A 60,948-nucleotide genomic window follows, 5' to 3' on the forward strand; every position below is an offset into this window, starting at 1 on the left:
TAATGTCTGTGGTGATGAAAGTCAAATGAAGGCCTGAATAAACGCTATATTTAGAAAGCTGTAAGTTCCTCAACAGTCCACTGCTTGTCCTTCCGCTGTGTCCTTTTGCTGACTGCCTCAGGAGGTTGAGCCACAAAGTCTACTCCTGAACTGACTAAAAAATAAGCTCAGTTAGCTTAGTTTCTATTGTGTCATTTCATGCTGTGAGTTTGTCTCAAGGTTACTCATATGACAGCTCAATAGAACATTCTCAGACACCCCCTGACATTCCCCCTCCCAATCCCACCCCAGGAGACAGGCTGCTAAACACCCTCTATGCAGAGGAATTTAACTGTGGAGGGAGGAAATTACTACACCCCCAGCTCCAGAAATCACAGATGTCTCCCAGACTCCAACAAGTCTGCCTCTTATCCAACATAAACACCATTCACACAAGTATGATCTGATCAGGCTAAAGGATCTCCATCCCTGGTTCAGACCATTGTTACAGGTTGAGTAGTCATAGTAGTGATCAGGTCTCATTTCAGATAACAGGAAACAGGGTACACGTGGCCAGAACATTAGTTCAAATTCAGAGACGCTGAGCGGTTGCCTGTCCTCTTCTGGCTCCAGGATATTACTGATTATTCCTGTCAACAGTGTCTGTTCTCCACAGTGTTCTCTTTCCTCTGGATAGGTATACAGCCAGCTGGTGACTGTCTCTTTACATCATTTAGCTGGGTTTTAAGTCTTTACCAGGGTTTTTGTGCCATTCAGAATTGAATTGAGAATCCCTTTAAATTCCAAATCAATTCTTGAATTGGAATTGAATTTAGCAAACGGATGGATGGATGGATGGATTGATGGATAGACATATACTATTATGGTAGTTTATATCCACATCCTCCCCTTATAATGATACTTTTAGTTATTCAGTTTTGTTGAATAAACAAAACACAGAATGAACTTTCTGGTAAAACTCTCTGCCAAGGGGCACTAAGGAGTCTTAATCAATCCTTGCTGCAAGTAAAGAGTTTTTTTTTATTTTTATCATTCTCTACAAATATTTGCTGGCAGTATCAAGATTCACTCAGCTCCACACCCTTTATGATTACCAATCTCACATTTCTAGCAGATTTTGTTCACCCCTGTAATGTGTGGTTCCACCAACAAACTGGAAATGAAAATGAAAAAACAATGATTTGTGTTCAAAACTCCTTTCATTTATATTTAACATTTAACTTTTTGAAATGGGCCTGTAGGACTATCTGTCCTGGCTAGATTGCTAAAAACAAATATACAGAATATAGAAGTCTAAGAAAGTCCCTTTCTGAGTTTCCCATGCTCTCAAGTGCATCGATCACACCCCTGCTGACTGGGACTCATTCCCATTTTACTAACGCTATGATCCATTTACTCGAGGGACTGTTCTTTTAATAGGAAAGGAACATGCAGAACATGCAAGGGCAGAGAAAACTTTGCCTTTTCACTTTATTTTTCTGTATCATCTCTGAACCTGCTAATATTCTCAGTATGGTTATGCAAAAGCTCTTATGAGTTGGGAGTCACTGATGAACATTGTCCGGTACAACCTCTACATTCCTCAGCATTCCTGCTGACTGTGGAACTCTGGTCTCCATCATCATCAACATTCAGATGAACCAATGTGCTGAAATAAAAAAACACTCATTGATTAAAAATGCACATTGTTACCGTAAAGAGTACGTCATGCGGCTTGAATTTAGTAATGCATAAGTCTTATCACTTGACTTATCATGGTCACTTCCTTGTGACCCTATGTGTGACGTTTCACATGTCACATAGACTGTGGTTGGCATAGCCCTGATTAATAAAGCTGATGCGTAAGTACAATGTTCCACTTCTTCTTTCCTTTGAATTGGTAAAACATAGCAATTTCAGATTAAAGGGTTAACTCACCAAAAAATGAAATTTCTGTCATTAATAAGACCTTTGTTCATCTTCGGAAGACAAATTAAGATATTTTGATGAAATCCGAGAGGTTTTTTTATTTTTTTTTATTTTTTATCCTCATTAAAAACGAAATTACCACATTCAAGGTGCAGAAAAGTAGTAAAAACATGGTTAAAATAGTCAAAGTGACTACAGTGGTTCAACCTTAATATTATGAAGCGACAAGAATACTTTTTGTGCGCAAAAGCAAAACAAAAATAACGACTTTATTCGACAAATCCGTCTCTTCGCTGTCATTCTGCTACGCTATTTACGTTGCAGAGCTTCCGTGTCAGAACGCCGGCTCATAATTCAGATGATAAAGCATGCTTCCATAGAAATAAAAATGGAAACTTTTGTGTTCTTCTGTGAAAAAAAAAAAAAAAAGAACTTTAATAGGCATTTATAGCAGAAGCTTCTAGCTGCGTGTATGCAATGAAAGTGGATGTTGACCAGCCAAGCTCCAAAAAAGTTAAGATATCAGCATAAAAGTATCATAAAAGCAGTGCATACAACTTTTATGTTATATGCCAAGATTTTTGAAGTCAGAGAATAATTTTGTGTGAGGAACTGAGAAATTAAAAAAAATAAAAAAAATAATCTGAAAATCTTGCTTTACAGATGTCGTCTCCATCCACTTTCATTGTATGAAAAAAGCCGCCTGGACATTCTGCTGTAATAACTCACTTTGTTTTGGTTGAGATTAAAAGTTTGCAATATAACTTTAAAAGTTTGTATAGTCATCTTCTTAACTTGAATTAGATTTAGAAAAGATTTCATTCAAAGCAAGCTTTGACTAAACACATGATCCACATGCTGTGGTTCACTCTGCACTCACTAACAGAGCTGGTATTGTGCAGCCGATGTGTTTGCTGTGTTTTCTCATTCTGAAGTGATGAAATCCCATTTTGGCTGGAATGTTCATGACTGATTATTCTCACAGTTATCAGCAGTTTTTTGTTGGTTTTACTGATAAGTTCAATGTTATTAGTGGCTTCTACTCTTTCTGACCAACTGGAAATCATCCTGCGAGCAAAACACGGTTATCTATGTGTGTTGCGCTTACTTCTTTCATAGACCCTCTTTTACATTGCTATGTGAGTGCCACCTTCTGGTTGTTATGTACATGCTCATATTCCAGATGCCATTACTAACTGATAATGCAAAGCTTTATCAACAACATACCAATATTTGGTATGTTGTTAAACAGAGATGATGATGATCTTAGATGGATAATTTTGGAATATTAACGTTTAAATCAAAGTGTTTCCTCTCAAATGCAGAGCTCTGAGGATTTACCTGTAGTGAGTCTCAGGACACTCAAGAGGGTGTATTTCTGCGACTAGTCAGCAGGTGTCTCTGCAGATTCCCATCACCACAATTAAAGCAAATAAATGAAAGAGATTTGATCATCTACATAATCTCAAGTTACTCAAAGCAAATAATTTAAATGCATATAAAAAAAATCCTGCTAAAATCGGGTTCTGTCTGAATTATAAACTGCATCTAGAAAAGTGCACATTAAAAATATTTTACACAGACATTAATAATACTTTTGAGAAACACACCCACACAAGATGAAGGCTTTTATTTTACTTTATTTTAATCTGGTGGCTGATGTACTGAGATCACATGACCAGTCAAATACACTTTATCCTTAACAATGAGGCATTGTAAATTGACTGAATAGCCTTTCAAGCAAAAATGCTGACACAATTTGAAGTAGCAGAAACAAATAATATTTATCTATTTCTACTTTTCTAATTGCTTAAATTAAATCGATTTGTGAAAGAAATTTTTATACATCAAGCTTTAGTTATATTACAATCATAAACCATTTGTAGGCAGGATTGGGAGTATCTGATTGGACAGAACTCTGCAGTTCAGGATGAGTCATCAGTATTTTTGGTTTGTTTCTCCAGAGAGAAGGACTTTAAATTTGAAAGGCAAAACAGTTTTTGGTCAGCATAAAAGTATGCTAGCATATACAGTATGGGTCAAAGGTTTTTTTAAAAAAAGACAATACTTTTATTCTGCAAGGATGCATTAAACTGATCAAAAGTGACAGTAAAGACATTTATAATGTCACAAAGGATTTCTATTTTAAAAAGCTGTATTTTTAACTTTTTGTTCATCAAAGAATCCTGAAAAAAATGTATCAGAATTTCCACAGAAATATTAAGCAGCACAAATGTTTTCAAAAGAATAAATTACATTTTAAAACATATTTAGATGTACTAAGTTATATTAAATTGTATATTTAATATAATATTTAATATAATATTTCACAATATTACAGTTTTTAGTTGTTTTTTAATCAAATAAATGCAGCTTTGATGAGCATAAGAGACTTCTTCAAATAAAAATATTTTAAAAATCCTAACAACCCCAAATGGTTTGAATGGTAGTATAATGTACATTGACTAAAACTCATTGACTCACACACAAAAAAATAATTTCTTGAGGTCTGTATTTTTATATATATATATATATATATATATATATATATATATATATATTAAATACTTTACAATTGTGACAACTATGAGCAAGCCATTTGTTGGTGGATTTCCACAAAAAGTGTAAAGCAACACTTTCAAAACATCACTTTGCTTATTTGAGCATTTTGCCCAGTCCTCAACCAGTGGTGTTGGGTTTAGGGTGGAGCTATCTTATTGTCTTACCATTGGAGGATAAGAGGAGTGTTTAGGAAACCTGTTTAAAAACAACCATTTATGCTCTTCCATTTAGTGACACTAGTATCACAGAGACTTGAATCTAATTTAGAAAAAAACAGACCACACAGAGATGTTGTATCTAAGGGTAAAAAACAAGGACAACTCTTGGCATCAAATCCAATGTACTATTCCCACAGCTAACATATGACCGGAAGAGCCAAAGGTCATAAAATTAAATATTATAGTTTTAAGCAAACACACTTTAAAGAAACAGTGCAAGCTGTCCTGCACTCATAGAAATCCTATCCTTGATTCAGAAACTGAAACCTTCAGCTTTTTAGTCATATCTGTCTAAAGTATAAACTAACACAATGAGCAGAGAGGGGACACAGAGAAAGAGGAGTGACAAACATTTTCCAGCCTCGGTCCCTCGGCAGCTGCGGTGTCCAGCTGAACGCTGAGAGGAACTCTCTGAGCCATGAGTGGAAAGTATTCATCAAAAAAAAACTCATTTACTTGTAGCCATGCCTACTGTCATGTAAAGTATTCACATACTGTGCGTAAAGCCTGAATGAGAAGATTCCTCAAAAGGGCTGGAGATTGCAGAATGGTTGGCAAAAGTACAGTCCAGCTTTTGTAACCGAAGAGGAACAGCTCATGCCACAGGCATTAAAATATTTCAAGTTTAAAGTTACTTCACTGTTTTCACAAACTGATCTTGAGGTTTGTGGAGCAAAATGATAGTGTTTTCTTTGAGTCTAACATATTTGGGAATACATGAGCTGAGCTCATACATCTAAGTTTTTCCTTTAGAACATTTATCTGCCTCATGTTTCACAGCACAAAAAACAACATTAACGTAAAAATCCCCTAATGAAAGTTAAAGAAATGACCGTCCTCTGCTAAATGCTTTTCCATACAATACAAAAAACGATTTATCAGGTTCTGTTGATGTCTTCAGCAGATGCCTGCAGGATCGTTTTACATTTTTTTCTGAATTTCTTTCTTAATGTTCATTTGAAATCTCAACAAAGCTTGTTTGTTGCGATTTCACTTCGCTAAGAAAATATATTAAATTGGAGTCACTTGGATACCATATGCACTTTCATGACAAATTAATATAATTGAAATGAAATGGCAAATATTGTAATATCATAGGAAGAGGATCGACTTGTATTTGATTTTTCCTATTACAGGAATGGTTATGTTTATGTTTGTTATGTTATGACAGAACTTTTTTAGTCCAGTTTCACCATATTGTATGAATTATTATGACCTCTCAGGTTTGTCTATATAAATTTAGAATATTAAATGAGATTATTAGATACATCTACTTTTTAGTAAGAACAGCATAAAGTGACCTTTGCTTGGTCTGCATTCTTTTAAGTGCTTTTTACCAAGATCTAACATTGCTAGAAAGTTCTTGTACACTGAAAACGTCAGGATACACCCATGTGATCAGTCATCAACAAACCAACATTGTACCCTTGGTGCTTGCTTTAATAGCCCTTGAAAAGATGGTTTCAATACTAATAAAAATTCTGTCATTTATTCACCCTCATGTTGTTCCAAAACATCTTTTTTTCTTGAAACACAAAAGAAGAAATTTTGAATAATGCTGAGAAACAAAGTTTTGGGAAGACATTTCTCAAAATATTCAACAGAAAAAAGCAAGTCACAGAGGTTTGGAACAACCACAGGGTGAGTAAATGACAATTTTCATTTTTGGACAGAACCATCCCAAACACACTTGGAATTCCCACCAGAACACACTTGGAAAACTACTAACTTTGTTATACCCAAGCTCTTCCCAAAGCAGGTAGAAGCTTTCGGGCTGCTTATACAGTCACATTTGATACAAAGGGAATGTTGCTAGGGGAAACCTGTGCTGTTCTGTCAGACTGTCTAATTGAGTGCTGCATTATCAGAGCCAAATTCCAAAGGCACACAAAGCAGGGATTATTCCCCGTCAGGGTGTTTGCGGGAAGAGGTGGGGGTTTGGTGCTTTTCTCATGAACCCTTTATACCGCCAGTCCTTGTGCTTCAAGCCTCACTACTGCTCTGGGATCAGAGATTCTTACTCTACAGCTCTCGGTGACACAAGGCAGCATTCACACTCGCTCATGACCGCTCGTCCAAGCGCAAGGGCTCATCATTTCCAGAATGATTCAGCAAAGATATTAAGATTCTGTGGTTGAGTTCATCACAAAATGATGGGTTTCATCTGAATATTTTTCCATCCATCCAATCAATCATAAAAATAAAGACAGAAACATGTGACAAAACCTATTGAGAAACCCAAAAAGTTTTCATTTAACCAGAATGACGACATACTTGACTGGAAAATTAAAAACTTTATTTATTTAAAAAACAAAACAAGAGCCATTCAACAGGACTGTGGTCTCTATTGAGTATTACTGGCAATAAATACAAGATTGGGAAGTGGGGGAAGCGTAAAAGAACATATGGTTTGGTCTAAACATATACAAGGGCCTATGGCACAATTTAGCAATGTGTTGTTTGGTCAAATGAATTAAAGTCAAGAAGTAAAAAAAAAAAAAAAAAAAAAACACTCTTAAAAAGCCACAATGCTTAAATTGGCCTGGAAACCATTTCATCTTTCTGGATGTCTTTTTTTGCACTGCTGTCAGTCTGAAAACTTGATGAAATCTGCATCCAATAAATGCTAGAAATGACAATGCTAAACCAAATGATGCTCAAAATGAGTTTAAATCTAGGGATACAGATTGTGGTTAATGTGTCATGAATGACATTTGACGAATACTTTCATTTCTCCTCTAACCCATCTCAACTTTTAAAAGGACCAAACTTTAAAACTATAGTCTATTGTCTACCTACCTAATAAAATACTGTTTAATCAATAGAGGAATGATGATATAAAAACACTCCTCTTAACATCTGTTTCTTGTCATATAAAAAAGGCCAGCGAGGGAAAAAAAACCTCGCTCTGTTGATGAAAGGATTCCAAAAATAATCATCTGTGCTGTACGCCTGCAGTTTAATAGTCAATCCCATGGTCATAGTGGGCTCTGTATTCATTGTGGTAGTCTGCCTGGTACTCATCCGGATATTCCCCTTGGTATTCAGCCTGGTAGTCGCTGTCGCTGATCTCGGAGCCATTGGTGCCGGTGCCCTGGCTGCCATTGCTGTGGATGGTGGGCTCAGTGGGGGAGGCGCAGTATTTGGGATCGTACACCTGCCTGCCCAGCCCGTACACGCTCATGCCCTTCTGAGAGGCCACCTTGTTGGTGCCCATTTGCAGCGAGATTGTGGAGTTGTCCAGAGGCTGGACAGCCACTTTCTGGTCGAAAATATCCCTCCTGGTGCCGGGGGCCGACATGCCAGCCTGAAAGAGAAGAAAGGGTGAATAAAATGAAAACTAAAGATTGACTTGGACACCTAACTCCTAGATGTCTCAAAATTGGCAATTTTTTTTTTTTAATAATTATAAATATAAGTATTTATTACAAAGGATTTATCCATGCACATTATTTTTTTTAATTCAAGTGTAATCTTTAATCAAAATAACTTCCCCTCCCTCTTGCAGTGACATCTCTTTTCTAATGATGTGTTTTTCGATGCAAGGGCGGGACAACCTGTCACTCACATGAGATCCACAACCACAACCATCCAAACAATCAATTCCCGATGGGCAAAATCAAGTCCTGTCCTACATTTTTTTCTTGTTCAAGAAACAGTTTCACTTGGATATACTTCACAATAAGGAAGAAAATAGGGATGCACGATTTTTTGTAATCAGGCTCAGTTATATAAAAATTTCAATCTAGATTTATCTGCCAATATATTGGTTATTGGCTTTCAAATATAAAGAATTATTGGTTATCAGTATCGGCCAAAATATCGGTGTATTCCTAGAAGAAAAGATTATTGCAACTTCCGTTTCATGCTGACTTTAAGGCAGGGGTGTCCAATCCTGCTCCCGGAGGGCCACAGTCAGGAAGGGTTTAGTTCCAAACCCCAATTAAACACATCTGAACTAGCTAATCAAGTCTTCATGATCAGTAGAAACGAGTATGTTGGAGGCAGGTTAGAGCTGAATTCTGCAAGTCTTTATATGCAAGTTTCTTTGCAAATGCCTTCATTTCTGTTTCAAAGATGAGTAAATGACAGAATTTTCCATTTTTGGGAGAACTATCCCTTTAGGGACTCACACTCACCTGGCTTGCTCCTTTATTAGTTCCCATCTGCAGGCTGATTGTGGTTTGGTCAAAAGGCTTGTCTGCTTGAGTCTTTGGGTCATACAGATGTCTCCTGGTGCCATAAGCGGTCATTCCAGCCTGACTAGCACATTTATTTGTCCCCATCTAGCCATTGAGAAAATAAATGATGTATATAAACATACAAAACATGACTAAGGGGGGGAAAAAAAAAAAAAAAAAAAAAAAAAGTTTTAAAAGGTTTCCCAAAGCCACAAAAGATATGAACCAACTGAAGTCACACCTGCAGTCCAATCACACATTGACCAGCCTTCATTTTCTCATCATCAAAGTTACGGGTCTGCTTGTCCGCATACTTTACACCAATGTCGACTTTTGTGTCCATACCTTTGGTTTTTGCCTTTAAATGAAAGAGGCATTATACCAGCAACTCTGAATCCAAACTGTTGTCAGAGAGAATAAAACCTTCTTTCATCATCTCCATCCAAGATATTTTGCACAAAACTCACCATGCTGGCCAGGGCAAGAAGTGTGGTCTGAACTTGAGTCATGTTCCCATTCTCGAATAGATCATTGGCTTCAAAGATGTCGTTAGGCTTCAGGCCATACGCAAGAATGGCTTTGATGAAGTTGCCCAGGTTCTCAAGCTTCAGTGAAAAGAATAAGAAAAGTGACTTTGCGATCATATTTTTACATTAATAATAAAACCGACTTGAAACGAGAAGAAAAATCCATATAATAACATTGAAACAATGCTGCTATACATAAACAGTTTTCCCTCACCTTGTGCCAGTTAAGTTTGGAGTGGTTGATTTTCTTAATGGATCCTGGCTGAAGTTTATTAATAAGCCTAAGAGAAAGACAAATATTACATCTTCTAGGAGACATTCAATTTACATGGTCTGATTTATTATCAAGGTCAGTGACTTTTTTTTGTTTTTTTTTTTTTTTAAAGAAAAGTAATACTTTTCAGCAAAGACATTACATTGATCAAACAGTAAAAAACTTATAATGTTATAAAAGATTTCCATTTCAAATGAAAGCTAATCTTTTGAACTTTCTATTCATCAAAGAATCCTGGGAAAAAAAAAAAAAAAAAAAAAAATGTATCACGGTTTCCACAAAAATATTAAGCAGCATGACTGTTTAACACTTTTTTTTATTCACTTTGGTACGGTTTTCACAAGTAAGGTGTAAAGTACATTTATGAAACTCTTTAATACAAAAAGACAAACTGACAGCATTTGTAACACAGCTGTCCTTCTTTCAAATCAGCATATTAGAAGGATTTCTGAATGATCATGCGATACTGAAGACCGGAGTAATGCTGCTGAAAATTCAGCTTTGACAACAGGAATACATTACATTTTAAAATATATTAAAATAGAAAATTTACATTTAAAATATTCCACAATATTACCGTTTTAAACTGTATTTTTGATCAAATAAATGCTGCCTTTGTGAGCATAAGAGACATTTTTTTTATACCAAGATAACATTTGACAGAACGTTTCTTCATTAAAATAAGGAACGTTCTGGAAAGTTTTCTTTGGGGCAGCATCAAACAAAAAAAGTGTGTAGATGCCAGACAGGTGGTTATCATATGAACACATGGTTTCAGCTTGGCACAACTTTTTTGTTTTTCTGTCTCAAGCCTGAATATTATAACCACCTCATAAATTGGTATATTATAGGGTTACAATAAACAAGACAAAAGGTTACAGGTGGGCTGAGCGTCATTGTTTAGAGCCAAACAAACACTGTGCTCCAATGTTTTGAGTTCCTAATCAAACTGAAATGCGCATGATGGTTTCTATCATGCTCATAGACTCACTCGCACAGTATGACACCATCCTTCAATCCCATCTGGAAGTTTTCTCCGATTGGCATGCCCGTTACATCCTCAATCCAGTACCTCAGCTCCTCCTCCTTCTGCAGGTCGTACTTCTGAGCGATCTACAGGGACCATAGAGAGAGACTGAAAACTCTTGCTTCCTTAAACAGTTTCTCCATATGTAATCCAAGGCCTGCCATACAAAGAGACGTTCATTCCAACTGATATGGTGCCAATATAAGGTAAGGTAGCAACAGACACTTTCCAAAATGAACCTAAATAACTGGAACTGAGAACACGTGTATGAAACTCACATGGAAACTTTTGCACAGTTTCAATTCATGAACTCAAACTTCCAAAACAAAGAGTTTGAGCGTGCAGGTGCCATCATGTTTTAAGGTTAGTTTTGGAAAACTGTCTCGCCTTCATCTCTGGGTGGTTTGTGCAGGACTGGAGCCAAGTGCAGTAAGATGGACAGGAAATTACAGAGTGTTGCCCCATCTGTGAACTCTGGCTTTAGGAGCAGCTCCAGATGCCTGTCAGACACTATTACTGCTATTCAGCAAACAGAAAAATATTGAAAGGGCTTATCTTGCCTACAAAAAAAACACTATATAGACTTACATAGATTAGACTATAGACTATATAGATTAGCTTGTTAACTGTCAGTAGGTGCGTTTACATGAGCATTGTATGATTACAATCGGTTTAAAAGTCCAATCTGAATGAAAATGCTCCATGTACTGCAAACACCTCAATTTGAATAAAAATGCCCAAACGGATTGAAATTTAAATCGGCTTGAGAGGGGTGGGATAAACCTTTTCTAATCCATTTGATAGGACATGTAAACACCTGAACGGATTGAAAACCGAAACTGGATAGTCTTGCGCATATACAATGATGTAGAAATGGCGTAATGACGTATGACGCACGCAACAAGCTGATGTTGTTGAATATATTAAATGACTGTCGTGTCAATCTAAAATTCTCTTTCCACTCATCGTCTGTGAAGTGGTGCAGGACAATGCTGTCCCACAAGTGCTTTCTTCGGACTCTCATGGCCGGTAATGGGCATTTTTACTGCTTGATTTAATCATAATGGCACAAACAAAGCTTCATGTGCTCGTCTGTCTCCAAATTAGGACCCCAAATATATATATTAAGTCTGATTTTTAAAAACAAAGGAGGATGGTTAGTATGCAACAGCAGCAAGAAACTCTGTATATTCATGAAGTGTGCCCATGTCAAAAGATTAAATCCAATTTGAAGAGCTTTATCATCACTTTATTTAGTATTCATGTAAACACTATGTTTGGATTCATCCATCGGAATGATGATTTCAAGACCAACCTTAAGTCTGTATTCCAATGCATTCATGAATTACAAACTTTTAAGTTCAGATCTATGCTCAAAAAAAGGGGGTGACAGTTAACAGGTTAAATTATGGACAAGTTTTGTATCATAATTTAATCAAGTAACTTTATGTTTGAGAAGTAGTCCTTCCTTTCATTGTCACTTTAAGGTTCTTTAATAGCTTTCAACTGGTCTGGTCTTGAAAATCAATTGTAAATGAGTTGTAAAACATATTCCATCATACTCCAACCAAACTTCAACTGAATAAAGTTCCAAAGAGGTGACAAGATAAAACATGTCTGCTTTTACGAACAATTCTTCTGTCCCCTTTAAGAAATGTATAGCAAATGAAAAACCTTCCCTTCCCTTTGTATAACAATTTAAGGCCTTAACATTAATATAAAAAAGACACTTTCAAAAGGCATAAGACTTTGTCCTTTCCTTTTAGAAGTTCTTCATTATGAGAGGACAAATAGAGCATAATATTGACCGCCCCCTTGGTTCAAGAAGTATTTTCCCCCATTCATTTTCTCCACAGGCATCTTAAACAATTCTTCAATAAACAGTTCAAAACAATGAACCACCAAACCAATCAAAGATGAACCACAACACAAACTTAAGGCAAAAAGAACATTTAAAAAAAAAAAAAAAGGATAAAAATAATATATGTTACTGCAGAACTCTAACTTAATCATTGTTTTAAATAAATAATCATACAATAATTGATAAAAAATAAATTAAGTTAAATATTTTAGATTTCCAATGTAGTTGTTGACTGGGATTTCAGCAATTAAATCCAATTTTAAGAAATATAGAAAAATAACCCTGACATGCATTTAACAAAACCTCAAAGCTCATGGCAGGTCTGTCCTAAAATATTTCATTCTCACTCAAAATCATTACCTCTAAAAAGAAAATGAAAGGGATTTTCACTTTGGGAACAGAACTGTTGCGCTCTATATCCTGTTGAGATCTCTTTTAGGCCGTTTACACCTGGCATTAAGATGCGTTTTGGATGATCAGATCACAGGTGGACGACACTAAATATAGGTGTAAATGGGGTCTAAAACATTTTGAGCTTGTCCACTTTCTACCCCTTCCAGAGGTAGATGAAAACACATTTGACCGGATTGCTTTCGTAGTGTAGATGCTCATGTGGTCGAATGTGTTCAAACAGCCACAAAAGACAGCCTACTCACCATCTACTGACCTAATGTGTAAACATTATGGGAAGCACGCTAGCCAGACGGGATTTAAACTTTGTAGGCTGGAGACCTAAGTTTGGCTTGAAGATAAAAAAAAATAAAAAAAACGTACCAAGCACAATGTTCTCGCGCCGTTCCTGATTTCTAACCTGCACTCAGAGCGTTAGGCGTCGTCTTACGGCTATCAGAGCAAAAACAAAAGCTGATGCTCTCCGTATGTTTTTCTGTTGTCTCCGGGCTCATTCATATGTAAATTGTGCAAGCTTATTTTGTCCATTAGATCGAAAGATCTGAAAAAGCCCATATATTTACCCGCCCATAGACCCTCTCCTCAAAGAAATCAGGACAGAAGTGGTTGAACGTGGACAAAAAGAGACAGATTAAATACAAGGTGTAAACGGGTATGTGTCTCCTTTGTCTACTTGTGATCCGAACGGCCAAAACACATCTTAATACCAGGTGTAAACTGCGTTACTTCAGCTGTCTCTCAGCAATAGGACAACAGGAAATGGGTCTGTGATGAAAACAGCAAGTCAAACAGAGGACCTTCCATGCGTCACAATGAGTACAGCAGCCATCATACTTTAATGTCTCCTGTTGGTCTGAATGAATGACAGACGGATGACAAGCATGAGACCATTTATACTCCATTATTAAAGTGTTATTGTAAAGTCTCCTTAAACACAAGAAAGAGAGATAATCATCACCTATCACACAATGCCTGAGGTGTTTGTCAAGGTTAACAATGTGGACATCCTTCAACACTAAAACAAACACAAACAAACACTGAAAAAACCCTCATCAGAGCAGGATAAAGCTGAAAAACCTCGTTTCCCCCAACCTCAATTCACAACACACCTACGCCTGAGAGAGCTGACAAACATCCTGTGCATATTAGGGGTGTAACGATACCCTCATGTCACGATTCGATACATATCACGATATTGAACTCACGATACAATACTATTGCGATACTGCAAGACATATAGTGAAAGGATAACAAAAAATGTCCTGTTGATTAAAATGCTAAATTTGGTATTATATTGGGACTGGAAATTAATAGGCTTGAACTTGGTGCTGGTAACACAATAGTGACACCAGAATAATTTATTTTAGATGAATATATTTGCACTCTCTCACTGACTAGATATATTTAAACTAATGTAGGCCACTTTTTACTGGTAACATAAGACATTTGGCATTATCAGGACTCACAAATTTCCCCTCATTGAATTATTATACATTACAAATCAACATTATATATAGTAGTACTTTAATGTAGTACTGACAGTAAAACTCTGTAAACTTGAATTTTTTTCCCCCTCACACGGTAATTCTCATTTTGGGTAAACTATACACAATACAGATTGTCGCTATCCACGAAACGACATTGTTGCATTTTGGTATTGCGATATCTTGTGACAATATTTTGCTACTCCCTTAGTGCATATACATGTTGCTTTTCACAGCAGTCCCAAACACTTTTTTTTTTTTCTTTCTCCAATCTATCTACAATAAAGTGATTTCCAAATATCCTCTGTGTGAATTATCTGCTATTCAATTTAATTTTTTATAACTTCTGATTGTTGCATTAAAAGCAATTTATGATGGTGTAAAAAATGGCAAATCAAGTTACTTTTGCATATAAAAATTAGTTTGCATATCAGTTATCGGCCAATATCAGCCTTTTTAAGTTTTAGTCAATATTGAATAATTAATCATGCTCATTTCCCCTATTTTTCATTTAGATTACTTTTGCTTCATCTAACACTAGTTTTAAAACACTAATAAATTTAATATCACTGTTGTAATGCAATCTTAAGAAAATCTCAAATTCATCTTGCATTGCACTGTACATTTTAATTGTGATGCCTAAGTTCACTTGGTGTACATTTAAAACCACTGGTTTTCGTTTTTGGCATATTATTTTTCCATTTCTTTAGACAAAATGTTGTGAAATTTTGTCCATAACATGACAATAATTATCGGTATTGACCAGATGTTTAATGCTGGTGAATCCCCAGTAAAAATATCTTCTCAACTCAAAGAGAGTTCAGAGGATCCAGGAACCAGCAACGTTACAATGGGAGAAAACTTACTACTAAAGCAGCAGTAATCAAGCATTCAGGCCTTGCAGAGGGCATTCGCCGAAAAAACACAACTGATCTTTCTACCCAACTTGAAAAAGTCCCTATGATATAAAGAGCCAGCAATAAATGGAGGCCCAAAAGAGGGTTCAAATAACACATGCAGCAGCTAAAGGCAGCAACAAGATCTCCCTCTGAATCCTTCTCATATCATCTCAGGGTGTTTTATACCTCTCTGCAACTAGGACATCAGTAGTGTCTTCACATACAGCTGACCACTTGCCATTTTCCACACAATAGAGCTTGTGTTCCTAGTGTGTACTAGAGCATTTAAGGGGAAAAAAAAAAATGTAGGAGAGCATTGATACATGTCTCTAGACAGAGCTCCTCAACCCAGAGCAGAGAGTGAACTTCCTGAAGACAGAGAAAACAGGGAGAACATCTGTATTTGGCCCTGTGAGAACATGTTTGGAGTTCTGCTGGCCTCATGGACAAAACCCATCATGTGGGGGGCAGAAACTGAGAATAATAAAAAGAAACACTTGCAGGAAGTACTTGAGGAATTCAGTCACAGATACACAGAGGGAAAGGATCCTGCTTAAAATGCAGTTATAGATTTGCTGGAGGGAAGAGCTTTAACAAAGATCTAATGCTGTGAGAGACCTTGGTGAACAGCACAGCTGTTTCTGCTGATCAATTATTCACTTTGTTGCTCTGGAAATGTCTAGCAAACTAAATAATGTGGGCAGCAAGGTCTGTGATGTATATATGGACTACAAGATGTGTTTGCATAACAATTGGTTCATATGACCATTAGTCCACTACATATTAAAAACCTGGCCCACAATGACTCTAGAGAGAACAGTCTACTACACATTTACATATGAGCCACACATTTTGTATAATGACTCTAAACTATCATTTTTGGCCCAGGGCAATTTCCTACAGTACCAGTCAAGAGTTTAGAGTCAGTAAGTTAGATTTTTTTTTTTTTTTTTTTTTTTGTAAAAATAAATTAGTTTTAATAAGCTAAACTAAAGATGCATCAAACTGATTAAATGAGACAGTAAAGACACTTATGATTTTACAAGACTTTTCAAATAAATGCTGCTCTTTTGATTCAAAAAAAAAAAAAAAAAATCCTCAAATATTAAGCAGCACAACTGATTTCAACACTGATAAGAAATGTTTCTTGAGCAGCAAATCATCATATTAGAATGATTTCGAAAGGATCATGTGACACTGAAGACTGGAGTAATGATGCTGAAATTTCAGCTTTGCTATCACAAGAATTAATTAGGTTTTAAAATATATTTAAACAGAAAACAATTGTTATAATATTTCACAATAGTACTGCTTTTACTGCATTTGATGAAATAAATGCTGGCTTGGTGAGCATAAAGACCACAATACACTCACGTTTTTCGCTTGGGGGTAAAAAATTCAAAATGCGTGTCCACCAGAACTGCTGGGAGTGGCGTTTAGATTACTATTTAAATATATGCTGTGCACTTTCCGTTCAACAACAAAAACACACAACAAAAATGATAGCAGTGAGAAAACAGCAGTTAAGAAAGCATCTGATCATAGCGATGAGGACGTTTGCACAAGCTCTGCAATTCAGCACTCCAGTCAAATCACGTCACATTTATATACCACTTCACGTAATGTATTGCTTAAAAGCAAGCAGCTTTACAATACTGAACATGAAAGTGTCAGTGTCTCTTTCAATTAGAATTACAACTTCATTTTCTACTATAAAGCATTTCTCCAGTGTATTCATGTTTTTACTCGCAGAAGTCTGACCTCGATGGACTGAACAGAAGAAAAGAACCAGAGAAGATTACCAGGTCAAAGAAGAAAGAGCCTGCCTATTACATAATCGCCATGAATCAATGCTAGCTCGAAGGTGTTTATACCAGCTGGAGCAAATTTTTCTGGAAAGTTCACTTCAGCAAGCTGTTTCAAACTCCCAAAACAAACTTTGTTTGGCCTGATTTTGTCCTAAATGATGTCACACCAGTTGTTCTTCGATTTTGCTTGAAGTATATCTGTGCCTTAAAAGACTTTAAAAAAAAAACAACCCCTTTTTACTGACCCTAAACTTTTATACGGTAGTGTAATCGTGCACAGACCCTCAACAAGCCGTCCCATACCGGCGTGATGAATACGATCTTCAACTAGATGGAACTGTACCAAATATTTTGACTGTCGCAATCCCAATCAGACTTATGACCTGTAACACTGCCTGAATCATAATCATGCGCTGTTCGCTGTTGGCCAGAGGAGAACTGGCCCCCCCGACTGAGCCTGGTTTCTCCCAAGGTTTTTTTTTTCTCCATTTTTATCACCTGTTTGTCATCTGATGTCACCTGATGGAGTTCCTTGCCGCTGTCGCCTTTGGCTTGTTTAGTTGGGGACACTTGATATTCAACAATGTTTTTGATCTGCCTGCATTGACACCATTGTATGCGAACAGAACTGAGCTGGACGATGACATCACTGTTTTCTCCAGTGCTGATATATTGATAAATGAACTAATTATTGATTTTTACAACCGAATGAATCAATACTGATTTTACTTAAGCTGGACAATGACAACATTTTCTTTAAGAGCTGCTGTGCAGCCAAAAATTATATACTAGTTATCACTGTAAAGCTGCTTTGACACAATCTGCATTGTAAAAAGCGATTATATAAATAAAGTTGACTTGACTAATCTAATGTATCGTATCATTCCAGTCTCTTCTCACATTCTCACATTGATTATATATTATATATTCTGCATATTTAGAAATAATTTCAAGTAAGGCTATGTTCAGACTGCAGGCAAATCAGATCTTTTGACAAATCAGATCTTTTCAGGCAGACTGTCCACACTACTGATCAAATAAGATTTGTGTGTCGAGACATAACCAACCTATTTGCATGGGTTGCTTAATCTGCATGGTTTGTGTAACAACGTAGGCGAGGCGTACCCAATTACGTGATGAGGCTTTCAAAATGGATGCAGGAAAAATGGAAGCGTATCATCTCACTCTCCAAATAGAGTGTTGCTAAATTTGTAAGCCAAAACACAGAAATGAGTTAGCATTTTAGCACCTCTGGTTCCATCGTCCCAAAGTCAATGGGTTTTTGGTTAAATGACTGAAATAAGGTTTGTGGTTAACACAAGCTCAAGATACTTGATACAAGATACACGTTTCATTCTACAACAAAATACACCAGTATTACCCCACTCGTGATTTTTTTAAGCTGTTACGTGTCTTGAAAAAGGCGGTTGCTAACAAGTGGCTAAACAGGACTAGAGTCAGTCGGGGAGATTAAACATCATCACGCCGAAAAGGTAAGCTCAGTCTGCTTTTACAGCCTCGTTATGCTTATAATTGTTCTATTATAAACTATTCTAACTCATACTTTCGGGAAAATGTTTTTTAGAAAACATTTTTCAGAAAGTTGTCGGAAGCTTGGTGATGGTGACGTTGAAGATGTGGGACCATCACCGTGGTGTAGTATCAAAAAGTTGTTAATCACAGAGCTTGTTTTTTTTTTTTTTTTTTTTTTTGGTGATAATCCAAAAGCCATTGGGTTTTTGTTGAGGGAAACAGTGTGATGCTAACCTACAAAGTGACCTCATACCTGCACCACTCTATAAGCGCCTTGAGTCGCGGTGCAGAACTGGTATATATTGTGATGTTCCGTGCTGTAGTCATGGTCGACTTCGCTGTGCAGTGAGGGGTGCAGTGTTTCCGTTTCGTTGTGTCGCTGTCGTGTTAAGAGTGACACACAAGACAATTTGAAATTCGATTTGAGTGGCCAGAGCGTCCAGACTGAGACGCATCTGTAAAAATCAGTTTGGAATCGCATTTCAAACCACCTCCAGATTTGAAAAAAAAAAAAAAAAAAAATTTTCTGTGAGATCTTCAAATGTGATAAGCAATTAAGACAATGAGGAAGACTGTAACCTAATGGTTAAAGGTCTTAGCTGCTAACAAAAAGGCTGCAGGTTCAAGCCCAGGTGTGTGAATGTGGAATTGATCGCTTGAGCAAGAAAGTTAATCCCAGGTGGACCGTGATTAGCGTAGGTCATTTTGCAATAAAGTAAAATAAGCATTTGGGACGTAATAAATAATAATAATAATAATAATAATAATAATAATAATAATAATAATTTAAAAAAAACAATAGTTAGGAGCAATGGTCTAGCTACTTAACTATATGTTTGATGAAATAAATACAATAAATAACATTTTGTGCTACATTTATGTGCAGTTTAATGCACACAGCAGAATGCAGAAACAAAGAAATAATCATTTAAAAACACCAGTCGCTGGGCAACTTTGCAGAAAAGCCACAGTGTGATTTAGTGTGACGCTTTTAACCACCTTTCCTGGAAGAGGGGGAAAAAAAAAAAAAAAACATGTGTATGTACAACTCAAACAGGCTATCTAACAACTAAATATTTCCAAAGAAGGGACTATAACTATTTTAACTACAAAAGTGAAATTAAGCCATACTGCTAAATATCCGGTCATTGAAAACGAAAGCAAACTACGTTTTAAAAATCATAGAGATGCTGCACGCGCATCACCTCGACCTAACCTCGAAGTTTCCATAAGAGATTTCCACACAAACCAGCAGAAATGACATTGCTAATCTCACTAAACCTTTATTATACACACATTGTCGCTTATTTGGACCGATAATGTCAGTTAATTGGTTGTATTTGTGTTTTTGAGTTTTGTAGGCTACAGAAAGCGGCAGCCTCGTTTCTTTCTCTCAAACTGGAGCTCCACCCAGAACTCAACAAAAGACCCCATGACCCACCAACACATCAGGCTGCAGGCAAGCTTTACCAACCAGAATAAAACACGGTAAACATCATTTGCACTGATAAAATGTCAAGTTTTGAGTCAAACAGCATCTCAACATGGCGAGTGAAGCAAAACACGTCGCGTGCGTAAAAAAAAAAAAAAAAAAAAAAAAGTTTCATTCATTAAAAAAGGAGGTTGCTGCAACATGAAACACAGATTTTTTTTTTTTTTACTTTCTACCTACAGAAATATTAGGATTCGTGTTTTATAAACAAAAAAACTCAAATTAGTAGTAAAACAAAGATTGCAACGACCCTAAAACCAGAATCTCAGAACTAACAAATCAAAGGAATCAGGTGAAAAGGAAACACAATGACTTTCTCTCAAAACCTACAGAGACTGCGCCTTTGGCCATCCAAAGCACGTTTGGAACTATATTATATACGACATTTTTTATTCTGAACATGTCTGTGAAAAGCTGTCTAGGTAGGCAGTTTTGATTTGAGACAGTTACACTTTCACACATAGGCTATAAACATTTGCAATGCAAAAGAAGATTAAAAACAATCGATCAGCTAACGTTAAAGTAAAGTTACACTGTTAAAAAAAAAAAAATCATTCAAACCTTACCTTACTTCTCACTTCGGCTGATAAACCATATGCAGGGCCCTTGTTGAACTGAGTCATTGTCTTTTATTTCACGTCGATTTACACCAAAGAAATTATCAGAAATCTCTCGATTTCTTACTTAGCCCCCCTTGTTCGAGAAAAGATCCTTTGCACAACTTAAAAAGCAACAAATACGTGAGTTTAGGCTAGTCAAAGATGACTGCCGATTTGCCCCAGCTGAGCGGATGCACTAAACTCTCTCTGTTCAGCAAAGTAATTAAAGAAGAGCAGAAGGTCTGCTGAGCTCGAGCGAATTTACGAAATCTACTATGGTGAAGGCTTGGGTTATGAATATTAATCAGTTTGCGTGACACAACACAGTGTATCTTCCTGATTGGCTGAAATGCAAACGTTAGTTTGTGGCGCTAGTGAAATGGCTACAGTGGAAGTTTAGCTTATGAATATTAATTAGGTTGAGTCCTGGACGCAATCAGTGGGCTGCGTTTCTCAAAAGCATCGTGAGCAAAGGTTTTACCATATACTTAGGCTAACGATGCTTTGTTTTGGAAACGCAGCCGTGGACGTTACAAGAAGGTTACCAGCAGACTCTATTAATAGGTATTCATAACGTAAGCCTTCTCCCTAGTATGTTTTATTACTATTATTATTATTTATTGCTTCAAAATTTGAAATATTAAAACATAATTACCCATAAATACAAATTAATTATATGTAGCGCAAATAATACATTTGAATGAAGAAAATAGAGAAACGTATTCAAAAAATACATTTGACAAAAACAGACGATTTCATTGTGAATTTATTTCTACCAATTGCATATTTAGGCTGTTTAACACATACAAAAAACATCCGATGGACAAGGACTTGATTTTGTTTAAAAAAAAATAAAATAAAATAATAATAATATGTGGAACATCCTTGTGGAGTTCAGCCCCCTCTCACCATGTGTTTCCTAAGCCTCTGTTATCAGGAGACACTGTTGTCCAGGAAACAACAGTAAAGACTCAATTCCACAAAAAATTAATCCCAGATATAGAGATTTCTCTCACCTTTTGAATTCCTCCTTGGTAATTTTTGGGTTCAGTATTCAAGTTAATGCTATAATTACATTTATCATCATCTGACTTGTCTATCACTTCTGAAGATGAAAGATTGCCATGTCATAGACATACAAAATGGTTTTCAGCCCCCTGATTTATAATCAAAATGGAAAGTACCATCACCATCATGCCTCTAGACATGCAATTAATTAAGGACAAGCCAAAACTTGCATTCTAATGAATAGTGGGCTCGTGTTTAGCCTATCACTATAGTGATGAAACAAAGAAACTGTCAGAAAACAAGGTGTGTTTGCCATTGTAAGTGATTGTTCCCAGACTTTGTTCAAGACAGGAAAAACACAAGACCCACCACTGAGGGTAACCCTGAGTAAAACTTTAACATTAATATTGGCATATGGGTTATAATCACATTTAAATCAGCCAAATAAGGCAATTTCTGCCATGTAAGACAAAACAAATGCTTTGGTAAATCATAAAAAAGTCAAAATTATGACATAAAAAGTGGAAACTATTAGATAAAATGTCATAATTGATAAAATGTTTAAACTCTACTTAAGTTTCTTTTCCATTAAAATACCTTATCATGCATGTTTGCAGTCTTCCAGTAAATCAACAGGTTACACAAAACCCCTGAATATTTCACTCAACAAGACGTGAAAAGGGATATTTAGTCTTGAGTATTTATTTCATTCAGCATCTACAGCAGGGCTTGCTATTAGTTTCCGCTATCCTGTTATGTAACCCACACCTTATAAAGTGAAAAATAAATAGGCTATTCTATTTTAATACACATTTAAGCACAACATCCCTTTAATTTTCCATGAGCAGAACTCTTCTGGGGCGAACGGTTCATCAAACAGGAATGCCTTGTCGCTCCATCCCTGAGGCACAACATGCAGACAGACTCAACAAAAACAACAACAACTGTGCTTTAGAGGGGGATGGGACGTTATTACCTGAAGTTGCAGGGCAAGACTAACCGTTCAGCCCTAAACTTGCTCCATTATAGCTCTAAATACAAGAAGGCTCTGCAGTGTTACAGTTGGAGTGATTTTAAAAGGGATACTGTTTATTTTGTTTGGTTAATTTGATAATAGAGCTAGTTTAAGCTGAAGTTCAGGGTGAGGATTCAGGAAATTGAGGATGACAGGGCTGCCCTTGCTAAATATACTACATTCATTCACCAATAGTGTCCTTGTTCGTACAGGACTACCAAACACATTTGCCTGAAGCTCGTTTGCTATCATGGCGAGAATAAAGTAGGATGTCTCACTCCATCTAGTGGTTCCTCTTTGCAACGACGTTCATTTGGGATACAAAGATATAAAATTACACTGGACAACTGCATACAAGAGAAAGCACTTTCTGAGTGAATATGGAGAATGGAGAGGCTGTTGGATTCTCTTCACAATCTCTCCACCAATTTCCCTTGTGAATGCCTGAGGCAAACACCTGAGCTTTACAGATCACCTAAACCCTGCATTTATCCACGTGTCCAGCTGTGTTCATGGCCAGTTCAACATGGGTCTTTCATAACAGAAAGGGTAAGTCTGACCCTAGCACTACGTTGACTTTATTTAATTCTTTTTTCATTGTCATAGTTTCCATAGTCACCAAAATGCAGGACTGCAAGAGTTGTTGCAAGAGAAAATGAATTGCAAAAGAAAGTGAATGACTAAGCCGAAGAATCCGACAGAAAATGATAAAAATAGCATTTCCTACTGCGTTTTTTCCTGATTATTTGGCTCTTTTTTGTTTTACTCCTACTGTAGATGTTCAGTGAACTTACACACTCACATATTCTCTGCATTTCTCCTCTTTAGCTTGTTTCCTTATTCATCAAATAAACCTAGCATTGTTTATTATGAATATATGAATATGTTGTTCTTTTGTAAGTTGAAAAATGCTTAAATGTACGTGTGAGAGAATCAGTAGAATTCAAATCTGACAAGGTCATGCCGGCTTGACTTCCTCCTACTATCAATTACCAAAAGCACTGAAGCCTGATGCCTTTTTCAAGGGTACGAGGGCAAAGCAGGGGAGTGGTCGTGTCCCAATGGAACAGAACAATGCCACATTGATCACACGCATTGATTTCCTGCGGTTTCATTTCGATCGCTGTCCATACTGCAGACATGTATAGCCGGAGTAACATGTACACGCTCCCCTCAGCCAGGATAGAAGTTAGTGTATGCAGCACAAACCCAACAAACAATCAGCTGTTTCTTACGGGACGCCGAGATCTCTGGGACTCGGAGGCATTTCAGAATGCACAAAAGCCACGCATGGCTCTATAAATCACGGATGGAGCAATCTGAGACGTGTTGGAGTCGGCTGACCTCTGGATGGCTGTGCGGCTGTGTCAGCACATATGCAAATGCTTCTGTATACAGTGGGATTTGGCAGTAGAGAGGTACTGCGGCAGCTCAGGTGATGACTGGGGCTTTTATGATCGGAACCGGTCTGGAGTAAGAAACATTTTGTTTTGTTAAAGAGGCGTGTGATTATTATGTGTTGCACTGGGGGTTTTGTCAATGGAAGGGTTATTGCTGAACGTTTGCTGCTGTCTCTTTCTTTCTCTAGGGCTCAGCAGGCATGGAGCCTCTCAGCCTGCAGGTGCTGGTGGTTGTAACAGGGAGCTTCCTGGGCTTCCAGTGGCTGTTCCACAGAGGTAGCCCTTGGGTGTCTCAGCAACTCTGCAAAGGCTTCCTTAGGCTCAGCCCTACACAAAGGACGGAGTGGAACTCCAGGTGTCAGATTCTATCCTCTGTTTTAATTATGCACATTATATTGAGTTTGACTAAAGTTGAAGGATATATTTTTTTTCTCAAAGGGCCGTCTCAACAGTGCACGCCTTGGTTGTGGGACTTTTCTGTCTCTACATATATATCTTTGATGAATTCATCCAGAAAGACCCAGTCTGGTGAGGATTTAAAGATGCAGTCCATTACAAATGTGGTGGCACAACACCAAACAGTACAGTCTGAACTTGAACTGGAACTTGAACTCTCACAAAATGTAAAAGTGTGAATTAAAGTATATTTCTTATCTAACCTCTATAATTTGGGATTACAGGGGAGACGCCACACTGGTGAAACTAAACGTGGCCATTACCTCAGGTTATCTAATTTCAGGTGAGTGAAGGGTTAATGATGTGACGCTATATCTATTAATTTATGCAAAATTAAATTAAAAATGCAGTTCACACACTAAATGTGTCTTCTATGATAAGCATTGTTTAATTTCTGAATTTTAATTCATGTTTTGGAATAAACTTTTATCTATTTTTTTTTTTTGAACATTGAATATTGATATTGTTTAACAAAAATGCTTCATTGCTTTTTAATATTTGAATGTAAATATTTATTTTTTTAAATTTATCTTTTAAAAATACATTCATGAGATAACTGCATATATATAATATATATATATATATATATATATATTATATATATGCAGTTATCTCATGAATGTATTTTTAAAAGATAAATTTAAAAAAATAAATACACACACACACACACAGTCAAACCAAAATTTATTCAGACACCTTGAACATTTTATTCATTAATACAGTTTATTCACTATAGTTTAAAAAAATGGTAATAAAATATAAGATCTCAGAGTTAAACTGTGTCAGAAAAAATTAATCTTAATTATGTCAGATAACACTTCAGCAAAACATGGTCAGGTCAAAGTGTGAATAATTTTTGGTCCCAAATTTTTATCAATTTTACTGGTAGTCCACTGTATGAAGAATTTTTGGGTATAATATGTCACAGTTTACTTTATTTTGCTATACTCACATAAATGAACTATAGTGTCCTGCACCCACTAGTAAAAATATATAAAAAAATTATATCTAGTATCTGAATAATTTTTGGTTTGACTGTATATGTGTTTATATATATATATATATTTGATTATTGAAAACACCTCTTCTATAATCAATCAAACAAAATGTAAGCCTTTTTTTAAGATTTATGCAATTAAATTAATAGTAATAAATTCCATCAAATTGAATTGAATAATCCTTGTACAATTGAATTGAATAATTGAACAATCCTTAATCAATAATTTAGTGAAATTTCATAAGGATTATTCAATTCAATTTGATGGAATTTTACTATTAATTAAATTGCATAAAACTTAAAAAAAGGATTTTTTTTTTTTTTTTTTTTTTTTTTTTTTGAGTGATGAGCACATTTTTAATTTCTGAATTAAAATAATTTTGATAGTTTTGAGGGGGTTGTTGTCCAAAAATTGTCCTGATATAATAAAGAAAAAAGTGGCAAGAAACCTGTATTTAACAAACACTTTTATTTTTTCTTAGGAAAAAATATTTTAACAAATGTTTCACTTTTTTAATTATTAATTTGTCACTTAATTCATTTAAAAAAAAAAAAAATGTTTACTCTAAAAAAATATATTTTTTGGAAATAATTATTAGGATTACATTAATGTATTCAAGGTGTAAGGGAAATATGTTTCTACTTTTTAATTGATAGTTACACTCACAAAGAACATGCTCTGTTCCTCTTCAGATCTCCTGCTCATGTTTACTTCATGGGAGTCAATTGGAGAGAAATACTTTGTCATACATCATTTTGCTGCTCTCTATGCATACTACTATGTGCTGGTAAGTTGGTCTGGTCTGATATCTGTTACTTCCTCAAGATTCCCAAGGTCATTTTGTGCTTTTTTCCTTCTTCTGTAGAGTCAAGGGATATTGCCTTACTTTGCTAATTTCCGTCTGCTCTCAGAATTCTCCACCCCCTTTGTCAACCAGCGGTAAGTAATATGTAAAAATAGACATAAAACCATGAAATGGACCTAATTTTCTAATTGCATCATTTTAATTTCTTCCAGTTGGTTTTTTCACATGTTGGGCTACCACAAACTCTCCAGACCGAGTTTGGTTAATGGTGTCACCATGGCATTTACATTCTTCTTGGTGAGGATCGCAGTCATTCCGGGCTACTACAGCCATATGTACTCAATCTTTGGCACAGATGACTTCTACAAGTTACCTCTGGGAGGCCGCAGTGCCTGGGTTATTTCTAGTGTGTCTTTGGATGTTATGAACATCATGTGGATGCGCAGAATCATCCGTGGATGTCTCAAAGTCCTTCACTCAGCCTGGTCGAGAAAAGCAGGAACTGAAATGGAAACTAGAAAGACAGACTGACGTGGAGATACAAATATAAACTGAACACATCAGCACACAAACTGTCCATCTTGTATCATGTCCAACCTGATGCTGGAGTGCAAATGCTGCTGTAATGCCATGACTTCAGTTTTGAGCTGACAAATCAAGAGCTTAGAAAGTCAGTCAATGTATTAATGACTTAAAAGATGTCATCTTCAAATATGGGCACAACTGGAGGAATTAAGTCACAAACAATCTTTCAGTTTAAAAAGAAAAATCAGGTGATTAAGAGGCAAGGGACTGATCACATGTACAATTAGGACAATAGTTGTGGTTGCACTATTTATTATAAAGCTGCTATTAAGATCAACCAACTTGCCTTTATGAATGCAATCAACAAAGCAACAGCACATCTGAACTTCCACAAAGATACACTGTGTGCCTGTAGACCACGATACACAACTTTTTTACTACAATATGGATAGGGTTGGGTATGCAGAGAAATATAATGGCCATTATAAATGTAGTGGAAATGGGTTAAATGAATAGGCGAAAGATCCTGCTTTTGCAGCTCAGCAGTGCAGGATATTGTACTCAAGAAACCATGCATGTCTGCATATAATTAATATAATTATTGCATATATGGAGAATACTATGTATGGAGAGTATTATATGTCTGGAATGGAAAACATATCAGGTGACACAATGTTATATAATATAAGTGCTTCTGAAAATCTATAACTTGATGCAGCAGTGTATAAGCTTTTTGCTTGTAGTATGTGGTTTGTGGGTTAGATTTGGAATAATGACAATTATAATATGTAAGCTTCAATAAGAAAAGGCTTTTCAGGTTACTTCACCGTTATGTAGGCCTATGCAGTTAAAAAAACGCAATAGGATTCTTGAAAAAGGTGTATGAGCTATTCCAACTGAATGAATACTGTGATGTCAAAAATACTTATGGAAGTGACTGGACATGTGTGTTTCTGTGGTGTGACAATGTTTTAATTTAAATAAACTTCTCAGTTTTACACTTTATACAATGTATGAGGTCACACAAGTACATTTTGCCAATTTTGTTATTTTAGATATTACAAAAAAAAAAAAAAAAGGATAATTCACTTTGAAACATGCAGTTTTGCTCACATGTTGTTTTGTTTGCGAACAAATCTGTTCATGAGCAAATCTTTTAAGTATGCGAATCATTCTTGTTCACTTTCATTCATTGGGACGGACTTGTTCAACTAAGTCTGTGCCTTTTAAAACTTTAGCAAATAGAGCAACTTGTTTCGGTCATAAACAAATCTGTTTACTAAATGATTCAGTGATTCACTCATAACACTCGAAAAATCAGTTACTACACACAGACATAATGATGTAACCTCCAGAAAGACTAACTGAATAAATATTTTAGTGATAGGATAAAAAAAAAAAAAAATCCAAGATCCACAACTTACCAATGGAAAAACAAGAACTATTTTTTTTTTTTTTTAATGCTGTTTTGAAATGCATTGATGAAAATGATTAGGTTAAGCATATTCAATGAATAAAATAATATAATTAAAATGATTAATTATTATAATTTTTAAATTAGGCTAAATTGGGCTAAATTAGTCACTTAAATAAAATAAAATGAAAATACAAACTCCAATACTCTAGGGGCAGTGTGCACTGGATGTTAAACTCCAATACTTTAGAGGGCAGTGTGCATCTGGATGTCTATGTTTGCCACACACTTAGCGTGATGCAATGCATAGATGTATATAGATACCTCATTAGCGACCATTGCAATGGGCCGTAAGTCGTCCGCCATATTGGAGCGGTCCGTGAACATTAGAGAGCGAGTTGACTGCGCATGTATGAATAGAATATCTATGAAATTACAGATTTCAGCAGACGATTTTGCTAAACTAACACAATACAACAAGACGAAGGTGCCAGCTGACATTAAAAAGTTATCATAGTAAAAGTAATAACATTAAAATTACTATAGTAAAACGTATAATGTTGAGTTAATATATATAAAAACACAATCCAACACGTTATCAAATTTCTTCGGGAATTTAAATCTTGGTGGTTTCACAACCAGAAGCAGCATGTGGCGTCATCGATTCTGTGAGTGATGACACGCTGACCGTTGCAAGATGGCGGGCGCACCTACGTGTCTGGAGCGATCGAAATAAGGCATCTATAAGTATACATATCTATGATGCAATGACCCAGAGCATCGCGGGATATGAGGCATGTTTCTAGTGTGAACGACATTGACAGTAGAGGTGGAGGTAAGTGTGACTACTGTTATATAGTGGTTAGTCTTTTATCAGCGATATCTTGGCCATGTAAGCAGGCAACACAAGGCAATTTGAACTATATGAGCAGTTAGTAACCCTGGACAGACTAGTACATGCTTTTATCTTATGCTTGTGTCCATACTGTTCTATAAGTGAAGAGTATTGTATAACATTTGTTGCACAACTTCCCAAAAGCATAGTTTTGTCATGAGTTTTGTAGTGGTGCAGATATCAATAACGTTTTATCCACGGACTGTGGTAGAATTGTAGAAAGAAAGACACATGTGTACAGATCTTTGGTGTACTGTAATAGTGACACAGGAGCCAATCAGATGTACAGTTTGACAACTATAAGGCAAAAACACTTTTTTTAATTTCTATTGTAGATGCTTCCCGTTGTACTTTAGCTTTATATGTGGGAATAATTGTATTGCATGTTGTTATTTCTTTGAATTTGCATCAATGATAATATAATAAAAAAAAAAACAAAGTGAAGACAAGTTATGTCATCCTAAGTCTCCGACTTACAAAATTCTGCATTTATCAATGCAAGAACACAATAGTTGAGTTTAGTTGTTAGACTTTTTCATAATAGGATTTTATTCCTGCATGTATATATAACATGCATGCATATATAACTGTATATGGGTCAATGATGTGACGGGTCATTTTTTTGTCCAAAGGCCTTAATAATAATAAAAAAACAAAGATATGACACCCAAAGTATGTAAGGTACTACAACTAGATCACTTTTATTGAATCCAAAAGGTTTTAATTATATTTTGCTACATATAAAGGTATTTTAAAGTTTTTGAAGTGTCAAAAGGTCATTCGGTTTAACCGTCCAAAGGCCAATACAGCCATTTAATTTGTGATTAAAATATTTAAAAATGTAATAAATGTATATATTTTTTATTCTGGCATGATTTTATAACATCATATATCAACATAGTGCAAAATGATATTAAAATTATGTGTAGAAGTCGTTGCTTTGTTATGAGAAAGAATGTCTGGAAAAATTAATTTTATTAATGTCATTCGGAGTAACCAATATAAAAGGGACCATTTTGGATCAAGTCATGTGGTCAGTATCATGTGACAGGATGTGACATTATTCAGACACCTGCAAAGGACCTCATGGCCGTGAAGCGAAGTAACTAACTCTCTTTTAACTATTTGAAAAATTCATGTTTTCACCTGCTCATACACATGTCCCGAAACATCAGGTCATTCTGTAAAACTGCTATAAAACATAGAAAATGTTGTAATATTTTAAAAACTTGTACTAAATATAAAATGTTTAATTGTCCTTTTTCTTGCTAGCTAGCAAGCTAACTAGCAAGATATCAGCCTGTTAGTATTGTTTGAAAATATCGTCATTCGATATAATTAAAAGTGTCATTTGGAAAAAACAAAATTTTGGTTAAATTGAATGACTTTTTGGTGACAAATTTTGTCCATCTTGTAAAAAAATGACAAAAGCAGTGTTAATTGATTATAAAAACCATATAATCTCATTGTTAACACTTAATAAAACTTCAAAATTAATTTTATCTCCATAATGTTTTTTTACACTTTTAAAAACCTTATTCGTCAATGACCCATATATGACAGCAATATTATGCTAAATGTATAAGCCACTCAAAACTTACTGTGTCGTTTCATCTTTTTTTGTCTGGGAAGCTGATGGGAGACACTATGTCCAGCCCTACAGGCACTGTGAAGGCAGAGGGCATCATGGTGCCTGACTTTGGCAGCGCACCACCAAAGGGCTGTCCAATGCATCAAGATGTTAATAAAAGTGAGATGGGTACCTCCAGTTCTTTATAATTATAATACTCAGTCTTTTAACATATACATAGGGCTGCAGCAACTAACAATTATTTTCATAATCGATTAATCTGTTGATTTTATTGATCAGTTATTGCAGCTTTTATATAGGAAAATGTCTTAATCTCAAAAAGATGTTCTCCTCAGATTTTGTTCTTAAAATCTCCAATAGGTGCCCCTCCGCCAGAATGTCCAATGCATCAGGGGTCTGCACCTGCTAGCGATCAGCTGAAGAAAGCGGCAGATGTACCAGCACATCAGGACAGGGCATATGAATTTGTAGAGTGTCCTATGAGAGCTGCTGACAGGGCTAAACCCACAATGTCTGACATCAATCCAGCAAACATGGTACTTTGCCCTTTTGAAATTGGTTATCTGGATGTTTAGATGCACTGAGGATTTATTTACTGTTCTCTATAGATGCCACCACCTAACCAGCAACCTTCAGCTGATCAACCGTTCCCGCTGTCTGTTGTAAGAGAGGAATCTACCATCCCTCGTGCTGGATCTGAGCAGAAATGGGTTTATCCCTCAGAGCAGATGTTCTGGAATGCCATGCTGAGAAAAGGGTGAGTTCCTGATGGAGAAAAGGCAATGTACGTCTAATTAGCTTCATCAGCTTCATTGCTTATGACTCAAACTCTCACCAGATGGCGCTGGAACAATGATGATATCAAACAGAAAGATATGACAAACATCATCAGGATTCACAACCAGAATAATGAGCAAGCCTGGCAGGAAATCCTGAGATGGGAAAAGCTACATTCTAAGTAAGTCACATGTTAAAGGCAGCTGTGTAACCTCAGATGTTACCGAGTAGATGATTCCTGATGTTCTGTTGTTATTTTCTACAGAGAATGCCCATGTGGACCTTCTCTTCTAAGGTTTGGTGGCAAAGCAAAAGACTTTTCACCCAGAGCCAGATTTCGCCATTGGATGGGGTAAGAGATGGTATCCCTTAAAATGATAGTTCACCCAAAAATTAAAATTTTGTCATCACTTACTTACAACTTCAAGTTGTTCCAAACCTGTATAAGTTTTTTTTTTTTTTTCTTCTGTTTGACACAAAAGAAGATATTTTGAAGAATGTTGGTATGGAATGTTGCTTTTGTGTTTAACAGAAGAAACAAATTTATACAGGTTTGGAACAACTTGACGGTGAATAAATGATGACAGAGTTTTCATTTTTGGGTGAACTATCCCTTTAATACAGGGGTTTACAAACTGGTGTCCAAGGAATCCCAGTGGGCCACAAGGAAGTGCTGGGGGTCAGTAAAAAAAAGCAGTGTGAAAAATGTAAAAATAAATAAGATTAAACTAATTAACTAAATAAATTTGATTAAAAAAATTTAAATAAATACAATGTTATTTAAATAAATAATAAATTAATACATTAGATAAAAATAAATGAAATTATATTTAAATAAAAAATAAATAAAACATTTGAATGAATTTAAATAAAATGTTATATAAAACTAAATAACTATTTAATTTAAATTAACAAAATTTAAATAAATAAAACTTTATTTAAATAAATAAAAATAGTAAGGGTGTAAAAATAAATAAATAAATAAAAAAGATTAAACTAATTAAATTGATTCAAATAAAAATGATTAAATAAATGACATTTGATTTAAATAATCAATTGATACATAATAAAATACATCTAACTTACATATAGTAATACAGTACTACAGTGAGTTAGAGTGCAGTGATATAATTGAAAATAAATATTTTACACATTTATAATATTAATTCACTTTATACATGAAAATATATAGCTGCCTTTTAAATTTTAGGATAGGGATACCTCACAGAAGGATGGTCATATTTGAGGGTCTTTGGCAACTAAAAGATTGAAAAGCTTTAATAAAATTTATTTGATGTTCTTGCTTGTATGCTTTCTCTCAGAAAAACTTCTGTGATCATCTTAAGAAAAATTTAAGTGTCTTTGTCAATTCAGAAGTGATAACGTGCTTTTGGTCCTCTGTGTTGTAGGCATGAGCTACCGTTTGACAGGCATGACTGGATTATTGACCGGTGTGGAAAAGATGTCAGATATGTGATAGACTACTATGATGGAGGCCAGGTGTCTAAGCATACTATCCTTGACGTGCGTCCTGCCTTCGATTCCTTAGGAGCTGTTTGGGACCGTATGAAAGTGGCCTGGTGGCGTTGGACCTCCACATGAATATTCTCCACATTGAGTCTTGTGTGATCTATAGATATACATGAACTCATTTATATAACTTACTTTTTTTTTTGCAAATGGAATCATAATGAACTCCTTATTTTCCTTTATGTACATATTCTCATGACTTCCTCCAATGACACATGCGAAGAATGCTATAGTTGGCACTGTTGTTGCAGACATACAGTATCATACATTGTACTTTGTTACTGTAATTAAAGAGGAAATAGCAAAATAAATAATAATAATAATAAAAAAAAAATAGTACTCTTATGAAGGCATTCTGGCATACAAAAAATAAAGTGTACTGTATGATTTTTAATGGCATGTCAGTATACTTTTGTCTTCCTGTTTTATTGTAAAATATCTACAGTGTTAACCATCCAGGGAGACTGAATCCAGTGACTGTGTAAATACTCTGATACATGCTTTTTAGTTTTTCTTCATATCAATTATATTTATTTCTGCCATAAAGTCAGTTGTTAAAGGAATCTATTATAATGTTCATTAACATGCTCACTCACTGTTTTCTAATTTGCTACTGACATGATGTTCCAAACAAATTATGAAGATGAAATATGTCACTCTACAGAACAGAAATTAAATACTTTGTTTAGGTACTGTCAAAAAGGAGCATCATTTATACCTGTTTTTGGTGTGTAATATCATTTTCTTTAAATTTGAACTGTCTAGGGATGGCACTTTTGTGCAACGCTGCTATACAATAAAATGACCCATCAACATGAATTAATTAACTGTTATATTGTTTTAATCCATGCATATCTATGTTGAGAACTAAGAAACACTCCCCTGGTTTCACAGACAAGGACAGTCCTGGACTAAAATACATGTTTGAGCTGTTTTAACTGAAAGCAGCTTGTACTGACATATCTTAAAATATGTAAGTGCCATTGTTTTGTCTAAAGATGCTCGCCAGTAATGTTTTTTTTTTTTTTTTTTTTTCTAGGGTACGTTTATAAAAGCTATTTAAATGTCCTAATTCAACTAAGGCCTAATCCTGGTTTAGTCTGAGCCATGTCTGGGAAACCGGGCCTAAATGTAACACGTTGTCAGTCGGAACTGGTGTTCTGTTCTAGTGTTTCTACACGGAATATGACCGTGTAGTTCAATAACAAACTGAAACCGGTCAAATGTAAACGTTAATACATAATGTCGTATTTCGCACATAGACTGCAAAAATGTCAAAGGAAGCGTTTGATGAAATGTCAGTTTTATCCGCCATATACTGCGAGCAGGGCGAATTCGAGCTGTTAGAAGAGTCACGTGAGTTCTGCTGGATGCATTTTAGTATTCTTACTGTAATTACCATAGACTGTAAAAAAAAAAAAAAAAAAATTACCCGTGTTTTTTTCTTCTTTATTGAACATAAAATGTAATGACCGTGGTAGCCACTGTTTGCGCCAAAATACCACAGTTACTACAGTTAATGGGTGTTTATATTGTTTTTACAGTAAAGCTGTGGTAACTTTGTATTATATTTCACTGTTATTAAAAAAAAATACTGAAAGATTCAGAAAGCCTCTGATACAGTTTGAAGGAGATCCAAATTCATTATAATGGCTTTACAGTAGAAACAATAACTGTAGTAACTATGGTCTTTTATTTGTCTAATTAATTAATTAATCTCTTTACATTTATTTGTGGATAATTATATGAACACACAAATTCCATGAACACAACTCTATCCCCATAATTGTATTCCTGTTGAAATGTCATGTTTTAATGCAGCTGAGAGGGGAATTGTGTGCCGTATACATACACTGATAGAGAGGAACAGCGAGAAGACCCCGCTAGGCCTTATTTTCCACATCTCTCCTGACTACCCCCACACTCCTCCAGATATCAGCATCAGTTCCAGGCACTTATCGAGGAAACAGTGTCATGACCTGAGACAGCAATTACTGGACACAGCACGATCACTTCCACCAGAGCCCATGATCCATGGCTTAATGCTGTGGCTTCAGGATAACTTCTCTGACTTGATCAAAACATCAAGCTGTCATTCAGCAGAGGTCAGAGGAGAAACTACAGAAGAAACCTGGACCGCTTTACTACATTTAGATCACATGAGATCCAAAGCAAAATACATAAAACTGATTGAAAAATGGGCTTCAGAGCTGTGTCTCACTGGGAGACTCTTTATGGGCAAACCGATATTGATTCTGCTGCAAGGAACAAAGGAAAATATTAAAGTATGACTACAAAATCATATAGAACATAACATATTAATTAAAAATTTTTTGTCATTTCCCAGATATTTGATTCAATAACTTATATAAGCATTAATACCACAGCCATCACTGGATATTCTGGGCATCTTTATAGTACACACTTTCTAAGCAGTTTTTATTACTTTCTCATGTGATTCCTGGTTAACTGTAGAGTTTTTATTGGATTTGGTTTGTATCATTTGCGTATCCATTCTTGTGAACATGCTAAGCTGACTCTCTATACTAGGAATACATCCACCTTCAGAAGACTGTAAAAGTTGATGTTGATTCTTCAGGGAAACGCTGTAAGGAAAAGATGATGAGTGTCCTTTGTGAGATTCCACAACCAGAGGAGAAGATAATGTAAGCATATACAATGCATTCACTTTTGTGTGATATATTGTTAACTAGGCTCTAAATACTCCACTGCCCATTGTTCAAATTTCACAGCTGGTTTTTTCATTTTTTAGGATGTCTACATTTGAAGTGAAAGACATTTTATTACTTGATGACCTCAAAAGGGAGTTTGATCTTGTTGGACTAACTGAGCTTTATAACCAGTTTGTGCCCTCGCTCATCTGACAGGACAGCTGCTGTATAATATAAACGCTCTCCACTGGGTGGAGCCAAACTCAACAACTTTTGATGTATTCCCATCATAAAACGCATCATGCATACAGGACATGTCTCTTTACTGAGTAGGATTGGTGAAAATGTACACAAATTGCATGAAATTGTAAACACAAGTTCAAAACAACATCAAAATAAAAAAGAGTGGTAAAACTATTTACTATTGTCATCCCTGAAGTGTACTGTACAAAGTATTTCAACAAACTACATTAAACTGACTTCGAGTTGAATATCTCATGTAACGTTTTTATTTAAGAAATGTGCATGAATTTAGTAACAGCAGCACTCGTCTTGAGCTGCATGAATTTTAGACGTCTGTAGGTGTGCTCGAATTGAAGCGGCGCTGCAGAGACCGATAGGTTTATGTATGACATCAAAGTACCGCGAGAGCAATTCAAAATCATATGGAGCCGTCTGCTCTCTAATCGCTCTCGCGGTACTTTGATGTCATACACTGATCAGTCTGCGAACCGCTGCTTCAAGTCACCGACAGTAAAATCATGTTCTCCAGAATGATCACTTATGAGCAGGGTGCGAACTACGGGGGAGCTAGGGGGAGCTTAATAAGACATGGGCTCCCCTGAAAACGTGATTTGTGAAATTTTGGGGGGTCTCAAAAAATATTGACAATGTGTTATTTTGACGTGCAATTTCAATTTTGTGTAATGTGATCATTGTGGATTATTATGTGTAAAATTGCAAAAATATAATTCATTCATGCATGACGGCGATTTAAACCTAATTCACTTCTATAAAGAAAATACATGCCATTCTTGTCATGAGCATCAAGTTGTGGGGGCGCTGCTTTGCAAATTCCACTCATGTTTAGTACATATTAACTCAAAGATTCGTAGAAAAAATATAAACATTGGAGTTTGTGGTCGATTCTGTAAGGTAAAGCATGTTATTCTGTGTGGCTGGGTTGTTATAGGTCTGCGTGACTCTCGATGTCTTAGGCCTAATTGAACGGAGGAATTATGGTATTCTTCTGTAGCCTGACAGAAACTTTAACCGTTGTTCATGTGAACTCAAAGACAGCCTTATGCTTTGTTTATAGACTATTTGTGGGTGGCTGTTTGTTGTTTCACCTACCAATTCGTGTCGATGAAGTATAATAGGGTAAATCCTGAATAGTGATTTATCCTATATAGTGCTTGCATAAAGCAAGTGGTGCATACACTTGTAGCTGTGTATGTATTTTTGTAAGTTATTTTAAGTCCTCTTTTGAGGCACGCGCAAGCGCACGAAACAACTTGACAAAATAGTGTTTTTTCTGAGGCATGGTAAAAACATGGTACTCTTGGAAAATCAAGAAAACTTGATTTAAACAAAAAGACTAAACGTGTTGAGCTATATAACAATAATTCATTTTCTGTCTATAAATGTAACCAAACAGTTGTTCCCTTGTCTAATAAAACATGTAATACATTGAAGCGTCTTTAGTGTTTCCATGGTTTCTACAAAATAAAACCGCAAACCGAGGGTAACGCAGATATGACGCCACTGACAGGCGACTCCCAGACACGTCCCGTATCCTTGGTTAAAATCGTGATTTTCTCTCGATTTAGAAATAGTTGGAAACATTTGGGATATTGTAAGTACTCAGCTGAACAAAATATATAACACTGGCCTAGTGGTTTTTGAATATTTTACAGCAAAACTCTTACATATTGTGCCTTTAATTTATACAATGAAGATTATATGCAATGTTGTTTTCCATATGATGAGCTACTTTATTCAATTTCTGTACCTGAAAACTACTGATAGATACCTGAAACACCCGAAAAGCACTGTTTATTTTATTTGTATCTTTGCTCTGTATTTATTTGTGTTATTATTTGTTCTTATTTTCTTTATTTTTATTTGACAGTAGTCCTATTTCCCCTGAACATAGCACATACTGAACCATACCGAAACCGTGACAACCGTGATAAAAACCGAACCATGAGTAATTTGAACCCCTAATATGTACCCAAATATTTAGTGACATAGCTGAGATTTGAATCGCAATGACACAGCTAAAGCTCTAGAGGGCAAAAACAAGCTGTAGTTACTGCTTCATTTTTTTTTAAAGGCAAAATCAATGATCTTATCTGCTACACTCTGCAAGAGCAAACACTAAGTACAAAGTTTTCCTCTTAATGTTGAGAATAGAACTCAGTGTGTTTCTTTAATACAATTAAAACAAAGTAAATCTTTGTTGAGCGGTTGGTGTGAAGATGCTCTTTAAATTAAACTTGTAAATTGAATTTGGCACACTCACTGACCTTAAAGACAGCTTTTGTACTTCAAACAAATTAAGACTCATCTTTTAAATTTATTGATACTTTTTTTCCAGGTTAATAAGCACTCTATTTTATAAGAGATTGGTTTTTGAACATCAGCTTTAATTAGGCAAAAGGTATGAAGCAATGCTGTTTTTAGCTCTCTTTTATACTCCCACATACACAAGTTGTATAGCTGGCTGTCATTTTATGTTTATCTTATACACATTGTGCAGACAGCTGCTGCCTAGGAGGGTCCAGAAGCAATTGACATGAAATTTCTTTTTTTAAACATAATTAACAAGGCTTAATGAAAATCACCTCCTCGCCCTTTACAATGATCCACTCTGAACTATAAATTCACCTTGCCTGACCTTTTCCCTGACATGTTCTTACAAAACAACACTGCTTGTTAAATGTCATCCACTCAGTGGCATTTACTTGTATAAAACAGGGCTTTGATCCAGAGGAGAAGCACACTTTCCTACCTTTACTAGGCCACGAGGCCACGCTCGGCGACCCCGTTCGCCTGCTACCTGTTGAATATTTTAATTACGGCCCATTAAAATGTACAAAGGTTAGGTTGAACTTAAAATTTATTGGCCAAATGACATTTTAGTTTGGCAAATTAACGCTACATATATGACTTTTGTTCCTTGCTTTTCCTGATCACGCTAAAAGCGGTGATCTGGAATTCTTTCCGACTGCTGAAGATTGGCTAAATCAATGCAGAAGCACGACTGAGACGATCCGCCGCAGCCCACCGTGTCCAACTCTATGGGGGTCGATGCAGTATGAACTCTGGCACAAGAAGGCCCTCGACAGCCAGATCTGATGTCACCCAAACCTTATGATTAGCCTCAGTCTGAAGGATCATGCAACTTTAATTCAAAAGAAATTTAATCACAGCAACAGAGAAGGTTCATTCCTCATTATACAGCTTATGCTTTAATATATTGGAAAAAATATTAAAATTTTTAAAGGGTGATCCGATGAAAATCATATAGTTTTCTATTATAGTTAAAAAAAAAAAGTCACTAATTTTAGCAAATTTTATTAACTTATTTACCTATTTATTTACTATGTTCTCAGGTGCTATGCAACTTTTAACATGAAAAACTGCTAATTAAATTCTTCATTGTTTTCTTTCATCTCCCACACTTGCCATCAATTCCACTTTCCATCCTGTTAGTCTTTTGTACTAGATCTTTAACAAAAGTCTGGTCCTTAACATCAATCTTGATGCAAGGAAAACAACAGCACAAACATGAGTGAGTATTGACAATTAATTTAGTAATGTTTTGTGATATCTGCTGTTTTTTCTTACTTCTACAAGTATTCCTCCATGTTTAGTACATTAACAGAGGTGGGATATTAGAAAATTTCAAAAGAAGTTCATGTCAAAATTAACTTCTCTAAGCTATCAATAAGCTCTTTATTTCCATCCTGTTACTTTTATAAGTTATAATCAGTAATTTTTAGTGCTAGAGCTTCACCAGTGCATACTTTTGTTGTCCTTTTATATAAATACGTAAAGGGTTAGTTCACCCAAAAATGAAAATTCTGTCATTAATTACTCACCCTCATGTCATTCCACACCTGTAAGACCTTCGTTCATCTTCGGAACACAAATTAAGATATTTTTAATGAAATCCGCAAGGTTTTTTTTATCCCCCATTGAAAGCAATGTAATTACCACATTCAAGGTCCAGAAAAGTAGTGAAAACACCGTTAAAATAGTCAACATGAATACAGTGGTTCAACCTTAATGTTATGAAGCGACGAGAATTCTTTTTATGTGCAAAAACAAAACAAAAATGACTTTATTCAACAATTTCTTCTCTCCCCTGTCATTCTCCTACGCTGTTTACGCTGCAGCGCTTCTAGGTTGTTCGTCAGAACGCTGACTCATTATTGGCCGGCTCCTGCTGCAGCATCACCCGCATACATTGCACACATGAACCAATAAGCCTGCACTGTCTATACAACGTAAACAGCGTAGGAGAATGACAGGGGAGGAAAAAAATTGTTGAATAAAGTTGTTATTTTTGTTTTGTTTTTGTGCACAAAAAGTATTCTCGTCACTTTGTAACATTAAGGTTGAACCACTGTAGTCACATTGACTATTTTAACAATGTTTTTACTACTTTTCTGGACCTTGAATGTGGTAATTACATTGCTTTCTATGGAGGATAAAAAAAAAAAAAAAAAAACCTCTCGGATTTCATAAAAAATATCTTAATTTGTGTTCCGAAGATGAACGAAGGTCTTACAGGTTTGGAACGACATGAGGGTGAGCAATTAATGACAGAAATTTCAATTTTGGGTGAACTAACCCTTTAAATGGCATATAGGCCTTTACGTTTTTCAAGTAACAGAGTTGAAACGGTATACTGCATAACAGAAATAACCCATAAGCTGTAAAGTACACATTATAAAAGACAAATAAATGGATGAGGCTTAATAAAATTCTCTTGAGGATAATCATTTTGGACTCATGTTAATGCTCTGATCCCGTCTGGTTTCAGAGGTGCACATCTGTCTTTACCTGGCATTAACTGTGGATTCTCCATTATTGAGCTCATATTCCCAATTATCATAATGGCTGAGATGCACTGGCTTGTTTGCATGCAGAGACACACTCCTGAATAATGTGGCGCGTGAATGCAAGCCCCCTTTTTAATTAAACTGGAGTACTGAGGATGTTTTTTAGGTGAGAGATAAACCTGCTGTTAATTAAGTAAAAAAAAAAAAAAAGGAAGACAGAAATGAGAATCTCGGGTGTGGAGCGAACACACAGGGAGGCTAAACGCGGGGTAATTTGAGGAATAGCTGGTGTCTGGGCAATTGTAATTAGTTTGGGCTGGGTTAAGAGATTTGGGTAAATATTTAAATGTTGAATGTATCGAGAAAATCATTATTTCATAACATGTTATTTTGTTTAGTGTTTTTGCTCTAGACAGTTTGCTTGTTCGGTGATACAGGTGGAAAATTGTCAATTAAAAATGGTGTATGTGTGGCTTGTGTGAGGCATGACTGAACAGCAGAGGGTGCTGTTGTGCTGTCGAGCGCATGCAGATCTCGAGCGTGATTTGTCTCAGGGCTTCGTCAGCGTAACAAGCATTTGACAACATGACAGACAGCTGAATTATATTTAACACTCCTGAAGTTCAAGTGAAATAAAATTCCTGCTAAGCCTTTAAACGTGTACAACGACATACAAGTCATGTGACCGCCAATTCGAGCCTAGATATGTGTAAAATCCTAAAGGTACACGTGTCAGGTTATCTGATTTTTGGTGCTTCTGTCTGCACCTCCTTCTCTCTCCATGTCTCTCTGCTCTTGTGATTCACTGCTAACCTTCTCAAATGCAGTGACGTGTGTGGAAATCACAGAGTCCTGACAAGTCATACAGTGGATAGCTCCAGATGGGCCCCAAGCAAATGTCCCCTTTGGGCTCCGGTGGCGCACCTATGTCTGTGTGCAGGGAATTCAATTAATTCCTTAAATCTCTCCCTCTTCCTGGAAGGTAGACTTGAGGACAAGTGACCTGACAGGGCTAATATCAGTAGAGAACCTCAGTCACTGGCTGGTGAAATTTCATTTGATTGAAAACTGCTTGTTAGGTTTTCATTATACAAGTTTATTCTGGTCTGTCCTTTTTACTTGTCATTTAGCATGGTGTTTTCTTCTGTTCAAACCAACTTCCCGTGCTCTAATTGAATGGCAGCCGTGTGGAGCATCTTGGGGTTAAGGTCACAGTGGAGATCAGAATAGCCTTTCTGTCAATAATTCTTCAGTTCACAGGTCACCTGTACCTGTTGTTAAATCTGTGAAAATTAAACTATTCCTGTCACAGAGCTTTAATAAGACACCATCGGTAGCAGCATGTCACCAGACCTTTGATATTTCACCCAGTTATATATACAGTGACCAATCATTTTAGTTTGTTTTATGTGCCACTTAGGTGTGGGTTTATCAGAAAAAAAGTTCATAAATTATAGTCTAGGTGTGAAAAAACTACATTTAAATAAATGCATACCAGTGTCAGTCCATGATCAGAAACATCATGTTGATTTTCTTACCAGAATTTATGTCAGTGTAAAAGTATAAAGTTAGGCAGCAAAAATTCAATTTGTAAATCTGATGTTTACAAAAACACATCCAAAGGTAGTTTAAAATCCAATTAGACTCAGTTTTTGTATTGAATATAAATTCAGCCTTAATGAGCATATGAGACTTTTTTTCAAAAACATTTAAAAAAAAAACTTCTAAAAACAGTGATGTAGTTTGTAAAATAAACAGTTGATAGGCCATGCATTATAGAGTACCTCAGGGATGACGTGTTTTTGTAGGCCGACCCGGAAGTTAGCGGCGCACGGGTTCCCTCGATCGAAAGACTATGCATTTTTCCCATAGACTTTTGGAAAATCACAAAAAATAAGCTCTGTGTTTAACAAAGGGTTATGACGCTTACACGTTTTGTCTATCAAGATAATCTTTACAAGTTAACACAACATTTATACATTTTGAAGCCTAAATAAAGTCGTCAGCTATAAAAAGCTAACAGTAGGCTATAAACGGACTACAGCACACCATGGTCGCAGATCGACGTCACCACCACCAAGCTTCCTCAAACTTTATTTAGAAAACAACTTTATTTAAAAACATGCCCGCTGATTATGATCTGCGCTGTGTATGAATACTTATCCAGTTTTTCATGAGAAATGCTGTCCAAATGTCCTGTTTGTCATGATGACGTCTAAAGTCCCCGCCAAAGGAAGTAGTCCCTTTTAGCAACTAGTTAGCAACCGCCGTTTTTAAGACACAATAAAGGTTTAAAAAAAATCACAAGCGGGTTATAACTGGTGTGTTTTATGTCATAGATCAAAACGTGAAAATATTTAGAGGCTTTGTTAACCACAGACCTTATTTCAGGCGATTTAGCAAAAAATCATTCAAAAAAACCCATTGACTTTGGGGCGATGGAGTCTTAAAATGCTAACTCGCTTCCGGGTTTTGCCTACAAAAACACATCATCCCTGAGGTACTCTATTGTGTCTCTTAAATCAGATTTTAAGGTTTTTTTCCCCCCCAAACAAAACCATTATTATTTAAAGAATTAGCTCACTTTAAAATGAAAATTACCCGAAGATTTACTCACCCTCAAGCCATCCTAGGTGTATACGACTTTTTGCTTTCTGATGAACACAATCTGAGTTATATTAATAAATATCCTGACGCATCCAAGCTTTATAATGGCAGTGAACAGGACCAACGAGTATGAAGCTCAAGAAAGTGCATCCATCCATCATAAACATACTCCACATGGCTCCGGGGGGTTAATAAAGGCCTTCTGAAGTGAAGTGATGCCTTTGTGTGAGAAAAATATCCATATTTAAATAAGTCATACAGTAAAATATCTAGCTTCTGCCAGACCGCCTTCCATATTCAACTTACGAAAAACGTGACGTCAGTTACACTTTTTTCGTAAGTTGAATGCGGAAGGCGGTAGGATGTACTGTAAGCGTTTTGAACTGTGAGAGGCGTTACACTTTTTTTGTAAGTTGAATACAGAAGGCGGTCTGACGGAAGCTAGATATTTTACTTTATAACTTGTTAAACATGGATATTTTTCTCACACAAACGCATCACTGCACTTCAGAAGTCCTTTATTAACCCCCCGAAGCCGTTTGGAGTACGTTTATGATGGATGAATGCACTTTCTTGAGCTTCATAATCATTGGTTCGGTTCACTGCCATTATAAAGCTCAGATGCATCAGGATATTTATTAATATAACTCAGATTGTGTTCATCAGAAAGAAGAAAGTCATATACACCTGTCATATGGCTTGAGGGTGAGTAAATCTTGGGGTAATTTTCATTTTAAAGTGAACTAATCCTTTAATATTTGATGTCACTAACCTTCCTCAAAAGCATTCTTTCAATCAGACGGTGCTTTATAAACAACATTTCTGATGCACCGTGACTTCTGGAAACTGCATATAAGCCAGCCAATCAAATAGAAACTGCCGGTTTTCAGATAGTGTTCACCAGTTTTGTGAGTAACAAGGCATCAGATGGACAGTAAACAGGCTGTGGTGGTGCGTACGGTCTCATACTATAATATACCTGAAACAGTCACTATTTACCCTCCATCTGTCCAACTGTGCTGTACTCAAGGATCTGGCCATTTAGAGGAGTGTCCTACCTCTAACACTGATGAGGATCTGGATGCTCTGCTGGACAGTGCAGATGGCCACATCTGATGCCTGTGGCTCTCTACACATCACGTCTGCTCGGTGATTATTGGCATTATGGTGGAGGTCAAAGCCAGGATGAGCTGCCGAAGAGGCCCAGGTTAAAAAAGTCAATTACAGTGCAATCAGGACTGAGATCATTTTACCTCTGGCATGGTCTATGGGGCTTCCACTCGACTGCGACTTTTATATGCCTCATATTTAGTGCCACTATTTCTCTATGCGTATTTCTCAAGAGAGCTTTTCCTTTATTTCTGCGATGGTCCAAATGTGCTGCAACAGCAGCTTGCTGTGCCTAAAGGCTAATTCACACTGTACTGGCAACTAAAGCCCAAAATATACTTCAGTTTTGACACAAACGCTTAAGGCCCTGATATACTAATGGCACAGTTCTTTTTCTTTCTCCACTTTGGGGTAAAAAGAAGTTCGAAATACCTTTGCAGTGGTGTACTGTCAGTGAAAACCCTTTACCAGCCGGAGTGAACTTTTCCACTTTCCAAACTCCCAAAACAAGCTTTGTTTTGGCCTGATTTTGTTTGAAATTACGTCACACCAGTTTGTTCAAGTATACTGGGGCCTTTTGTGTATGTGTATAGCCGAAGGCACAGCCTTTCAAAATATAGGGGGGTAGACCGTGTACAGTTGACAGTTGGACAGTTGAAACACCTATTGCGCTATTTCTCTCCATAAGTTATCACTGATAAAAATGTCTTTGTACTCATTTAAATTGAGTTGCTCATATGTTTTTATGCCCTCACACAAAGCGCTCATCAACGTGGGCATCTATTGTTGTTGTAGCCTCCAGTTGTGTTGTTCCTTCTCATCAGTTTCTTTTTCAACTGTGAAACAATAGACCTGGGCAGTGTTGCCACCTTGTGGACAAACTATTTAATGCAAAAACACCTTGTCGGCATCTGTTGGCATGGGTCGGTGCCTGGTTTTGCCGACTGAACATGTTCCATTGGTGTTTGTCAGGTCAAGGAATGTATAAGTGACGTATTGTAATCTGGTGATTGTCGCCATCGGTCGGCGTCAGTCAGTGCAGTGTGAATAGAGTGGTGGAACTATGATGTCACTTTGTAGGCAAATCGGCAGTTAGCATCACGCTGGTTCCCTCAACAAAAATCCAGTAGGATTTTCCCATAGGCTTTTGGATTATCGCAAAAATTAAGTTCTGTGATCAACAAAAATTTGATACTTGCACGTTTTGTCCATCAAGATAACACAACTTTTATGAATTTTGAAGCCTAAATGCAGTCGCCAGAAGAAAAAAGCTAAAGGTAGGCTATAAGCAAACTACATCACGGTTGCACGATTTCAACATCAAGCTTCCGACAACTTTCAGTTTTTATCTAAAGACATTTTCCTTGAAAGTTTGAATTAGAATAGTTTGTAAGATTTCAGTTATAAGCATAACAAGGCTGTAAAAGCGGACTGAGCTTACCTGTTCGGCGTTATGATTTTAATGTCGCCGACAACATGTGTAGTCCCGTTTAGCCGTCATTTTCAAGGCATGTAACAGCTTAAAAAAAAATCACGGGTAGTTTAATAAAACGTGAAAGTATCTTGAGCTTGTGTTAACCACAGACCTTATTTCAGCCATTTAACCAAAAACCCATTCAAAAAACCCATTGACTTTGGGACGATGGAACCGGAAGTGCTAAAATGCTAACTCGCTTCCGGGTTTTGGCTTACAAAAATGCGTCATAGTTCCACCACTCTATTAGCTTTAAGAGCTCAGAGGGTTGTGGTCGTAGCGCTCAAGAGCACGGTTATAGCGATGCGCATTTCCTACTCGTGAGCGCTGATGATGACTGAACGTGACCTTCTCTCCATGTTCTGATGAGACTGATCATCATCCTTGAGCGCAGACACATTTCCAAACAGAGCTTTCCCCTCCACGTCTCCATGCATGGGTTGGTGTACGCGTCTCACAATAACATCATTAAATCAGACGGGTTTAGTTTACTAGTGCGGCATTCTCCTAAAATGCTGTTTGTTAGATCTGCATGGTGTGCGGGGGATGGTGTGAACGTTTTCCTTCTGCCAAGTGCAAATAGGCAGTTTTGTCCGATATTTGCTGTTGGCAGGGTGTAAACAAAAAGCCGGTCCACGCTCCACAAGTTGTTAGGGGTGAGCGCCGGAAGTTTGTAGTTTTGTAAAATGTCATGCTCCGGCTTGGAAACAATTTGGGGAAAATTATGCTGGCTGCGGCTGACTCATCCTGCTGGAAAACAAGTGAGAAAACATATTTGCCCATGCCCTTGAAGATGACGATGTGTGCTGCCTAATTGCTGGGAAGAGGATAATTGAGCCACCTGCCAGCTTAATGGCACATTTTCACATGTGTCACCTCGTCTTTTTGAGATGCTCAAATACACACAAATTTGTCAGCATGCTGAAATTGCATAGCAGGCAGAACTTAAATAACTGCATACTGTGATCAGAAACAATTACTTTTCATTCCTGTGCCAGGGTCATTGTGGGAATGCAAAGACTTAGATTCCTTTCTGTCTGGCAGAAGTTTGTGGGCTGGATTTAACGCGCCAACAGACAGGAATACGCCCTGCCCCGTAAATGATTAACACTAACAAACTCCTCAAATCATCATTTCATTATTATCATAAACAGTTTTCACTTGACTTGAGGCCTGAACAACATTGAGCCACATCCAACACAGATGTAACTGACATGTGGAAAATTTACACTGTTCTGTAAAGTCTATTTGAACACTTGTAAAAACTGTAGCTTTTTATATTAAAATTTGAAAAACCTACTATTATTATTATTATTTTAAAGCATTAGTCCGTAACTTTTTTTTTTTGGTTAAAAATGATCCAAAATCAATTTTTGAGCAAGTACATAACCAGCCAGTGTTCAAAACTATCTCCTTACCTTAGCCTGATTCACAACGGTAAGCTTGTAATAATGTTTTCTAATAAGAGGTGGGTTTCCGCGGGAAATTCGAGCATATCGCCGTTTGTCTTTGCGTCATTATGTCACGTCTGTTTACATGAAGGAGTCCCAGCTAGTAGGCTATATCGCATGTGAGGGTGCTGCAGGCGGTGGATCATTTATAGCCTTTTCTCACAGCAGCCGGAATAATTAAACTTATCATTTTGATGGTGGATTGTAATCCATAAAGGTCCAAAGGTGACAACTGGAGATTCACCCGTAGTCAAAAGCAAAAGTCTTCGGACTGCGGAGTGGCTACAGACATTGAAATAACGCTAATCCATACTAAATACACATAGTCAAGCAATGCTGATGTTGTTAACATTAACAAATTTGAGAACAAAGTATAACAATAATAATAATTTGCATGGTTTGACGTGATCTGAGCTAAGAGATAGATTCAATCACCATTGGAAGCGTGATTTATTGTAATGCTTTTTTTCTCAGTTGGTCAGAACAAAAGTTGCAGATTTGTTACTTGTCAGATGACATTTTCTGGTGAAAATTCTTATTTTGGTCATACTTCCAAGACATAGCCCCATTTACACTAGTGCGTTTTTGTTTTAAAATGGTGTTTTAAAATGAAAACGATCCTCATCTACACTGGCGTTTCCACAGCATTTCAGAAACGATTTCCGTCCACACTACGCGGCCGAAAACGCATATCACATGACCGTTCATGCTCACTGGGCATGCGCATACAAGTGTAAACAATTATGTGCATGTAGGCAGCTGCAGTATTAAAAAAATGCAGAGTTTAACTACACAGTGGCTGCTAAAAATTACAACAAAGCCAGCAAAGATTGCAGTTCAGTCTCCATGTTATTGTTTACATGGTCATCAAGGATATGCAGAGCGAACGTGGGCAGCCACGCCATCGTTTTCAAAAGTCTCCGTTTTGGTCCGTTTATACTGAAACACAACCCCGGCGTATTCAAACTAAAACGGGGTCTGCAGCGTTTTCAAAATCTCCATTTTCGAAGTTTGAAAACGGCAGCTTAGTGTAAAGGACAGGCGCAACCATAGCAAAACTTAAGCGTTTTAAAACGAAAACGCACTAGTGTAAACGGGGCCATAGAATCTGTGATTCTGAAGTACAGTATCAACACCGGTGCGGTGACTGACAGCAAACATTAGATTCATCCACGCTGAGGAGTCGTGCCGATACAACCCACGTAAAGATGATAATTCCGCAAAAACAACTGCAATTGCAGGTTTCAAACAGAGATGGCGACAAAGAGGCAAAACTTACAGACTGCAGCTTTAAATATTTAAAAACATGTTAACATTATAAAAAGCTAAGCAAAATCTTTTTAGGAATAAGTAAGGTGACATTATTCCTCCAGTCCTCCACTGTAGTTCACTATATTTCAGATTTGAACCTTTGGGGTAAAGAAACTGTTGACTTTTTGAATAAGAGCACTTTCTCCGTAGAGACATGTAATATATTAAATGCAAATACCACATGAAGGTGACTCACTGAGAGTAAATTTCACAGGTGGCAAATTAAAAAAAAAAACCCCACCATTTTCATATTTTTCCACAATGCCTCATATGAAATAATGCTCTCAAAACTTTTCTCTTATACAAGTTTCCGTTAGGCTTGGATGCTTAATCTCGCTTCCATGATTGAATTACATAATGCCACTGCAATTATAGCAACAATACCATTACAGACATACCTGACAGCTGTTCATTATGTCCTGTTCAGCCCTTTACGGACAGGCCCAAAACGCAGCGCTTTCGTTGACAGAGTCACATTCTATACACGCAATGCAAATGTGCTTTTCTCATTACTCATAATGAATTGGACCCCATGACCTCGGCATCATTTGAATATTGAATATCCCACAACAGACTGCAGTGTCCATTAATGCTGGATCTGGCTCGTACTGTAGGTGACAGAGCGCACATGTAGATTTGAATAACAGATGATCTAAGTGAGGAACAGATGATGCTCTTTCACTTTCTGGTGTGCTCAGGAGTTTTTTTGGCCGACTGGGAGAGACGAATTTGAATCTGAAAACAGGTAGCACAGACGTCTGGAGGCGTTAACCACATGTTTGACTAAAGCGCTGATGCATACCTAAATTTTAATCATCAGCTACAAACATCCCCCTAGATTTAATTTCGTCTTTATAAAGAGAAAACCTAAGTGATTAACTGGTTTATTCAAGGACCGTATAAACGAGGTATATTATGCCAGCAATTGTCTTAAATAAGACTTCTTGTACACATGATATGGTGACAAATCCTTTTTGTTTGATTGTTTTAAAGATTTGACTTGCCGTACTTTAATTCTTAAGAACAAGTGAGGATACTAATGCAGCGATAGAAGGATTATCTGAAAATTAGATGTATTAATTGTTAGATTTGTTACTACCGGGAGATAAAAGACACATTTGCATTTTAAGACCAGTGTCTTTATTATGCAAATAATAGATAACTCATTTATCTTCATGTCTTTTTGGTGCATACTAACTGATATTTATCAAAAACACAACCTTTAAACTGCACTGATTTGGCAAACTCTTTTGAGGGTAAAAATGCAATTCTAGTGGAGTGATCTCATGGTTAAGGATCTGGCCTGCTATCACCAGGGTTACAGGTTTAGTCTGAAATAAGGGTGACTTAGGAATCAAACCATTACTGAGATTACAATCCTGCTGTATCACCGATGTGCCTCTGAGTGAGGCACTTAACCCCAGGCTCCTCGAGGGGAATGTCCCTGCAATTAGTGTACTGCAAGTTACTTCAGATGAAAGCATCAGCTAAATGACAAGTGTTTCGGTCTGACCAGGCCATGACTGCAGCACAGCCCTCTCCCCTCACTTTCTTTGACAAGCACCTACAACAATACAAGCTTTCTTTCAACAACACCAATTTGTGGTCAGCTGGGTTGACTTTGTCTGTTTGAAAAGATGTTTGTCTTTTCTTTTCTTTTCTTTTCTTTTCTTTTCTTTTCTTTTCTTTTCTTTTCTTTTTTAAACTGCCAAGCACTGGTAATCCTTTAGACCGCTCTTTACAGATAGATAGAGACAGACAGACAGACAGACAGATAGATAGATAGATAGATAGATAGATAGATAGATAGATAGATAGATAGATAGATAGATGCAAACAGAAAATGCAAGAAATATGTACAAAAAAAAAAAAAAATCAGAACAAAATGTCTTCTTTAAGCAAAAATCAGTATTCAGTGTGATCTCCTGGACTTTATTCCATTTTCTCAAAGAAAATCTGAGAAACTTCTTATCATATTTTGAAAGTTTTCTAGGCTTTCCACTCCATTTAGATTTAAGAGAGGCAGATTTCTGCTATTGCTCAAGTGTAAGAGGAGGTCACTAAATACTTGCTACTTTAGCCTATTGAAGTCATTTTTTTCTGTTTTTTCTGTTTTTTTTTAATACTGCATACAAATTTTCTGGTTATAGTCTAATAAAGAGACTGAGAAATAATTATATATGATCATTATACCATTGCTAAAACAACATCTAATGGTGGCCTAAGGCTTTTGCACAGTACTACTATACACTACTGTTTAAAAGTTTGGGATCGGTAAGATTTTTAATGTTTTTAAAAGAAGTTTCGTCTGCTCACCAAGGCGGCATTTATTTAATTAAAAATACAGTAAAAACAGTAATATTGTGAAATATTATTACAATTCAAAATAACTGTTTCTATTTATATTTTAAAATGTAATTTATTCTTGTGATGGTAAAGCTGAATTTTCAGCATTATTACTCCAGTTTTCAGTGTCACATGATCCTTCAGAAATCATTCTAATATGCTGATTTGCTGCTTAAGAAACATTTATTGTGTACAATTGTACAAAATATTTGTGTACAGTATTTTTTTTTTTTTTTTTCAGGATTCTTTGCTGAATAGAAAGTTCAAAAGAAAAGCGTTTATTTGAAATATAATCTTTTGTAACATTATAAATGTCTTTACCGTCACTTTTGATCGATTTAATGCATCCTTGCTGAATAAAAGTATTAATTTCTTTAATTTCTTTAAAAAAAAAAAAAAAATTCTTACTGACCCCAAATTTTTTAACGGTAGTGTATAATGTTACAAAAGAGAGATTTTTCAACAATGGCTGTGTCTCAATTCAGGGGCTGCAACCTTCAAAGGCTGCATACATCATTGAGGCACTCTCATTTAAAAAAAAAAAGCGTTAGATTGCAAAGTAAGAAAGAAATTACAGTATTTTACACCTCACAATGAATATCAGTCAATTTTATAACGGTTACTTTTCTTAAATAAGACATCCTTGATGACATATGCATCCTTCAAATACGACCTCCGGAGGACGCAGCCTCCGAAATGAGACGCAACTTCTGTCACCAAAGTAGTGTGTTTTTGGTTGTGAGGGAAAGATTACCTTTTTCAGTGTCCCAAAGAACCCAGCGTTAAGGGAACAGTGGATGCAGTTTGTTTTTCCGTATGTTTGTTTGTTCCCGGAATTTCGGTGATGAATGCTTTGTAAACAAGTCCCAGTTCGGCACTGGATTTGCAGATCGCGGGTGGTGAGTAAAACTCAATCAGATGTCTGTGTTTTGTTGGCAATCAGCACCCAAGTGCATATAATGTAAACAACATGAACGTTTTTGTTCCCTTTTTATTTATAATGATGTCGCAGCTTACAGACGATCTGTACGCAAAAGCTGCGCACTCGTGACGGCAGGCACGCCTCCAGGAGCTCGGCTTTTTTCGGAAAGACTCGGTACAGCGTATCTATCTTTTATAAATATGATAAAGCTAAAGACTTTTTGGAGATATGAAGGATGCAATACTACTCTACAGGTACTCAAGATTAACATGAGATTGACAGAAACTGTGTGTGATTTAGTTTGTCTCAGTTTCATCTATTTCTTCATGTAATCACAGACAGACTCGATGATGGTGAGATCAGATCTCCGTGTGGAACACCGGCTGTTGTCAGACTCCTTGTGCATTCAAAAATCTCACTGGATTATTATATGGTGAAAATACTATATATATATATATATATATATATATATATATATATATATATACACATACTGATATATATATAGTACTGTGCGAAGGCAGGAGTGGTTAAGGATGAGCGAATGTTTGAAAATCTGAAATCTGAGGTGAGCCACACTTAACATAAACAGGTTCATCTCACTCTGTTGTCTGCCAAATATACTTGTATCATCTTTTCATTAGCCACTGACCAGCACACCTCCACAACGCAACCCAGCCTATAGGTGTGAGAGTGAGACACAGATCAGACCAGCAGCACTGTGGGTAATGAAATCTGTGGCTTGAGAGTTAATTAGCTGAGCTGACCCTTAAATCATGTCACCACTAGAACAGTCACATCTCAGAGAGCGCCGTGTTTTGTAACTAAAATTACTGCTGTGCACAGTGAGTGCTTGTTCAAGAGATGCTACCTACTCATAATCAGTGAGATTAATCTAAATAAACCACACCTAAACCAAACTAAAATTAATTAGTCATAATTAGCCTGAAATGACCTGTACACTGAGCTTGGTTTAGGAAGTCCAACACATTCATTTCAGTATTTAGACATATTTTATGATATAATAGCTTGTGTGATATATAATAGCCATTGTTTATGGTTGCATGACGAGATGCTTGTATCTCCTGATGGGGGGCTGGAGCACTGAATCACACACGCTGTCTCCTTGGGGTACACACAGGATTTTATTCGGTCATTCTTCCTTTCTACCTCTTTGTCTTGCGTGAGCTTTACAGTCAAAGTGAGACCCGCCGTAATTATTCCAGTCCATCACGGGCCTGTGATAGCTGATCTTTTTTTATAGGTTTAATATAATTTACAGGCTTTAAAGCACACCCACAGGTGGCATATGTTAGATCTTGACTGTTGCAATCAAGCAGCGTGACATGTTGTGATTTAACAAGCTGTGGGAGGCTTGCGGGGCAAGGAGACAGAGAGGGAGGAAGAAATAAAAATGGATGTGAAAAATGGTGAGAAACGCTCACTGTCAGCCACCTTTGAGGAGCCGCTTGTCAGGAACTGTACAGGACTGTTGCATCTGTCTTCATAAACATACATTATTTAAACAATAATTTCATCTTTATTTTGTGTGCTTTTGTTACTGTCATATTATATCGGTCATTTCTTCTGAATAGAGGAGACTAGTTGTCACACATATTACTTTACTGAATATTTACTATAACTCTTTTAAAGTGTATTTCTTTAAAAACAATAATAAAACCTTTGAATTTGTTTGTCAAAACAAATAAGGTAAGTTGTTACACTTCTGTTGAATTAAGAATACCTTTTACAAATATAAAATCAAATCTAAAGTAAAAACACCAGCATAGTTATATTCAAAATATATTAGGCCTGTAGGTTTTTAATAGCTCTTCAGCAACATTCAGAAAAAATCATAAACAATAGATTGTATAAATTCGTTGCTATCAATCTGAAAAATACCTGTTTACTGGTTTATTCAACAGTTAAAATATGACAGAATTGTAGTTTGGAAGGCAGAATTCACACACACACACACAAAAAAAATATAGGCCTATATATATATATATATATATTAAAAACCTTTTAACACATACATAGACGTTTGTGACTCTAAGCAATTTTCAATTCATCATGCTGCTTTATATAGCAAATTGTTAGCGTTTTGAGAATGTTTATCAGTCGTAATAGTGTTCTATGTGTAAATTGTTATATTGACGTTATTACAAAAACGTTTTATTTAAAACTTTACAGGATGTTTTGAGAATGTTTATCAATCTTAATTACGCTCTATATGGAAAATGTTCTATTAAAGGTGCACTATGTAACTATGTAAAACCAAAACTGCATGCATTTTGCGGAAAAACTATTTTTTGGTTATGCTTCGGCTGTTGCGTGATGAATACGGTTCTTCCTCATTACTAAAAAAGAGAAAGATTATTCTACTGCTCATTGTACATTCACTACTAGGCTTAAGAGATACAGTATAACCAGTTTAGAGGGAAAGGATCTCAAGCTGACTAGCTGAAGATGTTGCTGTAGCTTTACCCATTAATAGTACTTCCTTGAAAATAAATTCCAGCACAGCGTTAACAACCATAATGATAATGATAATTCTCTGTTAGAGAGCTACATATGGCAATTTATCTGTTCAATAAAATACCTTACTCAAAAAATACCTTACTGTTGAGTAATAAAAACGGCATCTCATCATGCATCACTTTTACATTTCAAATTACTCTGTTCTCACCATCTCCGAAAAGCCAAGCCAATGTTGATTCTCATTTTGTCACATTCTCTTTTTGCCAGGAGACCCTATTCCTTTTTTAAAAAAAAAAACATGGTGATTCTCCAAAGGTTCAAGATTTAGCATGCTCTATGTCAACCTTTCTCACTTGTTATGACAACTAACCTATGCCACTCCCACAACATAGGTGTTAAAGTAGCCAGAGCAACTTTTCTCTATTTATGGATATGACGAGACAACCACGGATAAGTGACATGTACACTAATGCTTACCATAATGAATCTGGGCAAAACAAAAACATGCTTTGGAAGAAGGATTGATGACGTATTGACTCATTATTTAAATTTTGTTAATTTAAAAAAAAAAAAAATTACATAGTGTACCTTTAATGTTTTTGCAAGAATGTTTTATTTGTAACTTTGAGAGAACCTTTACAGAACATTTCAAGAATGATTATCAATCCTAATAATGTTCTTTGTGAAAAATGTTCTATTAAGAACTTTTACTGCAATAACATTTATTTGTTCTTTGAGTGGGCCTTTAAAATTTTTTTGAATTTCCTGTTTGCTGGGTTGGCCTTGTCACAACTAGCCTCATTGTATTATAAATAGTGCAATGGGGCTAAAGGCACACCGGGGTAAAAGGCGCATTTGACTTTATTCTCCTTTAAACCACTAGATGGCACAAAAATTCACCCAGCACTTTTCTTAACAACCGCATTTGCACATGAAAATTTGGCTGATTCTTGAAGCGATTGTGGACAGCAATGCAAAGTTGAATCTGCGCTAATTTGATGTAATGTTTTTTAAAATGTTTTTTCTATGCGGTTTGGCCGTTCGTCCACACACAAACGCAGTATCCGGTAACTGAAACCGAACTTTTTTGAAAACTCCGGCCAGGGTGAAGATTTTTAGAAACTCCAGTTACAGCGTTGTCGTGTAGTCGGTGAAACCGGAGATTTTGGCCAGTGACATCGCCGTTATCTCCTTTGTTTGACGTCAGATTTTGCGCCACTATCTCCTTTGTTTACATGAGGCGAGTCTGTGCAATGAAGGACGTAGCCAAAATATTGCTGCTAATAACTGCGCCAACAGGGCTTATAACATGTATACAGATACATGCACAGTTCTCCTATTATATTGCAGAACAGAGGCGTCAGAATACAATACTATGCAGGTCACTGCTTATGAGAATTTTTTTTTTTTTTTTTTTTTACTTTGAATGAATATGTCTCATTGTATTGTTCTGGTTTATGGCATTAATAATAATAGTAATAAAATGCTTAATAAAATGACAATGTTGTTAGCCTATCGGAACCGGTAATAAACTTTTTTCCAGGCTTCCACGCTTCATAGCGGGTTTTTGTGTTTTCATGAGGACAGAATTTTTTTTTTTTTTAAACTGTGCTTGTGTGGACGCAAATTTTTTTTTTAAACGGCAGAAAAACTCAATTTATAAAAATACCCGTGTACGTGTGGACTAGGCCCTATATAGCAAATATCAAAATAAATAGAAAATAGTACAAACTTTGCTAAAGTGATTGTTTTCAATAAGTATTAACTTAGATATTATTCAAAACATATTACTTTAGCTATAGTATTTAGCCTTTTGCCCCATGCTGGTGACCGGTGAGCCTTTTATTACCCTTTATTACATGTGTGTGCCACCTCAAAGATTTTTAAACAAATCAAACCACTTTTATGATTTATTTTTTACACAAAATCTGTTGCTCTATCAGTGTTCAATAAACATATATTTCTTCTGCAATCATACAGGGAGTAGTGAAAAATACAAAAGACAGAGCAGTGTTGTGCTTGATATCGTGTGCTCGTATATCAATCAGGAACAGAAGGTCAGTGTCATCTACCACAGCGAGTTCTTTGACATTGTGTAACTCTGGGCAGAACTGCCTTGGCCTGATGATGACACAGCGAGCAATAGAGCCCATAGACTACAGAGAATGAATGCCTGTGTGTGCCCAGGTGTTAGCCATGGTAAAGAGACCTTGAGCTCTTTGAGCCATTTGACTCTAAACTGTCGCACTTGGTGTGGGCTCTCTCTTGTCAGTCCAGACAAACATATTGATTGAGAGTGGTGTGTTTGGGAGAGAAAGATCATTAGATAAAGCTTTCAGGAAAGTGGAGAGTTGGAGGGCTCTTTTTTCCTTCCGCAGTTTAGCCTCTCTGTAAACCCGCTGCTAGAAATAGTGTCAATAAGAGTCAAAACAGTTGATTGTGACAAGACTGTGTAAATGTAGTACCACTGAGAGTCATGTGGTCAATAAAGCCGGATCGATATGTTGTGGAAAAGGGTCTTACAGCAAACTTTGCTTTCATCCCAATTTTACAGCCTGAATCCTAATGAAATCTTGTTTATAAAAACAACAGCGGCCTTGCCCTCATTTTTTTTAGGCTTTGCTCATCTCACTCACAGAGAGTGTCCGCTTGATTGGCATCCACATTTAGCCGACAGAGCTGTTAGACATAACCAGAGATCCAGCCTGAGCAAGAGAGACAAGTAGAAAGCTGTCGACGTGAAAAAACAACACGAAAGGAGTAAAAATGTTGTCTGTGCCCTGTGAGACTCCTAACTAGAGCTGGCATTGTCTGGAATGAGTGTAAGCCGGTGCTGGCATGTGATGGGCCGTGGAACCGAAACACAAGTGTAACATCCTCTAGAGTTCAGACTACGGCCAGCGGGTCTTGAACTCCTTGTGTTCCATTTGTTTATTGTCCCACTCGCTCATTTATCACAAATGCTGCCATAAAAGATATCCACAATGCATATTTAACACCAAAAAATTGGGATTTTTTCCTCTCACAAGCTTTAAAAGCAAAAAAAGGGGGGAAAAAAATAAAAAAATCAATTATTCATCTTATGATTTGTACTCCCTTCATCATTCCAGACTGGACGAGCTAATAATTCAGGATTTGACTTAGCCTGCAAATCACATTTTCATGGATTGTCAAAGTGGATTTAGGGGAGCGCCACACTCGCAGTCTGCATGAATTCTAAGTAGGTTCTTCCCAGTCCAACATGAAAATCCTACACGCAAGAGGAGGATATGTTTATCTTCTTACATAGTTCTGTAGACAAGAGAGGCATGATCCCACATTTAATGCTTTTTATAAGCACTAAGCTTCACATGAGGTGGGAAGAACCTCCCTGAATGAAAACCATCCACACTTGAAGCTTGCTCAACTCAAATCAGCTTTTATTGCCATGCAACTACTCTCTGTGTAAATGGTAATCTGAGGTAAACTGTGCAACTGAATCTATCCATCCATCCATTCATCCAGTTTTTTTTAAGTTGTTTTCACATATGGAAGAAAAGATCTGTCTCTACTTCTGTTTCATAACAACTCTACGGCCACATACACACTGTAAGAGTGACAACCGCATTTAAATGCAGGAGTGAATCCCCTAAATTATTATTACGTGTGTACGGAACACGACTCACTCTCGAAAATGCGATGATTGACAGCTTGGAAACCATAGCGACGTTCTGGCGTCTCTAGTGTTTGGTATCCGTTATCGCGACCAAAGTAATATTACACTTACAAAACACTCGTTATTTTCAGCAATTTAACTAAAAACAGTCGACGGAGGCGTCATGTTTTGTTTATGCTTACAGACACGAGCGCGCTCTTTCTGTGTTGCCATGGTCATTCATTATAAGAGTTTTTGGGCTTGTTGTTTAAGCTCGTCTAATAAAGCGAACGGGTTTAAGGAGTTATTAAATGAATCGCGATATTTTGGCCTTACTTTAAGCATAAATCATTTGGATTTATTTCGGTTTATTATGGGCTTATTCTTATTTGCTCATTACTAGCAAGATCTGGCAACTCGAATGAGTCAAGTCTCTGCTTTACTCATGCATGATTTATAAATCGAGGGAACGAAATAGTAAATCGTGGGAACGAATTAGTAAATCGTGGCACAATTTAATTTTTTTTGTGCATGTCATGTGCAGGGCTCCGTACGGTTCCGTACACACTGCATAGAATTTCTGTAAATGTGGTTGTCACTACCTGTATTTTTCGGGAGTTAATTCAGTTGTAGAATGCGGTTGTCACTCCCGTATCTTACTGAACTGTGTGTGTACAGAACGTGAAGCACTAAAATACAGAGCCCCGGACATGACATGCAGGAAAAAAATAGTAGGCTAAATTGTGTGCACGATTTATTAATTCGTTCCCTGATTTACTAAAACGTACGCACGATTTATATTTCGTTCCCTCGATTTACTAAAATGTGCACACGATTTACTATTTCGTTCCCTAATGCGCATGATTTATAAATCAAGGGAACGAATTAGTAAATTGTGCGCACGATTTAGTAAATCGAGGGAACGAATTAGTAAATCGTGCGCACGATTTAATTTTTTTTCTTGCATGTCATGTGCGGGGCTCCGTACTAAAAGGTGAACTGACAACCGAATTTAGCTGCAGTGTGTACGTGGCCTATTTGGTGCCACTAGTGCTTAAAAATAATAATAATAATAAAAAATGTTTTCAGACAGGTTTCCCCAAACACTCGCCCTGCCATTAGTCATCAAACTCACACCATTGGTAGATCCCAATGTCCTAATATGTTTCCGTAAATGGTTATTATAAACATCTCCATTTGATTAAGACGATTTGAATGTCTTTGTCCTGGATAGAGGAGATCTGCTAAGCATGAACTCTTTTGATGCCCCCTGCCAGCTCCCTTCTGTGAAAAGCTCTTTTCTCCTTGATGGAGAGAGTGTATCACACCAATGCACTCCATGGACTTCCTCTCCTGCCAGTTTCACATTCACAGCTCCTGAGGAGCCCATCAACCTCTCACTGAGACTTAAGGCCCCTTAGCTAGTGTGACTTCACTTTGATCTGACTTACCGGAGCTGCTCTATTTGCCCCTCTTTCCCAAAAAAACTCAACCCTCATGTTTTGTTTGGGGTCAAGTCAATCCATTTTCATAACAATAGCAACAGTTTGAGGTTATTACTTCTTGAATCTGCCTAATCGTATGTGTCACAGTCTGTTATTTTCTGTTTGTATGGACTTTCAGTTTTCATGGACTTTCAGTTTGTTTTCATTTGTCACATGTTCCTTTGTTCTGTTTACCGCCACTTGTCTGTCTCCCCGGTTACCATCATTATTAGTTCATATGTGTCAGAGCTGTGTTCTATTAATTATCCTTAGTGGTGTTTGCTATTTAAGTTCCTTCTGTTTACTCTGTCTCTGTCCAATCTGCGTTATGTTTATGTATGTTGCGTCTTATCGCCTGCCTGTTGGAATTACCATTAAAACCTGCATTTTGGATTTATTATCTTCTTCTGTGTCTGCCTTCCTGCAACCACTCGTGACAGTATGAGTGAATGAGAACTGATTTGTAAATTTATGTATTTATTTGGTATTACATGTATACTGACATTCAAAAGTTTGGGGTCCGTATCAGAAGTGACAGTTGACATTTATAATGTTACGAAAGATTTCTAGATAACTTTCTATTCTTAAAAAAAAATCCTGAAAAAATATTAGACAGCACAACTGTTTTCAACATTGATAATAATAAGAAATGCTTCCTGAGCACCAAATCAGCATATTAGAATGAATTATGAAGGATCATGTGACACTGAAGTGTAATGATGCTGAAAATTCAGCTTTGCAATCACAGGAATTAATTACCTTTTAAAATATATTCATTAGAAAATAATAATATTTCTCAATATTACTGTTTTTACTTTGTTTTTATCAAATAAATGCAGCCTTGGTGGGCATAAGAAACTTCTTTTAAAAATATTTAAAAACATTGCCAAACCAAACCTTGCCAAATTTTTGAACAGTGGTGTAGATCAAACTTAAAAACAGTACAGTCATTCTAAACAGAACATGAGATATCATGCTGATGATCACATGACCCATAGACCTTATAGACCACTTCAACTTTTATCTGGTTGATCTTTGTGATGCTGTGAATTCACAGTGATCTGTGTTTCCTCGCCCCTTTTTTCAGCAATCTACAATCTGCAGAATATCCTTGGCACTTCTGGAGCTAGACAGTTAGGAGGAGTAAAGGTTGTGTCCATTAAGGTGAGAGAGAAGCAAGCAAAGG

The 60,948-nt window shown here is 36.5% G+C and overlaps 4 protein-coding genes across 9 annotated transcripts; 3 read left to right on the forward strand and 1 right to left on the reverse strand.

Moving 5' to 3' along the window:
- Positions 1-6,962: 6,962 nt before the first annotated feature.
- On the reverse strand, positions 6,963-21,019 carry LOC127495813 (calponin-3-like). Its single transcript, XM_051863139.1, has 7 exons — positions 20,752-21,019; positions 10,662-10,783; positions 9,611-9,677; positions 9,337-9,474; positions 9,111-9,227; positions 8,828-8,974; positions 6,963-7,995 (listed from the first exon to the last, which is right to left on the reverse strand). Exons 1-7 carry the CDS (start codon positions 20,806-20,808, stop codon positions 7,648-7,650), a joined length of 996 nt encoding a protein of 331 aa, XP_051719099.1. The 5' UTR covers positions 20,809-21,019; the 3' UTR covers positions 6,963-7,647.
- LOC127495814 (TLC domain-containing protein 4-B-like) lies at positions 19,474-28,001 on the forward strand. Of its 4 annotated transcripts, none has more exons than XM_051863143.1 (7): positions 19,474-20,181; positions 24,396-24,562; positions 24,646-24,735; positions 24,888-24,946; positions 26,354-26,448; positions 26,527-26,600; positions 26,679-28,001. In XM_051863143.1, exons 2-7 carry the CDS (start codon positions 24,408-24,410, stop codon positions 26,995-26,997), a joined length of 792 nt encoding a protein of 263 aa, XP_051719103.1. In that variant the 5' UTR covers positions 19,474-20,181; positions 24,396-24,407; the 3' UTR covers positions 26,998-28,001. The 4 variants fall into 4 exon arrangements, with proteins under 4 accessions (XP_051719103.1, XP_051719104.1, XP_051719100.1 ...); XM_051863144.1 differs by lacking the exon at positions 19,474-20,181 and adding an exon at positions 21,248-21,348; XM_051863140.1 differs by lacking the exon at positions 19,474-20,181 and adding an exon at positions 21,393-23,356.
- A 1,080-nt stretch (positions 28,002-29,081) lies between these two features.
- LOC127496075 (holocytochrome c-type synthase-like) lies at positions 29,082-34,017 on the forward strand. Of its 2 annotated transcripts, none has more exons than XM_051863671.1 (7): positions 29,082-29,240; positions 30,933-31,050; positions 31,252-31,427; positions 31,500-31,648; positions 31,730-31,849; positions 31,934-32,020; positions 33,078-34,017. In XM_051863671.1, exons 2-7 carry the CDS (start codon positions 30,936-30,938, stop codon positions 33,268-33,270), a joined length of 840 nt encoding a protein of 279 aa, XP_051719631.1. In that variant the 5' UTR covers positions 29,082-29,240; positions 30,933-30,935; the 3' UTR covers positions 33,271-34,017. The 2 variants fall into 2 exon arrangements, with proteins under 2 accessions (XP_051719631.1, XP_051719633.1); XM_051863673.1 differs by lacking the exon at positions 29,082-29,240 and adding an exon at positions 30,279-30,402.
- Positions 34,018-34,149: 132 nt separating this feature from the next.
- Positions 34,150-36,287, forward strand: LOC127496076 (RWD domain-containing protein 3-like). 2 transcript variants are annotated; one of them, XM_051863674.1, is made up of 4 exons: positions 34,175-34,554; positions 35,020-35,483; positions 35,749-35,864; positions 35,972-36,287. In XM_051863674.1, the coding sequence occupies exons 1-4, from the start codon at positions 34,470-34,472 to the stop codon at positions 36,081-36,083; spliced, it is 777 nt and encodes a 258-aa protein (XP_051719634.1). In that variant the 5' UTR covers positions 34,175-34,469; the 3' UTR covers positions 36,084-36,287. The 2 variants fall into 2 exon arrangements, with proteins under 2 accessions (XP_051719635.1, XP_051719634.1); XM_051863675.1 differs by lacking the exons at positions 35,749-35,864; positions 35,972-36,287 and having other exon boundaries at positions 34,150-34,554; positions 35,020-35,489.
- The last annotated feature ends 24,661 nt before the right edge of the window (positions 36,288-60,948 follow it).

This window comes from Ctenopharyngodon idella, chromosome 15, assembly GCF_019924925.1.
Source record: "Ctenopharyngodon idella isolate HZGC_01 chromosome 15, HZGC01, whole genome shotgun sequence".
Lineage (NCBI taxonomy): Eukaryota > Metazoa > Chordata > Actinopteri > Cypriniformes > Xenocyprididae > Ctenopharyngodon > Ctenopharyngodon idella.

What these genes read in the sequence shown, in the direction of transcription:
- LOC127495814 (XM_051863140.1), top strand. Translation starts at nt 23,195, where the DNA reads ATGGAGAGGCTGTTGGATTCTCTTCACAATCTCTCCACCAATTTCCCT. An exon ending in AGGACGGAGTGGAACTCCAG is followed by an intron (nt 24,563 to 24,645) that starts GTGTCAGATTCT and finishes TTTTTCTCAAAG; the next exon opens with GGCCGTCTCAACAGTGCACG. An exon ending in ACCCCCTTTGTCAACCAGCG is followed by an intron (nt 26,601 to 26,678) that starts GTAAGTAATATG and finishes AATTTCTTCCAG; the next exon opens with TTGGTTTTTTCACATGTTGG.
- LOC127496076 (XM_051863674.1), top strand. Translation starts at nt 34,470, where the DNA reads ATGTCAAAGGAAGCGTTTGATGAAATGTCAGTTTTATCCGCCATATAC. An exon ending in CGAGCTGTTAGAAGAGTCAC is followed by an intron (nt 34,555 to 35,019) that starts GTGAGTTCTGCT and finishes GTTTTAATGCAG; the next exon opens with CTGAGAGGGGAATTGTGTGC. An exon ending in CAACCAGAGGAGAAGATAAT is followed by an intron (nt 35,865 to 35,971) that starts GTAAGCATATAC and finishes TTCATTTTTTAG; the next exon opens with GATGTCTACATTTGAAGTGA.
- LOC127496075 (XM_051863671.1), top strand. Translation starts at nt 30,936, where the DNA reads ATGGGAGACACTATGTCCAGCCCTACAGGCACTGTGAAGGCAGAGGGC. An exon ending in GCATCAAGATGTTAATAAAA is followed by an intron (nt 31,051 to 31,251) that starts GTGAGATGGGTA and finishes AATCTCCAATAG; the next exon opens with GTGCCCCTCCGCCAGAATGT. An exon ending in AGATTTCGCCATTGGATGGG is followed by an intron (nt 32,021 to 33,077) that starts GTAAGAGATGGT and finishes TCTGTGTTGTAG; the next exon opens with GCATGAGCTACCGTTTGACA.
- LOC127495813 (XM_051863139.1), bottom strand. Translation starts at nt 20,808, where the DNA reads ATGACTCAGTTCAACAAGGGCCCTGCATATGGTTTATCAGCCGAAGTG. An exon ending in CAGCCGAAGTGAGAAGTAAG is followed by an intron (nt 10,784 to 20,751) that starts GTAAGGTTTGAA and finishes TGGTCCCTGTAG; the next exon opens with ATCGCTCAGAAGTACGACCT. An exon ending in GATGGTGTCATACTGTGCGA is followed by an intron (nt 9,678 to 10,661) that starts GTGAGTCTATGA and finishes TCTTTCTCTTAG; the next exon opens with GCTTATTAATAAACTTCAGC.